At 37.9% G+C, this 71,827-nt stretch overlaps 5 protein-coding genes across 5 annotated transcripts in view; 3 read left to right on the top strand and 2 right to left on the bottom strand.

Annotated features, from left to right (window-relative positions):
• Window positions 1-6,931, top strand: part of LOC110802610 (uncharacterized) — a 7,266-nt gene extending 335 nt beyond the window's left edge. Inside the window, exons 1-7 of the mRNA XM_022008055.2 lie at window positions 1-295; window positions 2,642-3,080; window positions 5,233-5,288; window positions 5,401-5,631; window positions 5,760-6,051; window positions 6,143-6,339; window positions 6,430-6,931. The exon at window positions 1-295 is cut by the window's left edge and continues 335 nt beyond it. Of these exons, the coding sequence (XP_021863747.2) occupies window positions 1-295; window positions 2,642-3,080; window positions 5,233-5,288; window positions 5,401-5,631; window positions 5,760-6,051; window positions 6,143-6,339; window positions 6,430-6,583 (1,664 nt within the window). The 3' untranslated portion in view covers window positions 6,584-6,931. The remainder of the gene's footprint in view (window positions 296-2,641; window positions 3,081-5,232; window positions 5,289-5,400; window positions 5,632-5,759; window positions 6,052-6,142; window positions 6,340-6,429) is intronic.
• A 20,067-nt stretch (window positions 6,932-26,998) lies between these two features.
• On the bottom strand, window positions 26,999-30,051 carry LOC110802617 (uncharacterized). Its single transcript, XM_022008062.2, has 4 exons — window positions 29,795-30,051; window positions 28,913-28,974; window positions 27,916-28,114; window positions 26,999-27,455 (listed from the first exon to the last, which is right to left on the bottom strand). The coding sequence occupies exons 1-4, from the start codon at window positions 29,924-29,926 to the stop codon at window positions 27,081-27,083; spliced, it is 768 nt and encodes a 255-aa protein (XP_021863754.1). The 5' UTR covers window positions 29,927-30,051; the 3' UTR covers window positions 26,999-27,080.
• A 20,264-nt stretch (window positions 30,052-50,315) lies between these two features.
• On the top strand, window positions 50,316-52,108 carry LOC110802627 (peroxidase 16). The gene is made up of 3 exons (XM_022008071.2): window positions 50,316-50,627; window positions 50,793-50,984; window positions 51,272-52,108. The coding sequence occupies exons 1-3, from the start codon at window positions 50,385-50,387 to the stop codon at window positions 51,845-51,847; spliced, it is 1,011 nt and encodes a 336-aa protein (XP_021863763.1). The 5' UTR covers window positions 50,316-50,384; the 3' UTR covers window positions 51,848-52,108.
• Window positions 52,109-55,268: 3,160 nt separating this feature from the next.
• LOC110802637 (protein NUCLEAR FUSION DEFECTIVE 4) lies at window positions 55,269-59,463 on the bottom strand. Its single transcript, XM_022008076.2, has 3 exons — window positions 58,772-59,463; window positions 56,407-57,338; window positions 55,269-56,096 (listed from the first exon to the last, which is right to left on the bottom strand). The coding sequence occupies exons 1-3, from the start codon at window positions 59,105-59,107 to the stop codon at window positions 55,598-55,600; spliced, it is 1,767 nt and encodes a 588-aa protein (XP_021863768.1). The 5' UTR covers window positions 59,108-59,463; the 3' UTR covers window positions 55,269-55,597.
• A 7,060-nt stretch (window positions 59,464-66,523) lies between these two features.
• Window positions 66,524-69,352, top strand: LOC130469766 (uncharacterized). The gene is made up of 5 exons (XM_056839229.1): window positions 66,524-67,258; window positions 68,360-68,546; window positions 68,650-68,769; window positions 68,875-69,015; window positions 69,290-69,352. Exons 1-5 carry the CDS (start codon window positions 66,780-66,782, stop codon window positions 69,350-69,352), a joined length of 990 nt encoding a protein of 329 aa, XP_056695207.1. The 5' UTR covers window positions 66,524-66,779.
• Window positions 69,353-71,827: the final 2,475 nt, after the last annotated feature.

Here is a 71,827-nt window from a genome sequence, read left to right as displayed (position 1 = left end):
TGCCGCCGGGGATGAACGGAGACGTGTTAAAGAAGGCTTCTATGGAGAATAGTTTTTCCGTTGATGTACCGGCGATCGGGAAATATCTTATTGAGACGAAGAAGAGCCTTTCGGCTGCGATTTCGAGGCGGTTGTCGTTAGATGACGACGTTAAGGAAGGTAGGGGTGTGACAGAGTTCTATGTGTCCGGTATTCAAGTTGTTGTGCGAGCGAAAGAGGGAGATAATAACAGCTTTGTTACTGAGTTGGCTAAGCTCAAAGGCCGAGTTACCTTGTTCTCTAGATCGAATTGCAGGTATATTTCATTTTCTTAACTTTATTTTCGTTATATAGTAAGGATATCGAATTCTAAGAGGATTTTTTCAAGACAAACATCATTTAAACAATTTTTTTTTTGAAATTAAAATTGTTTTTAAGTGGAAGATCGATTTTGCAGTTCTAGAGACTCCCGTTCATGGTGCATTCGAGTGTATAACGTTTTTAGGATATTGTTACGTCTACTTATCGGGTGGAAATTTACTGCTAATAGAATATTTAAAATTTGAATTTTGATGAATATTTTTCTTTTTATTCCAATGAGCCACAAGGGCAATATAAATTACAAATGGGGGTGGGGGATTTGAACCTGAGACCTATTGTACACGCCTACCTCAATCTTAACCACTAGGCCAAGACATCATTGGTAGAATTTTGATGAATATGATTTCATTATCGCCCCTCTCCGAGTAGTTATTGGTAGTTTACTCAGTGAGTAGACAATATTTTTTCATATTTTTAGCCTTTCTCTAATTAATACCTAGTACCCCGTATTAGGCAATAGCTATGATTTGTTTCCATAACTAATTGATATATAGCCATATACGTAGAGCTGTCAAAAACTGACCCGACCTGAAAACCCGACCTGAACCGACCGAATCCGTAACCGACCATGACCCGAAATTACGGTAAAACAGGTAACTCGAAACCCGACCTGTACCCGACCCGAAAAAACCGATAACCGATTTTAACCCGATGTTGTAACACCCGAACCCGAACCCGATACCCGACCCGAAAATGACCGATAACCGAACTGACCCGACCGAACAATGATCCGAACCCGATTCGATACCCGACCCGATGTCAACCCGAAACCGATTGTAACTCGATGAAACCTGCTATTGACCCGACCTGTGACAATCCGCTACCCGATTTACCCGAGTTATCAATGACACGACCAAATATTAACTTCATTGATAAATCTATTTTAATTATTTATTGCTAGATATTGAAAATTTTAACTCTAAAATAAGTTAAACAAAATTTTTTAGAATATAAAATAGTTAAAATGTATAGGTTAATTATCAGACCCGAGTTTGACCCGTCCATGAGAGTGACCCGATCTGAATTCTATTTGATCTGATTATTATCCGAACCAAACTAAGACCCGAACCCGAAAATCACTGTGTTGCAAACCGACTTAAACCCGACTCGATAAGATCCGACTTAAACCCGACCCGATAAGACTTGAACCCGAAATCAAACCTGACCGAAATGTGACCCGACCCGAACCCGTCCTGAACTCGGGATAGGAAAAAACCCGATATGACCCGACCTGAAATCAACCCGACCGAACCCGAACTCAACCCGAATGAAATATTGACCCGACCCGACCCGGCCTGATCATGACCCGAGACCCGAAATAACCCGACCCGAGGACCTATTTTGACAGCTCTACATATACGGAGGACTACGTAGAGCCAAATAGGCAATAGCTATGATTTATTTTTGTAAAGCGCTACTAGATAATGATAGTACTTATTTTATCCCAATTTTTTTATCACACCAAAATTTTTACGGAAATTTATGCTATGCTCCGTTCTATTTTACTCATTTTATTTGGATTTATATTATCTGAATTTACTGTACTTATCTATTTAACTGGATTTATTTATCTGGAAAAAAACTTGTATTGTCTGAGAAGAAACTTATACGGTGTGAAAATGTCTAAAAAAAACTTATTTTTAAGAACTTATGTTATCTGAACATATTTTATTTGAAATAAATCAAAATAATTCCAACAGAACATAACTTTAGAATTGTTTGCCTATTTATTAAAACCCTATTTTCTAGTAGAAGGATAAAACTAATACGACTAAATACTTTTATCTACCGGATAGAATAAAATATGACTATTAAATTGAAGGTAAAAGAAAAGCAAAAGGTCTTGCGTGCACAAGTTGTACAATAAATTTATTGTGCACCAACATAACTTTAATCCAGTTTTCTCTAACTTTTACCTAGTTTTCTCTAACTTTTACTCAGTTTTCTCTAACTTTATTTTATATATTATTAGTGATTTTGAATAAATATTTTTTTATTAAAATGAAATTTCTTATTACTAAAAGGTAGATAACTTTTACATATACAAGGGTGACTTTTAAGCATTTTACGTCAACTTTAACTTCGGTGTACAATATTTATCGTACACCCCATGTAAATAAGAATTTGTGAAAGAAAAGGGGTATCCCCTTAAATGAAAATGAAAATGAAAATGGAAAAGAATCAAAAATTTCCTTTTTACATAGAGCCAAATAATTTGTTTCCAATAAAGTCCTAATAAACGTTAGATTTCCCCTTTATACTATTTTGTATTTTTGCACAGGGATTGCGGCGCAGCAAGAAAAATATTGAGAGGAAAAGGGTTAAACTACGTGGAAATAAATATCGACGTGTATCCGGCCAGGGAAAAAGAGTTAGTAGACTGGACCGGCGGTTCAGTTGTTCCACAAATATTCTTCAACGAGAAGCTGATAGGCGGTTTAGTGGTGTTAAATTCGTTAAGGAATAGCGGTTTATTGGACCGGACAGCAAAAGAGCTGTTGGAGAGTAAGTGCCCTGATGATGCCCCTGGAGCCCCGGTTTATGGTTTTGATGAACCGGAAGAGGAACGGACGGATGAGATGGGTGAGATTGTTAAGCTTCTACGGCTGAGATTACCCATTCAGGACCGGTTGATCCGGATGAGGATTGTGAAGAATTGTTTTACTGGTACTCAGTTGGTGGATGTCATCGTACACCACTTAGGCACCTCCCGTATTGAGGTACGAATAGTATTCTCTATCTTAAATATTCGAGTTAATATTCATATATTCAGTGACGGTTCTCGAGCAATTTTACGAGGGGTCAATAGAAAAATTGAGCCATATAGTATGCAATATATACCATTACATTAAAATTTTAGGGGTTGAAACTAAAAAATACATGACCATTTTCTACCCCGGAGGCAGGCCTATTTTGGCCATATAAAAGAGACGCCACTGCATACATAGTACATATTGGATTATGTTAGTGGTCATCGTAGTTACCATTGTTTAAGTTGTCTTTAGAGATATTATTTCGTTTCATGACTTAGATTGCTAAGTACAAGTTCGTGAATCAATCTTCATAGGGTTATGTACTTGACATTTATGATTAGGAAAGTCCACGTCTTGGCGAGTGGAAAAAAATGAACGGTCGATGATCTTTTTCAATTAGTCATTAACTAGCTTTATGCCCATGCGATACAACGTTGTGTAATTATACACCATCATAATTGATAACTAATAAAATTAAAAAGTAAGTACACTTATTTTCCTATGTGTTGCTCTTCATGCTTGCTGTTAATATAGAACTAGACTGTAATTGATTATTGTTACATTTACTTTAATCATAATGTTCTCACTTGAAACTTCAAGTTAAGTGACAGCAGCACTTAGCATATCTATTTGTGGAGCTGACTTGTGCTATGATTATAGTATTTTCTTCCACTAAACAAGAAGAATTCCTATGATGTTGTTTGAGTTGATAACTACTTAATTTGACTCTGTCCCTTGTTTGGATATGGTCAACTAATTCTGGGTTGATTTGCAACATCTTTTTTTTTTTTTTTCTTGTTATGACTTGGTCCACTTGTGAAATTTCTATTGCGTTTTTTAGAAGTTATATGAGATATTGACTCCTGTTTTTCTGGCTTATCTCTATGTTTATGTTTTTCGCTGTAAAGACCAAGTTTGCTTTTATGGTGTGCTGAAAATTATGATGGCCTCTGCCATAGGATATGAATATATGATAGAAGAAAATGATGAAAGCTTGTGGGTTGTGGACTTGTGGTAGACTGGTAGGTTAGAGGATAATTGCAACCACTTCACCATTTAACCCATGTCCCAATTCTCTCAAATATTATAAGACATGCATGTCTCCTCTGTTGCTTTTAAGTGTTTCACCTTTTAACTACTCCTAAAATGTGAGACAAAATCATTTGTTTCACTTTCTGAGTACCATTAGCATTCCATCCATTTTTATTGGTTTTTGTCTATGCTGTATTTATAATTCAAAATCATAAAAACGACCAATTGAAATAAGTGGCATGCGTGGAGTATATATCATACATACAAAGGGGAATGGGACAAACTTCAGGACTGAGGATAGGAGTCGTACAACTGCTGAATCCTGATGAATCAGATCCTCTTGGAGTTTGACCCATCTGCTATCTCATGCTCTAAGATTTTTCCATGTAAGCAGATGAAAGAAACCCTCATTGATTGGCTGAAGCAGTTAATCCCTATGATTAACTTAACCAGCTCCCAAATAGTCCTGACAAACATCTTCTCAAAGTTGTATTTCTCTTACAGGCTTTTGTCCTGTCTAAGCTGATATATTTACTGAATTGAGAGTGAAGTAGAAGTGGTAGTCTTATGTAAACATATCTTATAAGGTTCTAAGCCCCTTGAACCGTCTTCCCTGAATGCCTGATGAGTGTGTATACCTTCGAGTGATTGAATCTGAAGCCAAGAACTGCCATCTAGCCTAATTTTACCAAGCTGCAAAGTGGTGATTTCTTACGCCTCTTAGTCAGGATATGATCACTAAGATTAGTGGGTTTAGAACATATCCAGAGAGACAACTACTAATGAAGGATTGTGAAAATGAGTGAGTGAGTTCTACTCAAAACTATTTATCATAACTGGTGATGTGGTGAGGATGTCAAACGCTATGAATGTTGTTCAAACATGGTGGTGATGAAAACTGAAAGGTTCACAAGGACATTGAAAATGTTTAAAACATGGTCTGGATGTTATATATCAATCAGGAATTAGTGGGAGATTCTCTAACAGATGTAACTGTTGGATGTTTTTTCCTATTTCTTAATTTTGTTTTAAAATCTCTGCGGCTTGAAAGTATTTAAATATCTAACCTATAAATATCTTAATGCAGGCAATTGGAATAGCTAAAGAGATTGTGAGGAAGCACTTCATCCACCATGTATCCAGGTGAACAAAACAGCTACCCTTGCACCGCCTTGAGAATTAGTAGTAGTGATTTAATTACTGATATTTCTATGAATAGGCCAAGACTTACTGTATGAGATTCCTTTTGCTGCAGAGGAAGTTATTTCGAGGATGGAATTGAAGTGTATAGGTTCCTTGAGCATGAACAATTTATCCCAAAATGCTTCAATTTCCGAGGATGCATAGATGACAAAGAGCCTGAATCTGCATTTAGGGTTGGCCAAAGACTGATGAAGATTATGTCTGCCATACTCGAGTCTTATGCATCTGAAGACGGGCATCATCTTGATTATTTGGCTATCAGCAACAGTGAAGAATTCCGCAGGTATTCATAATATGCTATCACGAGCGGACAACTGCATTGTATTACTCCAATAAACTTCAAACATTTACACATGACTACATCTTACACATGACTACATCTTACTTGATGAGGCTGATTGTGAATTGCAGATATGTGAATATGATCCAAAGTCTTCAGAGAGTGGATGTTTTTGCTCTGTCAACTGATGAAAAACTGGCCTTCTTCCTAAATCTTTATAACTCTATGGTTATACATGCTGTGATAATGAGAGGATATCCAGAAGGGATGCTTGAGAGGAAATCCTTTGTTACAGAATTCCAGTACCTAGTTGGAGGATGTTCATATTCTCTTAGTGCAATTAGAAATGGTGTACTTAGAGGCAATCAAAGGCCTCCATATGCTTTGGTCAAACCTTTCAGTGCTGGGGATAACCGCCTTCAGGTAAAATAAAAAAAAAGAATGTTAATTTGAGCAAGCAATCATCATCCCTCTTATGAGTTCTGACCTCTCCGTCTTTTTATTGTATATTCAGATAGCTTTACCGATGGTGAATCCGTTGATTCATTTTGGACTTTGTGATGGTAGTAAGTCAAGCCCACCAGTTCGATTCTTTTCACCTCGAAACGTGAATGCTGAGCTGAGAGCTGCCGCGAGAGAGTTCTTCAGACGGAATGCATTAGAAGTGGATTTATCTAAAAGAACCGTCTCTCTCAGTTGTATCATGAAATGGTAACTAATCAGCTGAATCACTTGAAATTTTTAGTGTAGTATTCTTCACCTCAGACATGCTGATAAATGATTATACTTCGTATGGTGCAGGTACAGTGTAGATTTTGGAAACGGAAAAGAAATGTTAAAGTGGATTCTGAGTTATTTGGATCCAGAGAAAGCAGGTCTCCTGAGTCATCTTTTAGATGATGGAGGAGTGATCAACATCATATACACAAATTATGATTGGTCCATGAATTCATAAGTCAATAGAATAGAGGTGTTAAAACTAAATCCGGATAGAGGTAGTACTGAAATATGGATTGTGAGAGTAGATTTAGACTAGAAGAAAGTAAGCATTTCCATTCATATTCAGGATCTATCTCCACTGCGAATAGCACAAAAACTACAGAAGAAGAAAACTAAAAACATATGATTTGTGTGATAGTTCAGTAATATTATGACAATACTCGTACCATTCTAGATACAGTTCTTTGTACTCCTGGTAATTGAACAACTTTTTCTTCTTTGAAAGTGAAGAGAGGTTGTAACTTGTAAGCCTGTTAATTTGTACACAAATAAAGTTTATTGTACTTGTTAAGGTTTTCTCTCATGCAACGTGATACCATTGGTTCACTCGTTTGTACAATTGGACCACTATATGGATTTTGTACAAAGCAGCATTAACCTATATTTTGATACCATTAAAATAATCATATAAATATATTTTATTTTATTTTGACAGGATCATAAAAATATTATTAAGGGACGATAGAGGCGTTAAAAATTCCAAGTATTTATAGAACTGTCATGTTATGTTTTTGCAAATCTGTAACAACATTAAAAAGACTTCCTGTGGATCTAGACTCTAGAACCTTGTTCACAACTTCACATATGCATTGACCATGTTAGAAGCTTTTTGGAGTAAAAGGAGGTTTTTGGTGCAAATTAGTCAGTTCACTATTTAAAAATACTATTTTAAGTGTTTGGTTAGAAACTTTTTGAAAGAGCTCTTTGGATTCAAAAATCTCTTTTAGAAAAGACAAATTTGTCAAAAAGGACATTTTATAACCCAAATTTTGCTAAAAAGGACCTTATATATTTTTTTTTGTGAAATCACATCTTAATATAATTTTTTTTGCGAAAGACAACCAAAGGCATTTTTTCGGCATTGACTGAGCTTTTCCAGCCATTGACTTGCACGTGAGCAGCATGTGTGGCTTTATTTTGTTATAAAAGGACCTTTTATAACCCAAATTTTGCGAGAAAGGACCTTATATATTTTTTTTTTGAGAAATCACACCTTAATGTAATTTTTTTTGCGAAAGACAATCAAAGGCAAGTTTCTGGCATTGATTGAGTTTTTTCCGACATTAACTTGCACGTGAGCAACACGTGTGACTTTATTTTGCTAAAAACACCCAATTTCTTGACGGTACTCCAAACCATCATAGTTCCAAATTCTCTCTCCTCCCAAATCCATCAAAAAGTCTTCAACAATGGCGGCATCAACCATGGTGCTCGACCCTAAACCAGTCCCACCACCACCCCAACCTTTAGAACCACCAGTAACTGACTCATTCTCTCTCTACGGCCGATTGAAATCCCTAAAAAGAAAAATCTCATAAACTTCCCCCGTTTTCAAACTTGAACCAAAGAATCCCCTTTTTCTCAAACCAAAAGATGTCAGGCGAAGAAGAAGAGAACGCATTCGAGCTAAAATTGGGGGAAGATAAATTAGTTTTTTCCCAATTGTCAAAAGTTATGGGAAATTTTATTTGTTGCTTGATCAATCGGAATGGTGTTTGATTTAAGAATTGATGAAATCGACCCCTAATTATCTGGAGATTGAGTAGATATTAATTCATTCTTATTTCCACAATTATTTCATTTTTTTATATGCATCACTGTGTGAAATTTTTAGGTGGCATTTATTCCAATTCGTTTATCATGAGCTCAACGGTCAAAATACTAGAGAATTTCTTGGAATCACTTGTTAAAAATGTCACGCCCTCGATGAAAGATGCAATTTCTAGATTACATTCAGTTTCTAAAAAAGACGTAGTTTTAATAAAAATAAAATTGCACTTTCTAGAATTCACTTTGCTTCAGAAGAAGACAGAGAGAAATTGGGTGTGGTTAGAAAAATAAAGACACACGTGCTGCTCACGTGCAAGTCAATTGCGGAAAAGCTCACTCAATGCCGAAAACATGCCTTTGGTTGTCTTTTGCAAAAAAAAAAAAATACATTGAGATGAGATTTCACAAAATAAATAAATTATATAAGGTCCTTTCTTGCAAAAATTGGGTTATAAAATGTCCTTTTATAACCAAATAAAGCCACATGTGCTGCTCACGTGCAAGTTAATGGCCGGAAAAGCTCAGTCGATGCCGGAAACTTACCTTTGGTTGTCTTTTGCAAAAAAATATTTACATTAAGGTGTGATTTCACAAGAAAAAATTACATTAAGGTGTGATTTCACAAAAAAAAAAAATATAAGGTCCTTTATCGCAACATTTGGGTTATAAAAAGTCATATTTTGGCAAATTTGCCTTTAGAAAAAGCTTTAGGGAAAGCTCATACAAGGAGATTTTAGATTGTTGATAATTTTATAACTAAAACAACAAACAACTAACATCTATTTAGTAACCAATTGCATGGTTGTTCGGTGGTGATTGAGGCTGAACTTGGTAGGGAAGACCGCGTGTTTGATCCCCAACAACTACAATTGGGAGGGGACTGGAACCTATCCAACCACAACTCGCTCCGAATCCGGATTAGCCCTAAGGGTGAACCGGGTGGTAACACAAAAAAAACATATATTTAGTAACAACTTTAATCAAATAACTAATACAACCAACAAACAAGTTCATGCAAATATAATTATATAATCAAACCAGCTAGTACAAGCAGCTAATTATAGTTACCACCTTATAATCAACCAGAGGTTACTAGAAAGACATGGAGTTTAAGTAAATACTGCTTTATGAGTTTTTGCTTCCATTTTTCTCGGACTTCGGTCCTAGGAATTTTATTATACGACTTTGGACCTTTATGGTCTAAATCCGGAACCAAATTTTTTTCCCCATCTCATGTATTTTTAGGGGGCGCCTGGATTGCCAGTAACAAGGGTGAATAAGTACGTTAAGGGAGCAAATATTCTGACATTTTTATTTGCCTGGATGGAAGATATAATTTTAAGGGGGTAATATATTACTCTTAAAACAAGGGTAATAGTTACCTAGGGTCCCCCTAGAGTAAATTTCCCCCCTTAAAAGTTACAACTATTTCTTGTCATCTGATTTGTATCTTCACCTCCATCAGTTCATTTCTCTCGCCTCTTTAACTCGGATCATCGATCTTTAATCTCCATTTGAACAACCTCCATATCTCTATTCCCATTTTCTCTCTCCTTAAAACCACTCCAAGAACCACTGACTACCAACTCTCTACTCCACCTCACAAATTAATTGATATTCCATTCATTCTATCTCCTTTGATCTCTTAGATCTGCAAGATTTTAAAAAAAAAAATCCAGTGAGGTTGCGCATTGAATCAGGTTGCAATTGTAGTTTTTGTGCTTTACGCTTTGGGATTAGATTGGCTTTGCTAATTGTGTATCTTTACCCCAGTATCATATAATCCCCTTAAGAAATACTCCAGTATAATTTACTCCATTGAATTGTACTCCCATAATTTGTTCAAGGCAATCCAGGCGACCCCTTTAGTGTAGAGATTTTTGGTGTTTGCTTGTTTGGAGATTCCACCATGGTTTGTGAACAACATACAATAAGGATAAGACCAATCTATGTTTGGTTAGTTGGGTAAATGGAAAGGTTGGAGTTCATCTTTACTAGTTCCGCTTTGGGATGAGTATCTCATTACCTTTTCTCAGTTTCTCTACGTGAAAAGGGTAATACAAGGTAACATATGACCCCACGCCTAGGGATGAAAATAATTCCGGTTCGGATCAGGTAGAGCATCATCTATATACATTCGATCCACCTGGTCCATCTGTCACTCGATTTACCCATTACCCGCGAGTGAACTGGGTGAATCGGGCGATATTCAAGTGAAAAATATTAACTTAAAAATATTATCACCCACTAATGTGCTGATGAATTAAAAAGTGATACCGCAAGTGCACGGTGTCTGTTGTTAGCAGATACTTAGCAAATTCGGGCCGATCCCACAGGGAGACAAGTTCTATTAGTTTTTGCCAAATTATACGAACTATTTCAATAAACGAAAGTTGAATTTTGTTTATAAACTAATGAAACTAAAGCAATAATATAAATGCGTAATTTATCAATGAATTAAAGGTTTAGGGCGTCTGTTCGGTTCACCATGCTTATACCAATCCAAGAACACAAATCGATTCGACAATGAATAAACTAATCCGAGTTATTAAAGTACATGTCAATGCTATGGTCGGGTCTTAAAACTTTCAATCCAACATATGCAGTACGGTCGCTAACATAATCAGAATTGCCAATTGTACCAAGCCTCTAAGAATACGATCTTTCAATTCTAAATCCTATTAGCTAGATAATCAATCCATGATATTGGCCAATTACATGAATCAACAATTAAGAACAAATCAATTGGAATTACTCAAGTGTAATCTATAAATTAACAAACTCTAATGCATAACGATTATGGTATAAACATGGCTTCCCTTACTTAGCCCTAGAAAATTACTACTCGCTCATAATTAAATTAACAAGCGTGAAATAAATAATAAGAATGAATTTCATAATCAAAGGACAAATTAATCTAAGAAACGAAAAATAATAAGAATGAATTAAAGCAAGAGAAATTATGAAATTACCTTAGATTGATGAATGAAAGAAATCAGAAAAATAGCGTTCAACAATGGAAGAGAGAAAAGTAGTAATAAGCGTTTAAAAGAATTCTAAGGAAAAAAATTACATGCCAGAAATAAATTAATTCCCTTGAGTAATTATATGCTCCCTATTTTCTAAAATAAAATAAATAAGAAAATAAAAATAAAAGTCGTCAATGATTGGTCGATGGAGCGATGACGTGGCAATGAAACCCGAGCACGACCGAACCGTCCAAGAGATGCATAAGGGCGTGTGTGTGAGGAGTAACGAAGCGGAAAGCAAGATCCCTCGCTGCATCGAGCCAGCGCTCGCTGGGAGAGTGCGCGACGAGGAGTTGTAGCATGTGTGCATAGGCGAGGCATCGAGTAGCAAGGCCTGGTGCATAGGCGCGAGATCTCTCGCTGGTCCGAGTGATCCCTCGCTGGCCCGAGAAGCATCCCTCGTTGGCCCGAGAAGCATCCCTCGCTGGGATTTGTGCGCGACGAAGCATGGTGGCCGGCAACTCCAGCGCCTACGCTGGATTGCCAGCGGGCGATGCAGAGACTTTGCGTGCAAAGGATGGCGAGAGATGTCTCGCTGGCTGTCGAGCCGTCCCTCGCTGGATGTTTGAGCGTTTTATTTATGACATAACTCTCTTTCTACAATACCCATAGGGACGTGTGACCTATCGTTGGAAAGATCTTTAAGTCTAATTTCTAGCCCAATCAAAATCGTTTCATTCCGATATGTAGAACTTGAGATATCATCAAAAGAGTGAAAGTTTGTCCGCTTTGATGCTTAGAAAAATAACGTTTAGCTTCGTTGTTGACTCAAAAGCTATCTCGAGAGACATGTAATGATCCTCGAGTCACATCTCATTCGTTCATCATCCAAATCAACTTTGAACACTTCGAAAGCATCCAAATGACCGTAAAATCACCTGAAATATTAAACAAAACACGAACGGGCTGTAATAGAGTACAATAACGACAACTTATGCAAATGCGACTCTAAATGCAACTAAAATGAGAGGAATGTCAAGAAATGCAACCTAAATGCACCTAAAATACCCTATACAAATATGATTCATCATATGCATAATAATTCCTCCGTTTTCCTAAGTTCTACCCAATTGTATTTTGATTGATCTCCAAACGTACTACATTGGCCGTTCATTTCTCTAAATATTTATTATTAATGAAAATTATAAAAAGTTGATATTTTGAAAATACATAATGAATCAAATTCATTAAAACAACTCTTGATGTTATTCTACTCATAGATAAATAAAGAGACATATTCACGGTTTTTAAGTTTGACCCATAAATAGTAAAGTGGGTAGAACTCATGAAAATAGAGGGAGTAATTAATTTTTTTCTTTTTAAAAGCCTATGTACTTCCGCACATATAATTACTTTTCATCACGCACAACTTATAACAAAAATAAAGTACAAACATAAATATAAGTAACATATATTTCCTCTGTTCTTATTTATATGACACAATTGAGTTTTTGACACTATTAACACATGCTCTTTTGACTTCCTTTCGTGATTTATGCTTAGTAAAAAAAAACCATATTCGCGTGGGGTATTATTAGATTCGTCTCAATAAATACTTTTTAAATATCAAATTTTTATAATTTTTTCTTATCCATAATGAAAGATATTAATGTTTGAAATCGTGTATTGGCAAACGTGCCTGAATAATTGTGTCATTTAAAAAAGAACGGAGGAAGTGCAAAATAACTGGGGGATGGATCGGGTGATAAACGAATGATGGGTCGGGGTTGGATAAAAAATTATCACCTGCATCCATCACCCGTTTCACTCGTCACTCACTTTTCACTTTGAAAAGAAATAATGCAAAACAAAAGTAGTTTGTTTGGTAGTCTTCTTCTTTTGTTAATTTAAATAACATAGTGTGAGAGAAAATATGTGAATACCATATATTTATAAATAATATGAGGCAAACTCAAAGGGACATATCAAACATGAAATTTTGGCAATCTTTTTAGGACGGGGGAGTATCTTATATCAAGTATTATTTTTTTTCTTGTAAAATATTACCTTATACAAATTCCGTCCATTATTTTGTGTGGCCCACCTCCATTGACTTTTCTCCTAACTTTTGATATAAAATGACAAGAATGTCTCCCCCATTACATATCACACTATTACAACGAACCCGATTCACTTAAAACAAAATTCTTAGAAGAAAAAACTTGATATAAGGGAGTTGTTTTCGTGATAACATAGTTGTTTTAAAAATAGTGTCACATTACATAGTTTCCCACAAAAAACGTAAGTTACTAACTACAAATTCAAGAGTCGAACCAGAAGAGACGATTACTGGTTGTAGAACCAAACTTTCAACCGACTCTTAAATGGAAAAAATAAAAAATAAAGAATGTTTGTGTTACTCGATTACATTTGTAATCCTGTGAAAATAGTTTTTAATTAGTTTTGAGAAAAGATAAAACCTAAAGTAAAATTAGTTTTTATTTTTCATAAACATAAAAATCCAAACTTAAAAAGATAACTAAGCGGGTTTAAATTTTACTTATTTTGAAAACTTCAAATAAGTAAAATTATCAAAACAAAACTTTTGGTATGATAACCAATATCTTGATTTTTAGATTTGTCTTATTTAGATCGATTTTGATCAGATTCTTATTATTTCCATAATTAGTTTCTAAATTTAGGTTGAGGTTGACTCCGAGGTAGTGGTACGTTTGTTGGTGAACGAGGTACCACTCCATTACCCATATATGCTTTGATTGCGAGAGATGGGTGGGCGTGAAGGAAATAATGCCCTTGGTCCAAGTATGCATTCAATGTTAAGTCTAATAAATGCGGTTCAGTATTAATTAACAAGTTAATAATTCAGTGAGATCAAGTGAGCTGAATGCCTAGCTAGAGGCCGCTTCAGTTCAAGTGGAATTAATGATATTAATCCACAGCTTACTCTTGACTGAACCCGTAGGGTCACACAAATAGTACGTAAACGGATCAAGTATTTAATGGCATTAAATACTCCATCTATGGATATTCGGAATCGACGGATCTTGGTTTCAGTGGGAGCTGAGATCGTCACAGGCAAGAAATGAATACTCCGGAAACGATGATATTGCCGGAAACGGAAATATGGATCGTATCGAAAATATGAATATTATCCAAGTCGTAGATGTTGCCGGAAACGGAAACATGGTACGTATCGGGAAATATTATCGGAAATGGAAATATTGCCGGAATCGGAAATATTGCCGGAAACGGAAATATTGTCAGAATCGGAAATATTATCGAAATCGGAAAATAATTCCGGAAACGGAAATATTAAATATTTGTTCGAAACGGAAATTGATTCCGGAATCGGAAATATTAAATATTGTTCGTATCGGAAATGAATTCCGGAATCGGGAATTTAATCGGAAGCGTATCGTACGAATTAGCATCGGACAAGGCCTGCCAGACGAAGGCCCAGCACGAAGTCGGGCCATCGCCCAGCAAGCCAAGCGCAACAACCACACGCCAAGCATACGACCAGGCCCAGCGCAAAAGCCAGGCCCAGCCGAAGCTTGGGCGCGCGCGCGGACAAGGCTGCGACAGTGGGCCTTGCGCTGTGCGCTCGGCGTGGGCCGCAAGGCCTGCGTGCGGGTGTGCGGTGCTTGTGCGCCACTCGTGTGCGCTACTCGAATCCTAAGGCTACCGGGATTCGTAATATGATTAAATCTAATCCTAATAGATAATGTTTGTTTAATTAGAGTCCTAGTAGGATTATAATCAAATAGATTTGTATTCTAATAGGATTATAATTCCTTTCCATAAACTCTATAAATAAGTGCCTAGGGTCACATATTTACATAGAGCATTCAAGTATTCAAAGTGAGTTTTTGAGAGAAAATTCAGTCACACATTTTCCTATAAAGTGCCGAAAATAATAGTACCTTAAGGGCGATTCTAGTTGGTCAATCTTAAGGCGGATCCGGACGTGCTGTGGACTATCTACGGAGGGACGACACTTGGAGTCCTAAAGACTTGTTCTTGTTCGGTTCGGGCGCAGCTAGGGAAGGCACGCAACAAAGAGTATGCATCTAAACTATGCTAAAAGATTATGTGTAAATAATATGTTTTCCTGGCTATATGGTTTTTCCGCATGATTTATGAATTGTCATATGTATCATAACCTAACAGTGGGTCACGAGCCTCTTATTATTTTCATAATCTAAATTGCATGAACATGGTTAAATATTACGAATTTCAAGAATTAAAAGGGGTGATTAATTTTCGTAATTGTTAATTAATTGCAAATTGCGTTTATTTAATTATACGTACGCAGTTTTTTGGCAGTTTCTTCGTTACTCATCCAAATCGAGTGATTTTTGTGTCAATTCCGCATGTAAAAGGCATTCTAAAATTTTTCCGCCGAACCCAGAATTCTCAAATTCGAAGCCTAACTATGACTTTTCGGAGGTTTTAGTTTTTCGAATGCAAAATTTCGTAAATTTAAGATGTTAAATTAAATATTTGCGATTCTTGTTGATAAATCTTGAATTTTTGATTGACCTACTGTATATGTTTAACAAGTTTGAATGCCTAGCCTTGTTAATTATGCAATCTAATTTGTAATTATGATTAATTTGTTGAAAATTAGAATAATTTAGAATTAATTTGATTTTCATAATTAATTATAATTTAATTAGATACCTATGATTAAAAACCACCATAAAAATTGTAAATTTATGATAAATTTTAAATTTTTATGACCTAGGCTTGAATCCATGTTAATCGGAAATCAATTGAATAATAAATTTTCGATTTTTTCGCCCTAAAATTATGAAATTAATATTATTTATTAATTTGTCATTAATTTTAAATATAAATTTTTAAATTTTATGCGATTCGCTCATATAACTTGCACGCACAAAGCAATGGACGCTACGTGTTACCCTTAAGGGGTGTTGTATAGTGCGGGCATGTGACGACGAGCAAGGGAGCTCGTCGCCCATGCGGCACGAATGCAATGAGCAAGGCCACGGTGCACGAGCACAAGGCAGCAACCCTGCCTTGTGTCGTGGGCTGTGAGCAATGAACGAATGGGCGAGGGCGAAAGCAAGGCACTGCAGTCGCGTGTGGGCAGCAAGCGAGCTGCGCCACAGCGCGCACTGCCTCGCGCAAAGCGTGCGGAGCCTCGCGCGCAGCGAGCGCAAGCTCGCGTGCCACGAGTGCTACGCCCAGCGTCGAAGCCTCGCGCAGCGAGCGATGGCTCGCAAGATCGAGCGCTGGCAAGCGCGCGCAGCGAGCGCTGGCTCGCATAAAGCGAGCGCTGGCGAGCGCGCGCAGCGAGCGCTGGCTCGCATGAAGCGAGCGCTGGCGAGCGAACGCAGCGAGCGATGGCTCGCGTGCATCGAGCGCTGGCGCGCGCGCAGCGAGCACCAGCTCGCGTGGAGTCTTGCGAAGGAAAGCAGCAGCAGCTATGCGACGCAGCGCATGGGCTGCGCGCACATGGCCAGCGATGGCTGTGTGCGTGTGGCCCATGGGCGTGCGATACGTGAGGTTGTTGCGTTACGATTAGATCGTTTTAAAATTTTAATTTGAAATTTTCAGTTTACGTAATTTTAATTAATTTTAAAATTAATAATTTAAATTATTTTCTTGGATTTTAATTTTGAATATTGTAATTATAATAAATTTTATTTATTCTAATTATTTTACTAAAATTGAAATCATGAATTAATTTAAATACGACTGAAATTAAATTAAACTTTTTGGATTCAATTATAAATTTATATGAGCTTTAAATTTTAATTAAATTTGTATGTTTCCGGTTAGACTAGAAATACATTTTTATGTTTAAACTTAGTAAAGCATATGAATTTATTGGTTTAAGTGGGAGCCCTTTTTAGTCATAAACTCTTGATTAGGTCTACAAATCATTAAGGTTAAAACAACTTGATTAGAATTAATAAGGACTGAATAATTGGTAGATTATTGGTGCCCTTGATTAATTGCTGCAAATGTTTACGTGATGCATAATGTGTTTTACTAACCAGCTATGTGGGCCATTCATGATAATGAATGGGTGAATGGTATATATTGTATATGTACTGTTTTGCAAGTTATGAAGTGACTAGTATGGCCCAAATAGGATAGAAAATATGGTCTGCGTACCATTAATTTGAATGTAATTGGTCTAAGGTACCAAAGTTGTTTTTCAATTCAAATATGGTCTGCGTACCATCAAATAGTTGTAATTAGTTTTAATTATATCTTATCCTATTTGAAGAAAATGGTGCCTCCCACGAAGATTTTCAAGACGGACTTTGAAGTTAAAGCTTCAAGATGAAGTCGGGCCATACTAGATCACATTTATCTTATGCATGTTTTAAGTTATTTATTGCTTTTAAATATGTCTTAAAATGCATGAGATCAAAAGCTTGATTATGTTGCATGATTAAGGATTTTAGTTCACTTAAAATCTAACCAACATAGTAAGAGCCTTAAGTTCCAAACTTAAAAATTGAGTTAAAAGGTGCCATGCCAAAATATACACTTGCTTGGATATCCTTTACATCAATCTAGTAATAGTTTTCGCTCAGCGAGGTGTTACTTATTGGTCCTAAAGGGGCAAGGTACACAAATAATTGTGAGTACATGTTAGTTTTGGTGAAACTCAACGATATAAGTAAGGAGTCCTTTTATGTCGTGGCAAAATCGATAGGTTTACCTAATAAGTTCTTAGACGTACCTATCAACCAAGAATAGTTTCTAGACTATTAGCAAAAGGCTTTTGCTTACCTAAGATGTTTTAGAATTAAGTCGACAAACTGTGCTTAGTTCTTCAATGATTTTAGGATCTTGGAATAATTTTATTCACACCTGCCGGAACACATAACTTGAATAAAATGCTTAATAAACATTGAATTATGCATGTATGCTAGAATTTAAGTTTATTAAGAGAAACTGTGAATGGTTATTTATTTGTTTATTCTTTTCAATTGTAGTTTTAAATATGGCAAACAACAATTCATTCAACATTAGATCAATTCTCGAAAAGGAGAAGTTGAACGGCAAGAACTTCCTTGACTGGCAAAGGAACTTGCAAATAGTTCTTATGCAGGAAGAAAAGGAGTATGTCCTAGAAGAGGCGATGCCCGAAGCCGCAGGCGACGGGGTCACTCAGGCAGCCCTCAATCGTTGGATTGATGCCAACAAGGATGTGAAATGTCTAATGCTCGCCACCATGAGTGCGGATCTGCAGAAAACGTTCATCAACTCAGATGCTTTCACAATCATCAGTGAGTTGAAGAACATGTTCCAAGATCTGGCTCGAGTCGAAAGATTCGAGACTCATAGGCAAATTCTTGAGACCAAGCTTAAGAAAGGCGAGCCCGTAAGTCCACATGTTCTCAAAATGATTGGACTCATTGAGAATATGAGTCGGCTGGATCAGCAATTTTCTCAGGAAATGGCTATAGACACCATCCTCCATTCTCTTCATAGCGGGTATGATCAGTTCAAACTGAACTACAGTATGAATAGTCTGGACAAAACGCTCACTGAGCTTCACGGTATGCTGAAGACCGCTGAAAAGACGCTCAAAAGTGATAAGCAGGATGTGCTTATGGTCCGTGGGGGCAAGTTCAAGAAATCTGGAAAGAAGAGGAATGCTAAGAAAGGTGGCAACAAGGCCAGCCCAACTAAGCAAACTGGCGCCAAATCTGTAAAGAGGAAGGTCAGTCAACCCACTTTTGAATCCGAATGCTTCTACTGCAAGAAGAAGGGGCATTGGAAGAGAGATTGCTTGAAGCTAAAGGAAGATCAGAAGAACGGAACAGTCGTTCCATCTTCAGGTATTTTCGTTATAGACTGTATACTTGCTAATTCAACTTCTTGGGTATTAGATACAGGTTGTGGCTCACACTTATGTTCCAATCCACAGGGACTAAGAAGAAGTAGAAAGTTAAGCAAGGGTGAAGTCGACCTACGAGTGGGAAATGGAGCACGGATTGCTGCATTAGCTGCAGGAACTTATTATTTGTCGTTGCCCTCCGGGCTAGTTTTGGAACTGGAAGAATGTTTCCATGTTCCAAGTCTTACTAAAAACATCATTTCAGTTTCTTGCTTAGATGCTAAGGGATTTTCCTTTTTATTAAAAGACAATAGTTGTTCGTTTTATTTTAAAGAGATGTTTTATGGATCTGCTAGATTAGTCAATGGACTTTATTTATTAGATCACGACAAACCAGTATATAACATAAATACCAAAAGGGCCAAAAAGGATGATTCAGATCTCACCTATCTGTGGCATTGTCGATTAGGCCATATAAACTTGAAACGCTTAGAAAGACTTCAAAAGGAAGGAATTCTAGAACCATTTGACTTAGAGGATTATGGTAAATGCGAATCATGTTTACTTGGCAAAATGACAAAGCAACCTTTCTCTAAAGTTGGAGAAAGAGCAAATGAACTATTGGGTTTAATCCATACAGATGTATGTGGACCAATGAGTACAAATGCTAGAGGTGGTTTCAGCTACTTTATCACTTTCACTGATGACTTCAGTAGATATGGTTATGTCTACCTAATGAAGCATAAGTTTGAATCCTTTGACAAATTCAAGGAATTTCAGAGTGAAGTAGAGAATCAATTAGGCAAGAAGATTAAGGCACTGCGGTCTGATAGAGGCGGTGAATATCTGAGCTATGAATTTGATGACCATCTGAAAGAATGTGGAATTCTATCAGAATTGACTCCTCCTGGAACACCACAATGGAACGGTGTGTCGGAACGGAGGAACAGAACCTTGCTAGACATGGTCAGGTCAATGATGGGTCAGGCCAAACTTCCATTAGAATTTTGGGGACATGCACTAAATACAGCTGCACTCACTATAAATAGAGCTCCGTCTAAAGCTGTCGAAAAGACTCCATACGAATTATGGTTTGGAAAGCCTCCAAATGTGTCTTTTCTTAAGATTTGGGGATGTGAAGTATACGTCAAACGATTGATTTCAGACAAACTTCATCCAAAATCTGACAAATGTATCCTTGTGGGCTATCCAAAGGAAACAAAGGGGTATTACTTCTACAATACATCTGAGAACAAGGTGTTTGTTGCTCGAGATGGTGTCTTTTTGGAGAAAGATCACATTTCCAAAATGACAAGTGGGAGAAAAGTAGATCTCGAAGAAATTCGAGTCGAACAACAAACTCTAGAGAATGCTCAAGATGACATTCAGGATGAAACTCAGAGACCTTTAGAAGAATCTGGTGAGAATCATGGTCAATCTAGAAATGTTACCCCGCGTAGATCGCAAAGATATAGATCTCAACCGGAAAGGTTCTTAGGTATTTTGACGAACGAGAGCTATGACGTTCTATTACTTGAAAGTGATGAACCTGCGACTTACAAACAAGCTATGACGAGCCCTAGCTCCAAGCAATGGCAAGAAGCCATGCAATCTGAATTAGACTCCATGTCTGAAAACCAAGTATGGGATTTGGTCGATTTGCCAGATGGCTACCAAGCCATTGGAAGCAAATGGGTTTTCAAACTGAAAAAGGACAAGGATGGGAAACTTGAAGTTTTCAAAGCTAGATTGGTTGCAAAAGGTTACAGGCAAGTCCACGGTGTGGATTACGATGAAACCTTTTCACCAGTTGCAATGCTAAAGTCTATTCGGATAATGTTAGCAATCGCTGCATATTACGATTACGAAATATGGCAGATGGATGTCAAAACTGCTTTCTTAAACGGCGTTTTAACAGAAACTGTGTTTATGACACAGCCTGAAGGTTTTGAGGATCCAAAGAATGCTAAAAAGGTATGCAAGCTAAAGAAGTCAATCTACGGATTGAAGCAGGCATCCAGGAGCTGGAATATACGTTTTGATGAAGCAGTCAATGACTTTGGTTTCATCAAGAACGCAGACGAATCTTGTGTATACAAGAAGGTCAGTGGGAGCAAAATTGCTTTCCTAGTATTATATGTCGACGACATATTACTTATCGGAAATGACATTCCTATGTTGAACTCTGTCAAGATTTGGCTTGGGAAATGTTTTTCGATGAAAGATCTAGGAGAAGCACAGTACATATTGGGCATCAAGATTTACAGAGATAGATCTAAAAGGATGATTGGACTTAGTCAAAGCACTTATATCAATAAGGTGCTTGATAGGTTCAAGATGGCGGACTCCAAGCGAGGCTACCTACCCATGTCTCATGGAATGACTCTAAGCAAGAATCAGTGCCCAAAAACACTTGATGAGCGTAGACGAATGAATGGGATTCCATATGCATCATTGATTGGTTCAATAATGTATGCTATGATATGTACACGCCCGGATATTGCGTACGCACTCAGTGCTACGAGCAGATACCAGTCAGACCCAGGAGAGGCACATTGGACTGCTGCCAAGAATATTCTGAAGTACCTGAAAAGGCACAAAGATGACTTCCTGGTCTATGGTGGAGATGATGAATTAATTGTTAAAGGCTATACGGACGCAAGTTTCCAAACCGACAAAGATGATTTCAGATCACAGTCTGGGTTTGTCTTCTGCCTCAACGGAGGTGCAGTAAGCTGGAAAAGTGCTAAGCAAAGCACCATTGCGGATTCTACAACTGAAGCGGAGTACATTGCTGCACATGAAGCAGCAAAGGAAGCTATATGGCTAAGGAAGTTCATAGGTGAACTTGGTGTAGTCCCCTCCATTAAAGGACCAATAGCCCTGTATTGTGATAATAACGGAGCTATTGCACAGGCAAAGGAGCCTAGACACCACCAGAGAGTCAAGCATGTACTTCGTAGATTTCACCTTCTACGAGAGTTCGTTGAAAGAAAAGAAGTCGAGATAAGCAAAATTAGAACTGATGACAACATATCAGATCCATTGACTAAACCTCTGCCGCAGGCGAAGCACAACTCGCACACTGCAGCTATGGGAATCAAGCATATTGGAGAATGGCTTTGATATTCCTGTTTAATGTTTTAAAGTTTTAGAGTTTAAATCTTTGTAAAACGTTATTGGTTAATCATTCACAATAAATGAAAAGAATTCATTTTTCCATTTAATTTGTGGTTTATTAAATGATGAGTCCCTTCAATTTGACGATATATTCAAGATAGACTGTCAGGACCAGTCCTGTGACTAAGAAATGTCTATCAAGTGAACTTGAATGTCAAAAGTTGAAAATGGTCCCTAGTCGGAGTTTTCTATAAAATTGGACGCATAGAAAACGTTAGACGACTAGAATACAAGATGACTAGTAGTTCTGTTTCTTGAACTATGTGGACATGGCAATGTCATAATCATTTGCATAGATACTTACTTTGGGAAGACTAGTATCGGACAAGACCTATGAAACTTTACTATAAGAGATGAAAATCTGTCATAAGTAAATTTCATTAAAATTATTAGACACTAAATCCTCAATACCTGAGTGATTTGAGATTACTTGTTTGAGAACTGGTTGCTTTGACGTTGACCAACCGTCGCACCGTAAAAGGAGGCTATAAAGGCAACGCTCAGGTAATCACCTATCAAACGAAGTTTAATCTCAAGATCGCAAGATTGGGATTGTCCTCCCATAAATCGGGATGAGATGCTTAAAAGTTGTACAAGGCCACTCGGAGAGCTAGAAACTGCGAAATGCATGGCCGTGCTCGGATGAATCATAGGCTATGATTATCTGTTTATTTGATCAGTTGAACTCTGAAACCGAGAAACACCTCTAGACATAATAAGGATGACAACTCTTACCTTATGTTCAAGAGCAAGCATCGAGCGACAAAGGAATTAGGAAATGCACACTTGTCCCTAAGGACAAGTGGGAGACTGAAGGAAATAATGCCCTTGGACCAAGTATGCATTCAATGTTAAGTCTAATAAATGCGGTTCAGTATTAATTAACAAGTTAATAATTCAGTGAGATCAAGTGAGCTGAATGCCTAGCTAGAGGCCGCTTCAGCTCAAGTGGAATTAATTATATTAATCCACAGCTTACTCTTGACTGAACCCGTAGGGTCACACAAATAGTATGTAAACGGATCAAGTATTTAATGGCATTAAATACTCCATCTATGGATATTCGGAATCGACGGATCTTGGTTTCAGTGGGAGCTGAGATCGTCACAGGCAAGAAATGAATACTCCGGAAACGATGATATTGCCGGAAACGGAAATATGGATCGTATCGAAAATATGAATATTATCCAAGTCGTAGATGTTGCCGGAAACGGAAACATGGTACGTATCGGGAAATATTATCGGAAATGGAAATATTGCCGGAATCGGAAATATTGCCGGAAACGGAAATATTGTCAGAATCGGAAATATTATCGAAATCGGAAAATAATTCCGGAAACGGAAATATTAAATATTTGTTCGAAACGGAAATTGATTCCGGAATCGGAAATATTAAATATTGTTCGTATCGGAAATGAATTCCGGAATCGGGAATTTAATCGGAAGCGTATCGTACGAATTAGCATCGGACGAGGCCTGCCAGACGAAGGCCCAGCACGAAGCCGGGCCATCGCCCAGCAAGCCAAGCGCAACAACCACACGCCAAGCATACGACCAGGCCCAGCGCAAAAGCCAGGCCCAGCCGAAGCTTGGGCGCGCGCGCGGACAAGGCTGCGACAGTGGGCCTTCCGCTGTGCGCTCGGCGTGGGCCGCAAGGCCTGCGTGCGGGTGTGCGATGCTTGTGCGCCACTCGTGTGTGCTACTAGAATCCTAAGGCTACCGGGATTCGTAATATGATTAAATCTAATCCTAATAGATAAAGTTTGTTTAATTAGAGTCCTAGTAGGATTATAATCAAATAGATTTGTATTCTAATAGGATTATAATTCCTTTCCATAAACTCTATAAATAAGTGCCTAGGGTCACATATTTACATAGAGCATTCAAGTATTCAAAGTGAGTTTTTGAGAGAAAATTCAGTCACACATTTGCCTATAAAGTGCCGAAAATAATAGTACCTTAAGGGCGATTCTAGTTGGTCAATCTTAAGGCGGATCCGGACGTGCTGTGGACTATCTACGGAGGGACGACACTTGGAGTCCTAAAGACTTGTTGTTCTTCGGTTCGGGCGCAGCTAGGGAAGGCACGCAACAAAGAGTATGCATCTAAACTATGCTAAATGATTATGTGTAAATAATATGTTTTCCTGGCTATATGGTTTTTCCGCATGATTTATGAATTGTCATATGTATCATAACCTAACAGGGCGGTGAAGATCAGACATTGTTATCGTGAAGCTAAGCAGGCCGTCGATTGGTTAGCTACTTATGGTGTTCGGTTTAAGCTTGTCACGTGCTGACTACTTTGCCTTTTCCCTTGGCCTAGTCACGCACCGTGCACCACTCTCCAACCCGCAATGCTTAGACGAGTCAGGCTTTCCCAACAATGACACAACTCTTACTGCCTTAGTTTACCTCGTAGCACAACCCCTTGGTGTTAAAGACATCAACGATTATCTATGCACTCACTCTTGATTCTTAGCTAGCTGATACGACGCCCCTTGGTTATAGAAGCACACTCGAAATAACACATTGAGTGCCTTGAATTTTCTCACTCACTGTAAGTGTAGGATGATTAAATGATATAGGACACAAGTGCTTTTATGTGAATGTTTTCTTGTATCCAAAACTCTATGATTTACAAATAAATGTCTTGGTGCCTATTTATAAGCCTCCATCCACCCAGCCTATATAATTATACACCTAGAACATTATATACAATTCCTCACAAGTAATGGCCTACACGCTTCTAGAACGTTCCCCCTCCAAGGAAATTTCCTATACAAATAGGTACACAGACCCTTCTATTGCATAAATATACAAGACTAATATCCAAGTTAGAATGCTCAAGACATCACCAGAGCACCCTAGAACCTTCCGGGCCAATTCGCTACTGACCTGCTGCATAACGGGCCTTTGCAGGCATGTTCTAGGAATTCTAGCTCGACCATCATCTTTATTGGGCCAATTTTGATGGGACCCTAAAGTTTAAGCCCATTTGGATTTCGTTCGGTCCACCGGACAATCCATTATAGAGTTATTGTCAAGTGGGTGGTCACTAGAAATCTATTCTTTATTCATAACTAGATTAGATCCCGTGCACACACGGATTTTGATCATTTTTTTCACATTTATCTCCCAAACTACTGCATAGTTATAACATTTTTAACATACTCATTTAAATTTATTCATCTAATGTGCATATTTAAAATGCTAATATGGTAATTTGACCAAAATATTGAGTGATATATTTTCCATTATTAATATAGCGATTTGACTAAAATATTACCAATTTAGAATAATTATTATTACGTCGGATCTATTATTGCCATAGTTTATAAATTAATTTTGTTTCCATACATAAATAGTTTATAAAAAAAGAAAGAAAATAAAATAAAACAAAACAGATACACTTTTTTGGGAAAGTGAATTTTGACAGGAAAAAATCGCACCAGGAATTGACACGTGTCATTCCTGGTGTCTCTTTTAGTATATAGTAATAGATAGATAGATAAGCTCTATAGAGGGTGGATGCAAGTGTTGCGTCCGGGCACATCCGGCCACATTGTTGCCTAGTGCTTAGTCCCAACGCCCACGATAGTGCACCCCGATACCTCAACCCACAATCCAACCATGCACCACATTGTCCGATGGTGCACAACACCCTTGTTGCAGGCATGGGCGGACCTATGTAGACCCCGTGGGGTTCATAGGGACCCCCATTATTTTTGAAAAAAAACTGTAAAATTGATATTGGGGTAATTAATTGCACTTGAAAATAGATAACTTTTTTTTTTTTTTGAAGGATGAAAATAGATAACTTATGTGTAATTAACTCACATTAATTACAATGAAATACACTTGTAGCATAATGGTTGCTTGACTGCAATGCTACACAATATGCTTGGGTTCGAATCCTCTTAAAAGGATGTTAAATATTATTTTTTTCCCTTTTTGCTTCATCTCTTTTTTTTTTTCAATGGTTCATGATTTTGCTTTTACAAAAACAAAAAAAAAAAAAAAATAGTAATGTTACTTTTTCTTCAAAAACATTATGTACTTTTCATAAGATATATTACTTCTAGTAATGTTGCATATTACTCTATTTTTATAGACTTATAGTTGCATGTTTCTCAAACTTAGAGACTTAATTAATTCCCTCATACGTATACAATAGCATAATGCCACATAATCGTTAAAAAATGATGTTACTTTTTTTTATTTATGAGTGTCTTTGTGTGCTATTTGTTCAGTTGCAATTATTGTAATAAAATAAATATCCTTCAAAGATGAAAAACTCGTTTTTTCCATTTTAAATTGATATCGCCCTAAGTTATTGTTAAAATTTGGACTAGGTGTTGAGTTTTATTGTTATGAAAACCCAAAAAAAATGTTCCTAAATCCTACATATATTTTATTATGGTGTTTTTAATATTTCGACTACTTATCTCTCAACTTTAACCCCCTAAAAGGAGCAAATATGAGAAATTAGAAAACAAATCATATATTTTTTTTAGACCCCTACTTATAAATTCCTGGATCCGCCCCTGGTTGCAGGCATGGTGTGCCGTGTGGGAGGCCATCCATGACATGTTGCTAGCTTTATTGCTTTGATTTGGTTTTTTCGTTTTAGTTTTTTCTGTTCAGCTTTTGATTTATTTCATTGTTTTGGATCTTTTGCTATTGGGCTTTGCCCTCTTTTACACCAATTTCTTTTTAACGAGTTTTAACCTAATTTTTGGATAGGTAATTGAACATACAAAATGCTGAACAAACTACATCCCCCAAAATTAAAAATATAAAACAAATAAACCAGATACGCGGAAACAAAAGAAAAATGATAGCACTAGTATTTTCAAGAAAAAAATTCAAAACATCAAACTACAGAGTATATATATGTTGCTATCAATTCATTGTGGATGGTGAATAGCCCGGTCTTCTCTCACGCTGAACAGACCGAGGAACAAAGGCCAAGCCACGACTGTGGCGATGGCCAAAGCTAATGGACGAAGGCACCGAGTCAGACGTGCTTAACTGGGAGATAGCAGAAGTAAGATCTTCCATGCTGTCATCGGCCTCATTGTCTAATGGCATTGCATTTGAAGTTTCCTCCTTGCAAAGTGCTGGTTTACGCCCGTATTTCTGCCTCTGTTTCTTGGATAAGTGTGCTTTCTTATAGAACTCATATGTAATAGGAAATTTGTGCTTGTCCACAAGATGTTGATGTCGGGCTTTATAACTCTTGAATTTCAACCCGCAAGTTTCCACCAAGCATTCGTACTGAAGATGAACATAATCAATCTTAATTTTTCAGCATTTGTCTTTCAAAAAATGTGCACTAACAAATACCACCGGTTCATCATTACTTCTAGGCTATGTGAATTGACAAACAACCATTTCTCTTTCTTTGACGTTTGGTTTGGCAGCTGAAATGACACCACTGGAAACTAGCGTGAGTTCAACTTTCTACTGTCCATCATTCCATCAATCCCTACCTATGGTCTACTAGCATGCTTGGAAGAAAAAACTTTGTCCTGTATTAAATTACTATATGAAAGTCACCGTTGGCATCCATTGCTATAGTTTTATTTTGTTTTCCAGCATAAATAAAGGATGCCTTCAGAACTCAAAGTATTATTGTGTATCATCAACAAGAAGGCTACAATATTTAGATAGTTGAGGAGGGAAAACGTGTGATGTTGAGTAAAGATAAAAGGATGTGAGCAGAGTTAGTACTTACCATGGAGAAACCCTTCGAAACTTTGGCCTTAAAATAAGAGTCATGCACTTCTGACAAATGTATGCTAAGCAAGCGCTGTGTTGGATATGATTTATGGCATACTGAACAGGATGCAGTATGGCATGAATGGTAGTGATCCTCAAAGCCTTCTAATGAATTTAACCGTGCACCACAACCCACAATTGGACAGAAAATCTCCCTGCAATCACGTTATGTCATGAGGTATACTGATCTCAATCAAGTAAAAACAAGCAGAATGAAGTATTCCTGAATTGTCGCAATAGACTTCTCACGAAGTTCAATGCGATACGTTATTATAAGCTTATTTATTATAGTTTAATAGAAAATGGGTATGGTGAGAGATAGTGGAAGTATTTGTTTAATTGAATGTGGGGGGGATTTGAGGCCATAACTTTTGGTAGTAGGAGGAGAGAGTTAATCAAATACCAGTGGGTTCATGCCATAAAGGAAGTATGACAATTAGATTGACAGACGAAAAAAGAAATTGCGACGATAAAATAGATGGAGGGAGTAATATCTAACAAAAGAAGATTATAGAAATTAGAGAAAAAGTTGCGAACTTGGTCTTTGGAAGCAGGAAAAGATGAAAACTCTAGTAACTAGCCAGTGCAAGCAATTCCTCAATAAAATCGACAAGCAAATGTAATGCGCTCTATAATTTAAACTCATACCCCAGTTTTTAGTCCGCAAAACAAGAAGTGCGAACAACCTAATGGTACTAGAAACATGAACTACTCAAATGAAGCCGTGGAAACGAGACTTCCTTATCACTAGTTAAGTAGTCATCATATTTTTCCGCTTATCCAGCAAGCTGGAAAAGGGAGACAATAACTACATAGATTAGGTAAGTACCTTCTCTAGCATTTGAACTGATAACCCCATGGGTGGAATGGATTTGAATTTAGCATCAAGGGACATTCTTAAATTGGAAATACGGGACATCTGAAACAGACAATTGTATTGTATTACTTCATACCTTTCATGATCTTCCATGTCAAGAAGTTGTTGCATTTCATCTTCAGTCAAAACCAACGCAACCTGGACATGAATCAAGTCAAAAATAAAACAAGCCACTTTGTTCAAAACACAGCAACACAGGGTCAGTATTACGATGACAGCTTTATCCATAATAGAAAGGAAACCGTAAATTTAACTAGTTAATCCTGCAGTATCATATCGAATAAAAGGCGAACTTTCCCCAAGAGAAGCTAAGCCGGACATCTAGATTTTATTCAATGGACCATGAAGAGCTAAAACTTATGCCATTATGTATTTATGTTATGAAGAAACCATTTCTTGACTGATTTTAGAAGTTACAAAATACCGAGTATCATATTCTTAATTACGAGGGGTCTGGACAAGGTGCCAATTATATAAGATATACATTGGCAAATTGGTTTGTGCATGGTACTTGTTAAATCTAATTTACAGAGTTCAATCAGTTCACAGGGTTGAGCAATAACAATCAGGGACTCAGGCAGCATTTGCAGTCCCACGGAACCAGTTCATGGACTAGAATTATGAAATTTCTCTAAATTTACTACTCTTCATATTTTGGTACAGATAGAAAAATTAAGCTCCACCTTATAAAAAATGGTATACCCACTCATATAAGCTAGCGAGAACAACCAGTTTACACCTAAAAGTGAGCTTAATTTCAAGAAAAAATGATGCATTGCATATTCCAATCAAAACCCTAAAAATCTCAATTAACCCTTTTTAAAATTAAACCTAATTATAACACAATAGATGATCATAAACACAAAATAATTTCCATTACAGTAACTAATGAGTTTAATCAAAGCAATCATTCTCATAAAGTACAGAAATGTTCACAACGAGTAAAAAAAATTAAGACCTGTTTGTCGAGAAGTTGTCGCTCAACATCGCCGGAAGAGAAAAAGGGAGAATCAGGAGCAAACTTCCGGTGAACAGGTTTCCAGTAAGGGAACTCTGATCCTGATTTACCTTCTTCAACTTGCATCGCCATTTCTTTGATGGAGTGAGAATTTCACAAAATTTCTCTACCGTTTGAAGAGTACTGATAGTTCTCGTTGAATGCTTGAAGCATTTTTGAATCGGGGAGAGTTGTCCAATCGGGTGTGTGGCTCGGGTTCAACTTGACTCTAATGGGGCCGGGTCATATCAAAATTTCCCAACGTTTTTACGAAATTCACTAAATATCCCAACTAACTTCATAAAAATAAAAAAAAATACCACATACCACTATTTTCTCAAAAGTACATCCAAATGCCTTTAATGATTATCGGTAGGTAACTTCAATAGTCATTAGCTCTTATTTAACTAATTAACCTAGTGAGTATTAGGTAAATTTTGTGAAATCTGGGGTATTTAATGAAAAAATCACAAAACCTAATGTTAAAGATCAGTAGGTAAATAGCCAGACCCATTAAAAACAATCCCGATCCGACAAAAATCGAAGTGTCTAGAAAAAAATTGGACATTTAAGGCATAATGATCCCGCACAAAACATTACTTGATTAACACCAACAAGTTACCGACCCATGATCTGATTTGACAGCCCTACAAATAGTTAAATATGGTGAAATCAAGTCTCCTTAAATTTTTTCATACGGACTTACACGATATTCTCTTGGGTTAGGTCGGTTTTTGACAGGTTAATTCAAGTATTACCTTTTTTTAACAATAATAATTTTAGAACCAATAATAGAAAAAAGTTGAGTTATTATGGTATAATTTATTTTTATTTAATTTGTTCTTATATTTTCCCCCCAATCACTTCCTTGAATAAAATGTTATGGATGTCCAATAGGATTTGAACCTATACCAAAGGTTTAGGTCCTTGAGCGGATCCCACTTTATTCCCAAGGTGTTGGTCCACAAGAGTTCACATCGACAGGAAGGGCGTAGTAACTCTTGTAAGTACTTTTTCCGTTCACTTTTAGCTGCAATATAAGTCTATGCACGAAGATTAAAAAGAGGAAAAACTTTAAACATTTTAGTCCCTACGTGGACATTAGATTAAACCAAGTTAAGGGAGGAAGAAGAGCAAATTTGTCATTTTAATATTGAAATATTACAAGAAATAACTAACATTGCAACTAAAAGAAAATTGTCATTTTACAAAAATGTTGTAACAAAAATTGAATAGAGGAAATATTAAAGAACATAGCGAGTTACGTTTTCAATGTACAATATGGTCGTGGTGGTGCTTGACTTTGGGCTGGGCCTAGGAATTTTGTACTATGGTACTTCCATGTTTAGAAAGTTGAGTTTGACCTTCTGTTTTTTTTTTTTTTTTTTTGACAGCCACACAAATAAACTTATTATATCAACCCTTTTCTCACCTGTGAGGCAAGATCATGAGCAGAAGAAACCATTAGTCTACTGACCTTAATACACACTACAAAACGTAAAATAGAATTGGAAGCTAGTGAAATTATGCCTTGGATTATATGGAGGATACGAATGTCAGCGGTAGCCGGGTTTCTAAGTGCATCAATCACCTCTTGGCAATCCGTTTTAATGATGATGTTGGAAGCATGATCACACGCCACTTTCAAGGCTTCAAAGATGGCTAGACACTCGGCTTGTACTGGGCAAGATGCACATACCCTCATCCATCCTTGTATGTGTGACTCTTCATTACGTTCTCCCTTCCAAGCAATTGCTGCTCCCCTTTCGCTGCCCTTCCTTTTCCTAATCTTCTTCCATGCCGCATCAACCACTAGTGACACAAAGGGGCCAGGTGTTGGAGTTCCAGCTTTCCATACAAAAGGTTTCGACTTACCTTTGGGGTTGCACGCATCCGTAGCTCCCAATTGTAGCTGCAATAGTTTCCTTGTTTCCAGCCACCTACTCTTTCCTCCCTCAACTAAAACCATGACTCTTGCCGCAGAGCTTTGAGAGTTTTTAAAAACGACTTCATTTCTATGAAGCCAAAGGGCCCATAACGTAGAGATAAACTCCACTACCCTCACATCATCTTTGCCATCCTCTTTAAAAAGAAACAGCAAGTTACTCATTATCCAACTACCAAAATCATCACCCTGGTGTGCGTGACTCCCTGTTGCCATTGACCTTGACCTTGACCTGCTGTTATTGTGTTATGGGTTGGGCCTCATCAATATCCTCAAACTCTCAAAGCCATCCCATCTACCTTAACTTGCATGCTACAAGTCTACAAGCCTACAACTAGTTTCGATGTTGTAGGCTTGTAGTTATAGACTGCTCTATCACCAAAACAAAAGAATTCTTATACGAACAATGCAGGACAAAAAAACCCTAAATGTAGAATAAGTTAATGACATTAAAAATATTAAAAGACCAAAATGCCCTCACTTATTAATACATTCTTCATCTCTTGAACTCCTTTACATTCGTTCTTATCTGACTTTCTTTCCTCTTCAAAAAAAACACTATCAATCGATTACCAACATTCAATCTCTCCTTGCAAGGCAACATTACTATGGCTGTTCCGGGTATGGAACTGGGGGAGCCCTGCCTGGTGATGTTGCCCTGTCAGACAGAACGAACGTAAGCTAACCTCGGGGGTTTGACCGAGGAAACCCCCTCCGATGCCTAAGTCAGCAAATGAGATAATGCTCTAGAGAGAGAAAGTAGAGAGGGTTAAGAATTGTACTTGTATTGAACGTGTCCGCAAATGAATGGGGACGGCAGTATTTATAGGCGTACTATTCAGTACTTTGGCCTATTCAGATGTTGCCGCGTGTACGCTAGTGATGTACTTGTTGTTTGTCCTTTTGCTTAACGACGTATCTATGTTGTCGTCTAGCAGGTCGTTTCCCCGCAGACCTGAGGGTCTGTGCGGTTCTTGAGGACTTGTGGTACTTTCAATAGGTACTTCCTGCGGTTGCTTTGCTTGATCTGTCTTATCAGATGTCCGATGGTCTGCTGTGACATGGATGATCTGCTAGGTTACTTCTACTCCGTACAACTAGTCCCCAAGAGTAGGGCTGACTACTTGGAGTTAGACCTGCTCTTTCAGTGTTTTTTGGCTGCATCCTGTACAACTAGTCCCCAAGAGTAGGGCTGACTACTTGGAGTTAGACCTGCTCTTTCTGGTCATAACTAGCGCGATTGGCTGTACGTATCTTTGCCCTCTTTTTTTTTTTTTTTTTTTTTTTACGCGTCGTGGTTTTACTGTAGTTAGCATTTGAAAGGAAAATAAACCGTCATGGTTTATTGCGCCCCACGTGTCCTTCATCCAGGTAGGTGACTCGAAGGGTCTTCAAATCTTGGCCGTTTATTTCTTCTTTTAAATACGGGTTTCAGTCACTTTCTTCTTCTCTCTCCTCTTTCTTACCTTCTTCATTTTCTTACTCTCCTCTAACTTCACTTTGCTTCGAACTCAATTTCGCCATTTTCCGAGCGCTCTAACTCCAAGTTCTTTGCTTTCTTGTGTTTTCGTGTTATTCCGGTGATTGCGCATCCGTTGGTGGTGGCGTCTTCTTCTGAAATTGTCGAGGTTTTTTGGGTTCGCGTTTTTCTTCGAGGGTTTCTAGTCCGCCATTGTTGAACTTCTCTCTTCGCCCTTCTCTTTTCCAGGTAATTCTTTTGCTTTTTCCTTGTTGTTTTCTTTGGTTTTGCATGTACATTCAACTGTTTTAGTAGTTTTTGTGAGTTTTTTGTGGTATGTGTTCTTTGAATGAAATGTGGGAGTGTTTGTGTTTTTTGGGTTCGCCATTTCTGCGCTTCTTGGAGCTTTTCGTCTTCTTCTTCCTTTTCTCTCTTTTTTTTTTTTTTTATATATATATATATATTACATATATATTTTTATGTCGTTTTGCTCTTTTTTCTCTGTCGTTTTGTCTTGACTTTTCTCCTTCTACCCTTTGTTTATTCTTCTTTCTTTCTTCTTTTTTCTTTCAGTCAACATGTCTGATACCACTGATAGTGCCAACCCTAGTAGCCCTGGGTATATGAGTGATTCCTCCGAGCCATACTCTCCTTCTTCCCCTTCCTCTGTCTCTTTACCCTCTGATGAAGAGGCTAGGACAATAGCAGAGAATAGGACTAAGTCTATGCATGATGTCATTTCTCGTTCTGAGCCTGCGGTGATATCTATCTCCAGTGGTTCTTCCTCTGGGGGTGTGTCCCCCGTTGTTGGCAGGGCTACGCCTGTTGTGTCAGGGCCTACTCCTGCCCTTCGTCAACGTCTTAGAGAACTGCGCCATGAGTGTTTGGCCAGTGCGGTTCGATTGAACCCTCCCCCTAATGCCCCTATTGGGCTAGACATCCAACCCCTGGCAGAAGTAGCTTGGTTGGACAGTTTTGATCAACTAGACGAGCCTTTTATTGGGAGTATTGATGGGTCGTTGATGTTTACCGCAGACGTTCTTCGATGGCAACTGGTTCCGGCAGTGCTTCCGGTGACGCAGAGCGTTATGTAGAAAACCCCATCCTCGAGGAGGTGAAGAATATGCGTCCCTTTCCCCTGTATGTTGAGGAGGATGTGCCCGTTCGTCCGACCGATGAGTATCTGAGCCCTGAGGTTTCTTTTGGTCCTTTAAACGCTGCGCCAGATACGGACTGGCTTAAGGCAGCTCGCCAGCATGACTATCCCGGCGTTGGAAGGGAGCTTTATGCCTTTCCTCCTGGGTATGAGTTGATTGTTCCCGCAGACGATGCTCGTATTACTGCTCCTCCTCCTGGTCATATTGGGCTGTACTCATACCATTTGGACTTCGGTCTGCGTTTTCCCCTTGATCCAACCTTAACCAAGTTTCTGAAGGCATTCAATGTCTGCTTGGCGCAGCTGCATCCTTTCGCTGTGAGGACTCTAATTTGCTATCTCTGGGTGGTGCGCTTCAAGGGTTTCCCTGAGACCCTTTCTTTGTGTAAACGGCTGCATTGTGTCCGAAGCAACGATAACAAGGAGGGAAGCATTGGTTGGTTTACCACCTACACTGCTCGGGGCAAAATGACCTGCTTGGGCAATCCCACTGGGCAGAGGGATTGGAAGGGTCGATTCTTCTGGCTTCGAGTTCCCGCTGACTTTCCTCTGCCTCGCACCTTTGTTTCTCCAAATGGCAAGATGGAGGGTGTGGAGGTTCTGGTTGGTCATAACTTGGAGGACGCTGCTTATGAGTGGTTTGACTCAGTAATTAAGCGCGACGCGAACGGGAAGGACGTCGGTCGCGCCCCCAAGAACTGGCTGCCTCAGTCAATGTATATTCTGCGGAATGATGTTCTTTCCGCTATGCACTTGTGCAACACTCATCCTCATGGTACATTTTTCTTTCCTTTTTGCTCTTTTTGTTTTGTACTTAGCTGTTTTTTTTTTTTTTTTTTTAATAACATTTTCTTGTGTTTCTTTGTCCTGCTAGGTCGCCAACACCTTGATATGAGCTCCCTGGGTTTAACTGCTGATGGAACCCCCCAGACTAACGAGCCAGCTGAAGATCCCGCCAATGCTTCTCGTACTATAGCTGATGTTGTTGGCGGACGCAGAGCAAGCTCTCGACGGACTGTTCGAGGGGGGAGTTCTGCTGCTAGCCGTACTGCTAGAGGTGGGGGTTCTGTGGCTAACCGCACTAGCAGAGGGGGAGGCTCTGCAGGAATAACTGCTGGGGCGAGCACCTCGACGCCGCGTTCTGCCCCTGTTTCTCGGGCTACACCTTCTATATCTGCCTCTGCTCGGCGTGGTCAGACCACTCGTGGAGGGGGTAATATTGCGGGCCAACGTCGGCCTCGCCCTGAGACGGAAAGCGTTTCTGTTGACGCTACGCGAACTGCTGCAGATCAATGGCGGTCTGCTCAACCTGACCAAGTCGTGAATTCCTCTATCTCCGAGCAGGTGGAGATCGTGACCGAAGAGCGGGACGTCCCTTTTGTGCAGCGCCCAGGTAAGCGCATTTGCACTGGGGAGGGTTCTCGCTCGCAGGAGCAGGCCCAAGCTTCTGCCCCTGCTAATCAAAGCACCGCTTCTCTCCCTACTTCATCTGCTGCTCTTGCTGCTTACTTGGAGGAGCAGCTGAGGTTGCCTGAGTCTTCTGTTCCTTTTTTTGTGAAAATTAGGAACAGGGAATTTCTGGGGAAGGAGACCATTGATGTTCGCCCTGCGGTGAACCCTGAGTTGGCTGCCTGCTTCTCCCCTGCGCCGATTAGCGATGACATCTTTGTTCCTCACTGGGATGTTAGAGCTAACGAGTCTTTGTATGCCAGCTTCCCAGAGAAAGGCGGAACGTTGGCATATCGGATGTTGAAGGGATTAACACTGCCAGCAGACCGCCCTCTTGAGCGTGTTTATACCCCTGGGGCTAACGCCTGCCAGAAGGTGCTAGAGGTAAGAAGCTTTCGAATCTATGCTGTTTTTGTACTTAGCCTTTTTTTGCGTGTTTTTGTACTTAGCCATTTTTTGCGTGTTTTTGTACTTAGCCATTTTTTTTTTTATTTGCAGGCTGGGGTTGCTGTGAAGGAGCTCTGCGACTTCTTTTTCTTCTATCAGAGGAAGCATGATGAACATCTTGCTCTTCTTGAAGAAAGGGACAGGCAGATCCGAGACCTGACCCTGGAAAACGAAAGAGCATCTTCCTCCCTTACTATTGCCAATGCCAATGTTCAAGCGATATCTGTCGAGAGAGACAACTTGGCTAGTGAGGTTGTAGCTCTGCGCCTAGCTGGGGAGAATTTAGCTAAGGCTCAGGCGGAGGTAGAGGCGGAGAGGAAGCGTACTGAGGATTTGGCGGAGCAGCTAAGCTTTGTTGAGCAGAGGCATGCTGATGAGCTGGCAGACCTTCGCCTTTCTGTGCAGAAGGAGGTGGCTGCTGCTGTGCGAGAATTTTGTCGCTCTGACGCTCAATATGCCCTTTTGACGCAGAGGTATGATGGTGGGTGGAAAGCGGCCTCTCTTATAATCAAGCGCAAATATCCGCAGTTCGATTGGAGCTTGATCGAAGAGGATTGGCTCGCTGGCCTGCACCTTACCATTCTTAAGGAACTGCGGGAGGCTGAAGCTGCTGAGGGTCATGCCATAGAGCCTAGTGATGTGCCCGACTTTTGCGTCGAGAACATTCACCCAGGAGATTTGCCTTTCTCAGATGAAGATGATGTTGCAGGCAATGACGAATAATGGGTGTGGCGGCTATCCCCCTGTTCTTCTTGTGTGACTGGGCCTGTTATGTAATAGTTTAGTTTTTGAACAATATTATTTAGAGTTTGCCCTGTTGGGTGGTGGCGTTTGTGCCACTCTGTTTTTGGAACAATTTACAGTTAGTTTATTTCTGCTTTTCTTCTTAGATATTTTCGAGTTGGGCTGGTGTGTTTACTGCCCAGAGCCATTTTGTAGGGCTGTACTTTATCTATTTTCCTTGGTTTTTAATGAAGGTATAGCCGCCGGCATTTGATATGCATATTTTGCTAGGTACTTAGCCAATTTTTGATATCTTGTTTGCCTTTGGAAAGTTCTAGCCTTGATCAGAGTCAAACTTTATAGCATGTCTTATGACTACCTCCCCTTTTGGACTGTCTTGGCTTTTGCCAAGGCAAACTTAGGGACTGCTCTGTGACATTTCTGCGGTATTCTGGCTAGCCTTTTGAGCTGCCTTCAACCTTGAATTGCCTTGGCTTTGGCCAAGGCAAAACTCGGAAATTGCTTTGCGATATTCTAACTAGCTTTTTGGGCTGCTTCCAATTTTGAATTGCCTTGGCTTTGGCCAAGACAAAACTCAGAAATTGCTCTGCGATAGTCTAAATAGCCTTTTGGGCTGCTTCCAATTTTGAATTGCCTTGGTTTTGGCCAAGGCAAAACTCGGAAATTGCTTTGCGATATTCTAACTAGCTTTTTGGGCTGCTTCCAATTTTGAATTTCCTTGGCTTTGGCCAAGGCAGAACTCAGAAATTGCTCTGCGATATTCTAGCTTAGAAATTCATCATGACACTGTTCTTCAGCTAACTTGAGTGATTAAGTCAAGTCATCTGTTGAATGTGTGTATCATGGTGTATTTCTAAGTTACATCGTACTTTGCTTATCACCATATCTTTTCTTGGAACCGCCAAGCTCATTTCATTATATGTATTCTGTAAAAAGGAGTACAAAAAGGGATAATTTTGGCTTATCTTGCCTTATCATTTTATAGATCACTTGTACTAAACATAGTATTTTTTGAGCATGTTGGCGTTCCAACTGTTCTTTAACTCTTTTCCATCCATTGTCATGAGATGATATGAGCCAGGGGCTATCTCCCTTGTGATCTGGTATGGTCCTTCCCAATTTGCAGTGAATTTCCCCTCTGCCTTGCCCTTTCCTGTGGCTGCTGTTCGTCTAAGCACCAGGTCTCCCACATGCATAGGTCTGTGCTTGACTCTTTTGTTGTAAGCTCTGCTCATTCTCTCTTTGTTTGCTGTGAGTCTCAGCTCTGCTAGCAACCTTACCTCTGGCAGAAGGTCTAATGATTCCCTCATGAGTTGTTCATTGGTGCTTTCATCATAGTACTGCACTCTGAAACTGGGCAGGCCAACCTCTACCGGTAATACTGCTTCTGCTCCAAAGGCTAACTTGTAGGGACTTTCTCCTGTCGCCTCTTTCTCAGTTGTTCTATTGGACCACAAAATTTCTGGTATGAGGTCTGCCCATGCACCCTTAAAATCCTCGATTTTCTTTCGCAGAGCTCCAAGGATCTGCTTGTTCGCCGCCTCGGCCTGTCCATTGCTCTGTGGGTGGCATACTGATGCGTAAGCAAACTTGATTCTCAGCTCTGCGCAATAATCCTTTACCGGTGTGCAATCGAATTGTGTCCCGTGATCAAAGACCAAACTTTCTGGGATGCCAAATCTTGTGATGATGTTTCTCCAGATGAAGTCTTTCATTCGTTTCGCTGTTATGCTTTTTGTGGGCTCTGCTTCTATCCACTTGGTGAAATAATCCACTGCCACGATCAAGTATCTTCTTCCTCCACTCGCGGCTGTAAACGGACCCAGGATGTCCATTCCCCACTGAGCGAATGGTATGGGATTGATGATTGGTTGCAGATCATTTGAGGGCTGATTGATTACTGGAGCGAACTTTTGGCATTTGTCGCATTTCTTCACGTATGACTGCGAGTCACTCACCATGGTTGGCCAATAGTACCCTGCTCTGAGAGCTTTTAAGGCTAGTGTTCTACCCCCAATATGATTACCGCATATTCCCTCATGAATTTCTTCAATGATTCTCTGTGATTCCTCTGTTGAGACGCATCTCAGCAGGGGTAGGGAGAAGGATTTTTTGTACAATCTGCCCTGGTAGATCACAAACCAGTGTTCGTTTCTCTTTATCTTCTTCTGTTCTGGCTCTGCTGTAGGGAGACCCTTGCCAAACTTGTATGATACTATACTGTCGTACCACTGAGGCTCTGTGCTGATGGCATTTACCATAGGCCTCTTATCGATACTCTTCTCTTCCTGTACTTCCACCATCACTGTTCTTTCCAGGTCTTGCAGCGAAGAGCTTGCTAATTTTGAGAGAGCATCTGCCTGGCTATTCTCTGCTCTGGGGACCAACTGGATCTCGAAGCTTTCCAACTGGGCTACTGCTTCTTTCATCAGTGCCAGATACCTCTGCATGGACGGTTCTCGAGCTTCATACTCGCCTCTATACTGACTGGCCACTAACTGGGAATCTGTTTTCAACACGATTTTCTTAGCATCCGCTGCCTTGCACATTTGCTGCTTCGTACCCTGCTTCATTATTTGAGGCTTTGAACTTGAACTTTATGGCATATTCAAAGACATTACCTTCTGGTGAAGTCATTATAATGCCTGCTCCTGACCCCGTAACTGCGGCTGAGCCATGTACATATATCTGCCAGGTCCCCAGAGGCTCCTCCTCCTCCTCGTAAGATGCCTCAGCTATGAAGTCTGCTAATGCCTGTGCCTTTATGGCCGTTCTTGGCTTGTATTCAATATCGTACTCTGAGAGTTCTACCGCCCATTTCAGCAGTCTGCCTGAGGTATCCAGCCTTCGCAATGATTTCTCTAAAGGCTGATTTGTTAATACTTGTACCTTGTGAGCGTCGAAGTATGGTTTCAGCTTCCTGGCAGCTATCATAATTGCGAAGGCCATTTTTTCGATCAGGGGGTACCTCTGCTCTGCGGGGTTGAGAATGTGACTGACGAAATATACTGGTTGTTGGGCCTTGTCCTTTTCCACTATTAAGGCTGCTGCTACAGTCTTTTTGGAGGCCGAGATGTACAACTGCAAAACATCTCCTACTTCTGGTCTGACTATTGTTGGGAGGCTCTTCAGGTGATTCTTTACCTCTGCGAATGCCTTTTCTTGCTCTGCTTCCCACTTGAATGTTTTGTTGCCTTTCAGTACCTGAAAAAATGGGAGGGATCTATCTGCAGATTTACTGATAAAACGAGTGAGTGCTGCCATCTTTCCAGTTAATTTCTGTATATCTCGTATGTTTTTTGGCTCTGGCAAGTTGAGTATGGCCTCCACTTTCTCTGGGTTGGCATCTATTCCCCTTTCACTGACCAGAAATCCCAAGAATTTTCCTGACTTAACACCGAACACACATTTCTTTGGGTTTAGTTTCATGCCGTACTGTCTCAACGTAGCAAATGTTTCTCGCAAGTCTGCGATGTGATCAGCCTCTTTTTTGCTCTTGACTATGGAATCATCCACATATACTTCCACATTCCGGCCCTTTTGCTGTGCGAATATCTTATCTACAAGCTTCTGGTAGGTTGCACCCGCATTTTTCAGGCCGAATGGCATAACTTTGTAGTTATAAACTCCAGCGTCTGTGATGAAAGCAGCTTTCTTTCGATCTGATTCGAGTAAACTGATCTGATGGTAGCCGGAAAATGCATCCATGAAACTCAAGAGAGCGTGTCCACTGGTGGAATCAACCAGCTGGTCTATTCTGGGCAATGGGTAACAGTCCTTCGGACAGGCCTTGTTTAGGTCCGTGAAGTATACACACATCCTCCATTGACCATTTGCTTTCTTTACCATCACAACGTTAGCCAGCCATTCTGGGTAATCGCACTCTTCTATGAACTTGGCTGCTAGCAATTTGTTGATTTCTTCTTGGATGGCTACATTCTTCTCTGCCGAGAAATTTCTCTTCTTCTGTTTCACTGGCCTAACTTCTCTGCTGACATTCAGTCTATGGACCATGACACTGGGGTCAATCCCTGGCATTTCGTCCGCTGAGAAAGCAAATATGTCTGCGTGCTCTCTCAGCAGACCAATGAGGTTCACTCTGAGGGATAGATCTACGTCTGTGCCAATTCGAACCGTCCGGTCTGTCAACCCTTCCTATAATTCTATCTCCTCAGTTTCGTCAGTTGACGTGGGTTCCAACAGACCTTCCTCCCGATGCTCGAAGTTTTCCATGCTTAGCAACTTGTCTTTTTTGCGCTCTGCTCTCTTTCTTTTTCGAGATTGGGGAAGTTCTTCTTCTGCCAGTGGTGGGGGTCTGGGTGGTTGTTTTAGCGCAGTGTGGTAGCACTTCTTAGCCTGCTCCTGACTGCCTTTGACCTTGGCTGAGCGGCCATCATTTGTCGTATACATCATGGTGAGGTGATAAGTGGAGACTACAGCCCCTGCGTCATGAATGAATGGTCTGCCGAGAATGACGTTGTAGGCTGCGGGAACTTTCACAATCATGAAGTCTACCATGATGTCCTTGATATCCTTCCCTTGGCCAATCTGCACTGGCAAACTGACTATCCCTTCTGGTATCACTGTGGCTCCTGTGAATCCGATTACTGGGTAATTGACTGGCTTTACGTATTTCTCATCAATTTGCAACTCTTGGAAAGCAGGCCAGAACAAGATGTTCGCAGAGCTACCTCCGTCTATCAGAATACGGTGGATTTTTCTGTTTGCTACATTCAGGGCTAGTACCATAGGGTCGTCATGGGGGTATATTATGCCTTTACAGTCCTCCTCTGTGAAAGTGCACTGCGGGATTTTTGGAGGGGCGGGCCACCTGCCAGAATTATGATAATTAACCTGGTGTTTGAATTCGCTCACACTGGCCTTGGCCCCGCTAACAGTGGTTCCTGCGTAAACTGGCCCTCCTGTTATGACCAAAATGTCGGCCATTCTCTTTTGGTCTGCTGGATAGCTTTGCTTGGGTTCCACCTTCTTATTGTCGGACCTATTATCATTATCTCTGTTCTCATAGGTCCTGCTATACGAGCTTTTTTCTTTGAATTGAGTCAAGTATCCCCTCCGGATCAGATCTTCGATATTATCCTTCAAATGAGTGCATTCTTCTGTGAGGTGGCCATGATCTCTGTGAAAGTCACAGTACTTTTTTGGGTCCCTGTACTTGTTGTACATTTTGGGAGGTCTCTGCCACTTCTCGTCTTCTTTGCTGATGGCAAAAATTTGAGTTCTGGATGCCACTAAGGGGGTATACTCATTAAACTTCCCCCTTTTTTCAGTTTTGAATTCGTTACCTCTGCCTCTGCCTGGTCCCTGCCAGTCTCTTCTTGGCTGTGGGTTTTCTCTTCTGTCTGGGTATTCTTTTTTGTATGGCTCTTTCTTGCTCTGACTACCGTAATTGTTCTCACTTGCCACATATCGACGTGAGGTTGCTCTGCCAATTTCTTCACTCTTTATAAATTCATTTGCCTTTCCCAGTACCTCTGCCAGGGTTGTGAATGATTTTCTGCCCAGATAACTCTTGAACTCTCCATCCCGCAGACCAGTCATCATGGCCAGGACTGCTACCTCTTGCTGCAACTTGGGTATATTCGACGCCTCCATATTGAATCTGGATATGTATTCCCTCAGAGATTCCTGAGGCCCCTGGATAACTGACATCAGCTCCCCTGTCATCCTTTCTCTGGCAATGTTTGCCACGTATTGGGTGCGAAACAAGATAGCTAGCTGCCGGAAAGATGTTATGGTGCCTTTGGGTATTTTACCAAACCAGCTCTGTGCCATCCCCTCTAGAGTGGAAGGAAAGACCTTACACCACATAGAATTTGTGTTGGTATATAGCATCATGTGTCCCCCAAAGGCAGATAGGTGATTCGTTGGGTCTGTCTTTCCGGAGTATTTGCAGGTGGGCATTTTTATCTTTTCCATTCTTTCAGAGAGTATTTCATCGCAGAAGGGAGAATTATCAGGCTTAACTACTGCTCGGATGGGATTGGGCGTACCTGACACGGAGTGGTGTCTATGACTGGGTGCTTGTTCAGTCCTTGCCCGGGGTTGAGCTCTGCTTGGTGTGATACTCTCTGCTTCATACTCTTGATTATCAGCCCCTTCCATGTCTTGCTGCAGATTCCTCCTCCAAACATTCGGACTATGTTGGGGTCTGGGACGTTTTCTCCTCTGCTCAACCTCAACCTCTGGGGCTGTTCTCATGACCTGGGCTTGTGGGGTTGTTTGAGTAAGGAATGTCAGGACTTCTATTGCTGTGCGCATCTGGTCGGGTGAGAACTGTGCCCCCAGTCGTGCTAGTGAGGCACTGGTTGGAATTGGGATACCCTGGCCCTGGCTAGGGGTTGCCATAGCTCTGGGTTGTGGTGTCTCTCTTGGCGGACCAAGACTCTGAGGCATGCCGAACAAGGGTACATTTGTGGTTCTCTGGTTGTTTTTTGAGGTGGGTGGTTCTATCTGCTGGATTATCGGTTCGCTTGACTCAGTCATTGTGTGAGAGGGTAGGTCTTTTAGAAGCAAGGTCTGGGAAGTCCCCTCCTTCTAGCGCCACTTGTTCCGGGTATGGAACTGGGGGAGCCCTGCCTTGTGATGTTGCCCTGTCAGACAGAACGAACGTAAGCTAACCTCGGGGGTTTGACCGAGGAAACCCCCTCCGATGCCTAAGTCAGCAAATGAGATAATGCTCTAGAGAGAGAAAGTAGAGAGGGTTAAGAATTGTACTTGTATTGAACGTGTCCGCAAATGAATGGGGACGGCAGTATTTATAGGCGTACTATTCAGTACTTTGGCCTATTCAGATGTTGCCGCGTGTACGCTAGTGATGTACTTGTTGTTTGTCCTTTTGCTTAACGACGTATCTATGTTGTCGTCTAGCAGGTCGTTTCCCCGCAGACCTGAGGGTCTGTGCGGTTCTTGAGGACTTGTGGTACTTTCAATAGGTACTTCCTGCGGTTGCTTTGCTTGATCTGTCTTATCAGATGTCCGATGGTCTGCTGTGACATGGATGATCTGCTAGGTTACTTCTACTCCGTACAATGGCTTAATTATTTAAGTTTGCTCTTTAACAGTTTAACTGTTGGTCAATCTGTTCAAATTGTGTATAATAATTATGAATTTCGATCTTTGATGATCCGAAGGTAGAGTATGTTCAGGTGCCCGGTGTTTGATCCGGAGTTAGAATCCGGGTGTCGGTTTGTTCTTCCGGATGTAGAGCCTGGGTGCTGATTTGTTCTTCCGGAGGTAGAGTCTGGGTACCGGAAAATTAAGCCGGAGGTATAGTAAGGTTGCCGGAAAACATCACCGGCGGTAGGAAAATAGTGCCGGGTAAAATTTCTGGAGCTTGGTGCAGGTGTTCTGGTTTCCTCCCCAGGAAATCAGGTTTGATTGGTTTCTATTTTTCAGAATACAAGTACGGCAGAAAAATTGCAAAAGAGAAAACTCCGACTTGTAAATATTATGTACTGTAAAAATATTACGTACCGATTTTGCGTAGTTTACCATTATTGTCCATCGATTTGTTGGATAAAGTAAAAGACTTTCTAGAGTTGTTAATTTACATGTTATTGAATATTAGAGTGATATGATTATACTGACTAATACTTTTGGATGGAGAAATAAATAGATTAGAATAAGGGCAATTTAGAAAAAATAATATTTAAATAATATTTTATTCTGCATTTGGGTAAAATTCTACCTGCATTTAGTACCTCCCAAATATTATTGACGGAAGGTGAAAAATCCAAGGAAAAGTTTATTTCTTTCAAAGAAAATTCGTATTTTGCAAAATTATTTTGCTTGGAATAAGTGAAAATTTTCCTTGAATGTATCATGCCATTATTGACTTGGATAAGCCGATTATTATTTCTATTATCATACTCCTATTGCAGTGTTTATACATGTTAGAAAGATAGAATTATGCTATCTTTTTTTCTTTTTCTTTATTTATTTTTATTTTAAAATTGTGTTCTTTTGGAATTGTAGGGCCAAGGCTGCGTATGCCCGACCCCCTTTTACCCCGCTTGTTGCAGGAGGCTCTTTGAGGCAGTGGGTAATAATAATAATGATGATGATTATTGTGTTCTTTTGAAAATAATTTTGAAAGATGTCTTTTTACCTTTGATTTGTCATTTTTGTCTTATTTATCATTCAAAACATTTACGGAGTATATATTAAATTTAGTTTGAAAATGAACCACTAATAATAGATAGCTCCTTTTTTTTTTCTTTTTTTTGAGGGGAAAATAGATAGCTTAGGTCTTATTCGTTAGAGCTGAATTGAACTGAATGCTTCTAAACTGAACTGAACTTAACTTAACTTAACTGTATATTACTGAATTAAAATAAATAATAAACAATAAACAATAAATAATTAATAATTAATAATTAATAATAAATAATGAATAACAAACAATAAATAATAACAATAAACAATAAATAATAAATATTTCGTAATCCGTAATCAATTGCTAAATAATAAATAATTAGTAATCCGTAATTAATTACTAAATAATAATAATAAGTGATAAATAATAAAAGATAGTAATTAATAATTAATTAATAGTAAATAATATGTTATATAATAGTGATAGTAAATTATAAATAATAATAATAATAATAATAATAATTATTATTATTTATTATTATTATTATTAAGAATCAAATGCTAACAAAGGCAAACATTTTACAAAATTAGTGGGAAGCAGAGATACAACCTGGGCCCCCACTCCTCTGGCTATAGCAAAACCTATCCTGGTGAAAATATGAGCAGCAACACGAGCCCCAATGTCCTGTGTCCTAGAAAACTTCTGAATCCGCTTCAGCAACGCAACAACATCCTTATCCAGCTCCCCCAAAGAAGAGAAAGAGAACGGAAGAAAGCCATAACCAATTCCCCTGCAACGTGCTTCGTACTTGACCCGCTTCCGAATGACCGCATCAGTCACAACCCGGCCTGGGACAAAGCCAGACAACCCAGACTGTGTCAAAGGAGAAGATCCCGTCAAGTCAACACACACATCACGGCCCCGATCCCAAGAGTAGAGCAGCACGTCTGCTGGTCGGAGAACTGCATCATTCCCTCCAGATAGACCAATACCAACCTCTTTCTGCGCCGAAATCCCTGACCGATAACAAACATCAACAAGGGTATCCTGAACCACATTATGCCGATGTTTAATACCCACGATGCCAACACATGACACCGCATGATCACCAAAGATGTCTCCCGCAAAGACCCTGGAGCAAGCAGAACATGGCGCCGTAACAGAGAACAAAGGAACCCCCAACCGGTAACACAACACACATCGATAAGCCTTAGCATTCATCGTCTGCCCCAAACCTGATATGGGCACCGCACGAAGCCAAGTAGAAGTGTGATCACCCTGCTGCGATTTCCACAATGCCGACTATCGAGGAGATAAAGAGAAGGTGGATTCTGTAGATGCAGTAACCTTTGTGAAATATATATCTGCCAATTTCTTCATGAGTTTTGGGGCAGCGACCTCACTAGGGGTACTCATAATGTCATACTCCACCGTTCTATTAAATGGACTCAAAGCATCATCGAAAGCTTGACCAGGACCAGCAATATCAACATGTCGTAGAAGCTTTGACTGCAAACCAAATGACTGCAGACGAGAAGCAAGAAAAGCATAATGACGAACATCACCTGTGGAATAAACACCAAGCCTGCCAAAAGAAAAAGATAAGGTGGCAAGTCACCACTGCCAATCGCCAAAGCCAGGCCCGAAGCAGTAGCAATACGCTCCAAGGAAGATCGAAGAGCCTCATCGAAAGAGCGCTTAGCCGCCTCAAAAATACCAGGAGGACAAGTACGCAAAGCAAAGTAGAGTTTAGAAACTCCGGTACATGCCCTAAGTAACAATGTCCATAAGCCCAATGGTCTTGGTCACCCTTTGCATCACAAGCTCACTACTAAAAACTGGATTGGAACTAGCTGGACCACCAAGCAACTTAACACCGTGCAACGGACGAGAAATATCAGGGGGAAAGACTCCCACGAGCCTGCTTCGAGGGTCCTCTGTAGGCCAGAAAACCTCAGTCTTCTCCACGTTAAGATGTAACCCGAGACAAGGTCCGTCCTCCATAATCAGCTACAAAACCTTTCCCACCATTAAGGTGTCACCAATGATAGTGCCGTCATCCAAATACCATGCCTGAAGACATACATCAAAAGCGTCCCTGATTTTACAAAACAGGGGTTGTAAAACCAAAGAAAAAAGCAGAGGACCAAGGGGATTACCCTGCTGCACCCCCTGAGACGACCATGATGTGTGCTCCCCATAATACAAGTTATTATTATCATTATTATTATTATTATTATTATTATCATCATTATTATTATTATTATTATTATTATTATTGTTATTATTATTATTAAGTTGAATTGAATTGAACTTAACTTAACTTAACAAACTTAACTTAACTGAACTTGATTGAACTGAACTGAACGTAATTGTAAAATAAGTCATGAAACTGCAGTTAAGCCAAATAAAACATAGTCTTAGTTGGTAGTATCTTTAAATATATTATAGTTGGTCGGTTCAAATCTTACAATAAATTTTTTTCATCGTACGTGTTTAAAGGGGGTGGATCATAGTTTCTTTGATATTGAATCTTTATATTTTTTTTGGAATATTTGTCAGAAAGGACCTTTTATAATCCAAAAATTGTGAAAAAGGACCTTTTAAAAAAAAAGTTGTGAGATGGACCCAAATCATGTTTTTTTGTTGTGAATAGGGACCAAACCCATTTTCCGACGGTCAAACCCAGTTTTCCAGCGTTGACTGTTACGTGCACGGCACGTGACCCCATTTAACGATTTTTTTTCAGGTTTTCCCTTCAAGAATCCCCCTTTCCCCTTAAACTCAGTGACTTAAGAAAAAAAAATCTCTCTCCTCGATGCTCTTTCTTCTTCGCCATTTTCCTCCTCCATTTTTTCTTGAATTCGTTCTTTGTAGTTTAAAAAAATAAAATTTGCAATATCCCCTTTAATTGTCGTGGCATTTCGTACAAGATAATAGTGAAAGCCCCAATTTTTTTGCTCCAATTTCTCCAATTTGTAAAAACTTTAAATTAGGGTTCATAAGTTAATTAATTTTTGAGCAGCTTCTTTATTTGCCAATGGGATTGAGAATGTGCAAATAGCTTCTGCTTGTGTTTTGGAGAACCTTTCTTCAGAAGCCAAAACTTGGACCAAAAAAGCTTGAGCTTCTCTCAAATGGAGGAAGAAAATGGTGAAGCTTTTTTTTTTTTAAAGGTTACTGAGTTAGTTAAGGGGAATGAGGAGGGAATTTCTTGGAGGGAAGAGATTTTTTAAAAAAAATCGTTAACTAGGGTCACGTGCCGTTCACGCGACAGTCTACGTCGGAAAACTGGGTTTGACCGCCGAAAAAGCGGCCTTGGTCCCTATTCACAAAAAAAAAAATTGATTTGGGTCCTATCTCACAACTTTTTTTTAAAAAGGTCCTTTATCATAATATTTGGATTATAAAAGGTCCTTTCTGACAAAAATTCCTTTTTTTTTACACATAATAACAATCACGAGACTACATTTTAGTATTTTTGTTTGTAAACTTGAAATTCACACTTATATTTTTACCGACCTTTTTTGAATTTAATAGGACACCTAATAAAGAACGTAAGTAAACTAACACTATTACACTAAACCAAAGTTTAGGATATCCTTTCTAATTGAATAAATTACTAATTAATATAACTAGTACCAACCTATATCAAATTATCATCAACATTCAACACATCCGCACACTTAAATTCATTGGGACAATATTTCCACCACCCACCACCACCACCACATTCTATTATGAAAGTCATAGTAAATTAATTTATGAAATTGTGTAAGCTTACTACTCTATGATAGAAGAACTCTTGTAGAAAAAGCAAATGACAACCAAGTTGAAAACACGATAGCATTACTATAATTAAAGTGTAAAAAACAATATAATGCTTGAATTTGTTATTGTGTCAATATCAAGCTTCGTGGTGCAAGCCATCACTTGCTCAAAACCCATACGTCACTCTATTTATAGAAATACAAGCACCACCCAACCCCCATTTTATTATTCTAGAGATTAGCATTTTAAAACAAGTTGAATAATTGCTTCACATTTCGTTATTATTGGAAATTAATAATGGTGATCGTAAATAAGCTAGGGCGGCTAATACCTTGTGCGCCAAATGAGCAGAGCATCTATTATGTGACCTGAGTGCATTCTCAGCTTTCATACTTTCCTACTCATATCCTCTATTCGTATGTAACAATATTGTCTACTATATAATACCAAAAATATACTTCTAATTTTGGTCATTTTCATCGCCATAATCTAAAAATAGCCTACAAATCAAAAATTAAAAAGAAGACAAGGATTACTAGTTACTACTAGTATAAGTCAATGAAGTCAATCCAATAAAAGACGAGTACTATTTGACGTGTTCTTTTTTCTTTTTTTAAATTTTTTATAGCCAGTCTTGAAAAATAACGAGGTTAGGGATAAGTAATTAAAATGATCTTTATTGGATTCGGCTCTTATTCATGGTCAATAAAAGGTAGAATTGATAGCCCAATAATTTTCGATTTTAAAATAGTTATCATAAAAATAATAATTACATGTAAAACTTTGTATTTACTTTTATTCACATTTGAATATCACATTTCTCATTTCTCATTTCTCATTTCTCATTTCTCATTTGCTCTTAAGAGTGATCAACATGTGACCGTTGGGCTCTAGCTTTCATCTTACAAATATGACATATGCTGATTTTCTTATGTTTGAAGCACTCATGGATTAGTTGTTCCGCATTGAAAAGAGGAGATTGACTAACATATAAGATTCTTGGCTATTAATTTAGAATGAAACCTTATTGGTCTTATATGTGGTAAGACGACTATCACAAACGTGTGTTTAGTTGAGTTTATCATTTTCTCTTACGGAGTATTTGTTTATTGGCACACCCGCTATTAACCCGCCCTAATAACTGAAGTTTTCCCCTTAAAATTGGGGTATAAACAAGAAAATGAAGCCAAAATCCCAGGCTGTATAAAGTTGCCCATTTTGACCTTTCTACTAATAATTTTGGCTAAATGGCCTGGAGGTTGGAGAGCCACCTAGGAGAGAACAAAATTGACGTGGCTGCATATTATTGACTAATTGCAGCAGTATATGCTAAAAGACAATATCATCCACTACTACTACTACTACAAATAAAAAGGCTTTATAATAAGCTGGATGCTTTAATCAAAGTGTACACAATTAAACTTGTTGTCTTGTTTATATAATTAGCGACCTTTAAACAATATGTTTACAAGAGAGAAACCAGCAGGAATGAAAATGGAAGAAAGGAAAATAATCTGCTCAGTTTTGGTGATCATTATGATTGCTATTAAGGGAGGAGAAGCTCAACTTTCCGAAAATTTCTACACAACTTCTTGCCCTCGTCTCCAAAATATAGTCAAACAGGCTGTTACTAAGAAATACGGTCAGACTTTTGTAACAGCTCAGGCTACTCTTCGTTTGTTTTTCCATGACTGCTTTGTTCAGGTAATTAATTATGTTCTCCCATGCAATACACATATATATTATGTATAACATCGTATCATCTTTCAAACAAATTTGTACGATCAGATTCTGCCAGGCCTTTCCGAAATTAAAGTAGAATCACGATTTTGATAACCTTGTCATTAAGTTTTGTTTATTTTGGTATAGGGATGTGATGCTTCAGTCATGATATTCTCACCAAACGGCGGTGCTGAGAAGGATTCACCGGATGATCTGTCGTTAGCAGGAGACGGATTTGACACGATTATAAAGGCGAAGCAAGCAGTTGAAGCTGTTTGTCCTGGTGTAGTCTCTTGTGCTGACATATTGGCTCTTGCCACCAGAGATGTTATAGGCCTGGTAAGCCCCCATTAATTTCTCCACGAACATTAGAAGCAAGATTAAGATTTTGTTCTCTTCATCTTATTCTTATTGCTTCTTCGACCAGACTAGAAAAATTAACCCAGACTACACCAGAAAAAACAAAAACCACTCACAGAAAACATTCAAACCAGACCAGAACTAGAAAAATTAAGACTAGATTTAGGTAAAGAGAACAAGGCCTAAGACATGAGTACTTTTTGAAACTCAAGTTTTTATATCATTGTGTTGATTGATAAGCAATTTTCCATATATATGTTTTACAGACTGGAGGCCCTTCATTCAGTGTAGAACTTGGACGTCGAGATGGGTTGAGGTCTAAAGCTTCAGATGTCTCGGGAAATCTACCAGAACCAGAATTCAAGTTAAACCAGCTACTTAACATGTTTGCAAAGCATGGTCTAACACAAACTGATCTAGTCGCGTTGTCAGGAGCTCATACCTTAGGTGCAGCACATTGCTCCAAATTTTCAAAACGTATCTATAATTTCTCTCCATCTAACCCAATTGATCCTACCATGAATCCTATATATGCCCTACAGTTGAAGCAACAATGCCCGCCAAATGTAAACCCAAACATTGTTGTCAACATGGACTCTTTAACCCCAAGGACATTCGACAATTTGTATTATCAGGACTTAATTGCAGGAAGGGGGATGTTTACCTCAGATCAAGATCTTTTTACTAACCCTGCTTCTAGACCAACTGTTATTGATTTTGCCAATAATCCTGGCAACTTTAACTCAGCTTTCATAACTGCCATGAGAAAGCTTGGTAGAGTTGGGGTTAAAACTGGTAATCAGGGTGAAATCAGGAGGAACTGTGCAGCCTTCAACTCATGAAACCTGAAGAACAATTTGTCTTAATTAGATCATAAAGGCTGCAACATATACATATACATATTCATTATTTATTATTTTGGCACTATAAGTTTATCTGCTAATAAATTTTAGATACAACAACAATAGGCAAGTGTTGAGTGTCTGAAACTACTAGGTAGCGTGCTTCATTCTGATCCTATTTTCGGAAAACACGTCTGCATCATAAACTGTACGAAATGAGTAAATGACAGTTACGTCGTGTATGCCTTTGCTCTTGCATAAGTTGTCTTAACAAGCAGTAAATTACAATTACAGAAGGAACAAATTAAGTTCGTTTTCGTGATGAAATAGATATTCTAGCTTGAATTGTACTCAAATAATGCAACTTGCAATAGGCAGAACATTCAATTCAAACCACAGCTAAAATCCATAAAAGCTATCAGGCCTTAAGAATCAAAAGTTGTGGTCTACACTTGGGTAATGTAAAGTGGAGATTAGCATTCATTAACTCATGTTGAGTCGAATCAGCTTTAACGCGTAAAGCACTAAGACTAGCTAAATAGTACTATGGATATCGATTACTTAGCTTAACTATAAAACACTTAACAAATGCGACTTGACAATACTAAGTGGTCCAAACTGGTAACACGCACCTTGCTTATATGTCTTCATCAGGAAATTTAATAGACTTGGCATAACACCAACGAAATATGCAAACAAGGAGAAACAGAACATAATCATGCATTCAAATCAACTAATTTAATCATCCACTGCATTTATATTCGAGCAAAATTGGGAAGGTACATTCCTGTTGTCAACCTCACGAGTCATGATCCATGCCATGCCCCATCCACTATAATTACTATCTATTGGTTCGTTCAGAAGTCTGTCTCCGGATCAAGTTAAGGCCTACCAAAGTCGACTTCACAAAAATTCATGCGAAAATTATTTGCTGAGTATTGCAAATCAGAACCAAAGAATTCAAGTATTGCGTACCTATACAAGCTTATGATATGAGTATATGACCTTGATGTTATTGTGAAGAATTGATCTATAAACACGAATCATCTCTATAAGGTAAAAATTGTAAACTAAAACAAAAAGGTCCTCAGTTCTATTTCTGTCTGATGTAGTCTGACGAGTGACGACTAACATTCAGCATGTAGCTCTACTTCATACTTGAGAAATTGAAGTACATGCACCAACAATGATTACTGGCATATATTTTTTCTATATGAGGTGGAACGACCAATATGTATTAAACAACTCTAGCATGATCCATTAACCCATAAGACTAAGTTACAGATATCTTGCAATATTCTAATCCAACTACTTATAAATGGAATGGTGAATGGTCATTGTTGTCTTTTTTATGGGTTCATCTTCACATTTGGTCCATATAGGTTATACCTACACATAACCTTTTGCCCTTATGGAATAAGCAAAAGATTAAGCCGTTAGGTGGGAAGAAGCAAGGAATATAGTAAAGCCATTCTTCTTGTAGTAGTCTTGGGAATTTTAATAAATGTAGAAGCCAAGAAACTAAAATAAACAATTTCTACAGTTGCAGTTGCAGTTGCAGTTGCCCATCTGTGGAGGGTGTGGTTGCTGAGGCTGTGTTAGAAAAGTTCGAACAAGCCACTGTAACAGCACAAGCTACTCTTCCCCTGTTTTTTCATGACTGTTTTATCAAGGTGAAAGAGCAATGCTCAAGCCTTCTAGTAAACCAGTATGACACAATTGCATGTATAAGTGTGTATTGAATTCCCTCTTTTCTGTAGGGTTGTGAATTTGTGATGCATAGATCATGATATTCTTCCCAAAGAGATGCAGAGAGAGATACACAGATAATCTTTTGCTAACATTGACACAGTTAAGTATAAAAGCTAAGCAAAGCCGTGGAATCTGTTTGTCCCGGAGTGGTCTCTTGTGCTGATATCCTAGCTCTCGCTTCCAGAAATGTGATTCTTCTTGTAAGATGAGATTTTTTTTTACTTTACTCGATTACAACGTTTCAGGAGTACATAATTCCTTGTTACCTCTTTTATTTTGTTTAATTTTGAGTTAATACTGTAGTAACATGATTGCATGAACTTGAAAACCTTATTTCTGTCAGACAAGAGGGCCTGTATAACCAGGAAAGCTTGACAGGCTAATCTCCAAGAGGGATGCTGATTTTGATTTTAAGCAACTAAAGACCATGTTTGCAAAACACAAGCTCAACAAGATTGATCTAACCGCGTTATCTGGAGTTCACACCATAGTAGCAACCCAGATCCCAGTCCAGATGTGGATCGTAAGATTGCCATCAACATTAGGCCAAGAAAACCTATCGGTTCCCTGACTGGGCAAGAAGTATTAAACATTGGTATGTTTCTAAGTCACACTGCCATTTCATGAAATTTTTGCCTAATGTTGGCCCAAGATGAAGTACAAGTGGCACACCAATATTCGAATTTCGAGTGTCCGACACTGGTACTAGAGGTGAATGAAGAGTTTAAGTACATAACATAGTTGATGACTGAAGGTTAAGAAGCAGACTCGCTGACTTTTAGTAGTCACAGGTCACCAGAAACATCACAATAAGTGAAAAACTGCTCCTTTGTTGTCAGTAATCCCAGTATTACCATAATACCATGTTAAATGAAATCCTCCTATACAGATTAATCACCAAGACATATCCATAAATTATTACTGCAAATTTAAAAATTAAAAATTCACCTACTATAATAGAGTTGTTTTCTGTCTAGTTTTTCATATTCTGCAGAACTATTTTTCTTCTTCTCAAAACCCATATTGCTGCTGTAAAGAAGTGAAAAATTAAAAGTGAAATGATAAGCAGGATGCAGGAAAGAACTTTTTTTCCCCTTTGTCAAAATGATCGGCACATAACGTGCAACAGAAGCAAGTAAGACAAAGAAGAGTGACACTAGATTCGAGGCGGCGAGTGTTTGGCTTGATCCTATTTTCCGCCTTTTGTTTTTTGAACTAATCCAAGCAGTTTCTGTAAGCACCAAAATTTCTTGATAACTACATATAATCTAATCTAATTGAAAGACAAATTTCAGTTTGTCTAGATTCCCTTGCCAAAAAAGGAAAAACAAAACAAAGCATATTTCAGTAAGTACCAAACTCCTACTCTGTATAAAATAAGATTTAAAGTTATGCTCATCAGCCTTTTCACAGTGGGAGCATGAAGAATACAAAGTATAAGACACTAGAAAGAAAAATGAGAAAAGAAAAAAAAAGGTGGTGATTAGGAGAACTCACTGACACTGGAACTTATGTGAAGCCCTTGCCTATACTTGGATCACACTGAACTTGAATCCCATAAAACCACCATCCGAGCACTGAATCGTCAATGTTAGTTGAAATTTGACAAAAAGGAAGTGGAAAGAAAGGCAAGTAAACAAAACAGAGAAGGCTTGATCATAGTATCATATCAGGAGAAAGAATAATTTATTCCGAATAATAATATTTGCCTCCCAGCGTGTATCACAAATTGGAGGACAGATTCTATGTTACAACATCTAGAGACCAAAAAAAACAAAAAAAAAATGGTTTACATTCAATCTCAAAACAACATTAACATGATGACATCCACAACAATAAGGTATACAGTTTCTTCAGCATATAGAGGAGATTGGGGGAGATTATGTTCTCGGTGTGCAGGTTTAAGATGGAGAGAATGATCACATTAAATCCCACATTATGAGAAATCTAGCAAAAGCTCGAAGAAAATCACAAAATCAAAACCACCCGTCCCACAGATTAGGTACGTGGTTTCCCATAGAGGCCAGCGTAAACAGGTTTTGTCCGATGTACAAGAGTCAAGGTCAAGACAATGGCAACAACGCATAATCCAGACATAATCATGGAAGTAAGGAAGAAGCATACAGCACCTTCACACTTTGGTGGTTCGTCCAAAGTAAGCATATTATTAAGGAACGAACCAACATGAGGATGGCGATGCTGTTCTTGTTTCTCTGCTTCTCGATCATATATACTGCTAGCTATAAGACCAGAGAACACGAGTGAACCACCAGGATTAGCCAAGGTAAGGAAGTTATACAAAGCTCCAAAACTCTTCAAGCCAAAGAGCTCAGAAGCAGTAGCAGGACCAACAGACCAGTGGGCTCCATAACCAAGCCCAATCAACAGAGTTCCAATATACATTGCTCCTGGCCATCCCATTCCAATGAAGAAGTGGCCAATTGCCAATATCAGTTGGGCCACAGCCATTGCCACTGGCCTCGGATAGGCATAATCCCTGATGACAAGCATTCAAAACCAGGCTTATAAATGTACTCCGGAAAGAGAAAAGTATTCATATCTATTTCTTGAATTATTTATTTAACATCAGGTACTTTTTATAGATATACTTCACACTACAACATGTTTATAGACCTTCACACTTCTTTTAGGGTAGTAAAGCAATTTTTATTTATAAATTTGACAAAATTGGAACGCCTAGAAAAATACCTATCTACCACTTCTAAAACGTATGGTGGAGTCTGAATAGCATAGGTCGTAACATAATCAGCTGAGATTTAGTGAGAAAATGTGAAGCAGAGTCTTACCTGACAACAATCTCGGATAAGTAACCCCCTCCAACACGACCAAGGAAATTCCAAATGCTAATCATGGACACAAATATATGAGTATTATCATAGCCTAAAGATTGGCTCATCTGACCAAGATTGTCAATCACAGTCAAACCAGATCCAGAAGCAAGCACAAAAGGAAACCAGAGTAGCCAGAAGTCTGCTTTAACGAGAGCTTGTGTTAATGTGAAGTCTTCCCCCCTATGAGGACCTCTTCTTCTCTTAACTCTGACTGCTCCCTCCGCTGCTGCTTGGGCTACCCTTGCTTGCAGCTGGGCAATTCGTTTTTTCCTTTCTGATCTTGGAAGCAAGTCTACTTCCTTTGGCTTTTCATCTTCAACCTCACTAAATACAACTTCAGTGTCAGATTCAGCTGCTTTTCCAGATTCCTCTTTCTGGGGTTCCGAAAGAAGAGCCTCTTCAATCGAAGATCTTGGTTCTTCAGTGACAGCCATTGTGACTGGAATGACAATAGGGGACAGTAGGATTATGAATAAGATCGAGGTGAAAATTATGATGACACTATGACGGACATCAATCAGATCTTGCACAAGCATCACCCCCATCAGATAAGCAGCCAGCACAAGGCAAGCGCTATAGACATATGAGAAACTTCTTCCATCAGAGGATCGGATTTGTCTGTGACCTTTGACAGGTCTGATAATGAACATAAGGGAAATAACTACCATAGTTGGTCCTACTGCAATCATAAAGACAAGTGATGCTTGGTCAGGACTGTGAAGAAGGGCATATATTTGGGTCAATATTGCTCCACTCAACCCAGCAAATCCTTTCAAAATGCCCACAATTGGACCTCGGTTTTTTGGAAAGTTTTGCACACAAGAGACGAGAGCAGCTGTATTGAAGTATGTTTCACCATTGGTTCCGAGAAATATAAGAAAGCACATCTGCAGAACGATTATCCAGTTAACACACATTCAGAGGTTAGAAGTTTATTGGGGGAAATAAATTTGGCCTTGATATAAGTTCAACAGGTCTTCACATTATTACATGTTCCCAAAATTACTTCATATTATGATCTTAAGCATCTAGCACATGCCATACCTGAGAGCAAAAAATAAGAAATCAAAGATACTCCTAAAACTACTTATATTTTAAGAATCTAATATGTTTTGATTGAATTTCATGACTCAACAAATGAGCCTGCAGAAAGTAAAACTACACCTTGTCCCTGACAGAGCAACAGAGCACCACATCAGAGCAAGGTATAGACTCACTTTAGGTAAACAGTTAGCTAGGGGATTTTGCATATAAGGATCCATAAATGCTGCAAAGATAGTTGTTCAAATTTCTAGTATACTGATATAGTGACAATAGGGATCAGTAGCATCGAACAGTAATCAATTATCCACATTTTTATTAATCATTTTACTTAAATTCTACGAGAATCTATTGTATATTAAAAGAAAACAGAAGCTCTTGGATTAACTACAATTTAGATAAGCATTATCCGATTTGATAATAGAGCAGGTTGTCACGTGTTGACTCGTGACAAGATGCTTCTTATATTTCAGTCGATATCCATCAAGGCGAGTATCTATACAATGGGAAAGCCACACAAACAGTAACTTCAGAGCCACATGAAAGCACAAGAACGAGAAACTAACATTTCTCCTGCGATTGTGATGCAACATTCAATATTTCTAATTGTTTGCACACTCTATTATGTCTATTAGCCTGTAAACAAAGCAAACCATTCCGCCCCATAAAAACAATTCCATCAGTCCATAATTCATAACTCCTAAAAAACTAGTTTTTGTTACAGAATAGTTTCGAAAATAGGTGATCAGTTCACAACTACAATCAAAGCCATAGTAATTTTCTGTTCTATTACAAATAATGAAGTTAGCTTTGAGGGACTTTTTCAACAGTGTCTCTACCTATCAGGATTCAGGACACACGTCTAATTAATAAGACTATTATTTCTAGATCCACACTGGTTATTAGCTTGTTGAGTTGACTAATCTTACCACAGCAAAGAAGGAAGGAGTCATAACGGCAAGATCAATCACTAAAACCAGCATACTAAAACTTCAATTATCAGATCAAACACCATTTTAAATGCCTTTTTAAATAGCAACTGCAAATACCCAACAAAGTTATAAACTCTAAATCACAACCCACAGAGTTATCAATCCATCAATCAAACACCAACATCCACAACCCAGGATCACTAATTACTTGAAAAAGTGTATTTAAACAACTCAATCATGCAATATTTACAACCATTATAAGCAACAAAGACATAAACTTTGAAATACCCAACAAATCAAAAGCAATTTTAGAATAAAACCATTGTAGAAAAAGATAGAAAACTCACAGCCCATAAAGGCAAAGGGGTGGCTCTACCAGTAATGATGAGCCAAACCCAACCATAACCAACCAAATTCTGAATAGCACCAATAAGAAGAGCAGCCCACAAAGGCAAAACTTCACAAACATAACCAGTCAAAAATCCAACACTATCTCCCAAATCTTTGGCGATACCCAATCTAGCAACTTGTCTTTGATTATAGTTCAGATTGCTCTTTATTGCTGGTGAAATGCTCCCAAACATATACCCAATTCCTGCACATGCTTGTATCCATATTGCTGCTACAAATACTACCCATCTGTTGTTGATAAATGCTTTCAGTCTTTCACCAAATTCACCCATTTTTTATGGGGTTTTTTTTGGGGGGATTTTGCCAGATCAAAATCTGTAAAATTTGTCAATTTTATTTTGGAATTCTAAAAGCACGAGGCGCGGAGAAGGAGATAGGAATATACGCTTGAGAAATGGGACATTGGAGTTGTGGTGTACGGCTTTTGTAGATTAACACTTCGTATGCGGTATGACTGATTGTCTTCAACTTGGTATATATTACTCATTTTTTTTAATTTTTTTAAACCGTAGATCAATCTCAATGTAGGTCCTGGTTCTTTATTTATATGCTAAAATAAAATATGCCAACCTGGTCGAACGGACTGTTTTTTTTTTTTTTTTTTGGGAAGTTGACGGGGAAGGGATCAAGGACGGCTTGATTTTGTGTCTGGGACAAATATATTTAAAAATTATTATTTGATTATTTTCATATATAATACTAGATTTTAGCCCGTGCGATGCACGAACTTTATTAAAATTTTAAGTTATTTATATATATTAGATTAGATTGTTTTTTATTTTGGATTGAATTTTATTTTAGATTTATTTTTTAATTATTAGAGTGTTCGATTTTGGATGAAATTGTATATGCGTAATATTAATAATTAATTAACAAAAATATCTACGTGGCGACTAATTATTTATCTACGTGACACTCGACTTTTTCAAGTCAAAAATAATTTCAAAATATTATTTTTCATTGGCCAAAAGCATTAGATTTCCTACGTGGCGCTTCAATATTGGATTAATGTTTGATTTTAGATTGAATTTTATTTTAGATTAGTGTTTGATTTTGGATGAATTTTATTTTAGATTTAATTTTTAATTATTAGAGTGTTTGATTTTGGATGGAGTTGTATATATTAGTAATTAATTAATTAAAATATCTACGTGGCACCTAATTAATTATCTACGTGGCACTTGATTTTTTTAATTCAAAAATAAATTAGAAATCTTATTTTTCATTGGCCGAAACCAATAGTAATCCTAGGTGGCGCTCTAATATTTCAGCATACATGCCTCCTTTATATATATATATATATATATATATATATATATATATATATATATATAGGATCAGGTTCTGGTGAGAATCTAGCTTAAGATGAGAACCTAGGTTATAATGAGAACCAATCCCAGCCGTTGGATTATGATGAAACAGATGGCTGAGATTATTTCGAGCATTAATGACCAGCTACAATTTCTCTCTCTTGCGAACTGACAACTTCTCTCTCTTCAACCAACACACTTCCTCCCTCACTCACGTCAAATTCTCTCTCTTCAACCAACGCACTTCCTCCCTCACTCACGTCAATTTCTCTCTCCTCACTTGAATTCAAACGATTTTTTTTCAAAATCACTTGAAAAAACGAGAAGAATATCGTAATATCTCGCGAAGATTGTTGAAATTTTGAGGTATGTTTACATAATTATTACATAGATTTTTTTAATGTCGATTTTCCTCAAATTTTTGCAAAATTCTACTCAACTTTCAACGAATGTTGCTCGATCCTAGTGATTTGAAGTATTCGCAGCTTGAAATTTGAATTTTCCGGTGCCGGAGCTTCGATTTTCCGGCGAGTGAACTACTAAGGTACTTTCTCTCTCCTACTAGTTTCAGAACTTTTGTTGTTTGTTTTGATTTTTTTTTTTTTGAAAATTTTTGATGTGAAATTTTTCGATATAATTTTTTGTGTTTGATTTTTCGTGTTTATTTATTTTAACAGGAAAAAATGACAAAAAATGAGAAAAATCCAAAACAAGGTAATGTAGCCTAATTTTTGTTTACTTTTGATAATATAAAGTTTACCATTAAAATAATAGTTTGTTTACTTTTCAAAAATAAGATTATCTATATTTTTAGCACTGGATAGTTTGTCGAATTTGTTGAGCTCTTCATATTAATGTTACAAGCTCTTTTAGTGACAAAATTTTAAAAAGTAAATGATATAGGCTCAAAAGTAAACAAAAAAACTAAAAAGAAATCTAAACATATGTTTACTTTTAAATCTAAAAATTCTTACAAGGGACGAGTAACTAGGTAAGTTAAATCATTATAAGAGCATGTTTTTATGTTGCTTTATCAGGTTCATCTTTTTTACTATAGTTTGGTAATAAATTTGCAAAAGTAAACTATATCTATTTAGAAGTTGATTAAATCTCTCCAAAAGTAAACTTAGTAATAGTTAAGCGCTAATTGTCTTTCTTTTCCTAAACCAAGATTGATTTTATGATGTTGGTTTCATTACTTGTTAGATGTTGACATTAATTAGTTGATTAGGTGGTGGTGCAGTCTAATATTGGTCTACGATAACTGCAGACCTTCCATGACTTGTTGTTTCTTTTGCATGGTTGGTGTCGAGTTTTGCAAGGATTGTTTTACCGATCAGGACAGGGTAGTCTGTTACCATTGTTGACTTGTGTTACTTGTTGGGCAGTTAATGTGTTTTGTGTGTTAAAAGATAGAATCATAAAGTTCTCGTTTAATTTCACAGGATGTGTTAAGTTAGGATGGAATTTTAATACCAGGATGGTAATGGCTTTATGCCAGAAAATTAACACTTGAGGAACACTATAGCAAATAACACAAACAACACAAGTTAATTGTCTATCACCTCTGTCCCTGTGGTAGATACAAACTACATTGTCGATATAACAAACCATGCAAATAAAAACAATCTTTCAACATCTGTATCAGTGTCTTCTAGGCTCTTACCAAAGACTTCAAGAATGAAACTTAGTCTACTTAATCTAGTTGCGTAATTTGATAATTTGTAATGCTGACAGCTTGGCAAGTAATGTCTCTCACTCTTTCTAGTATTACTATATTAATACTACCAGAAATAACTTCAAATGTGTAGTCATAATACGTTTGAAAAATGCATCTATTTCCTTAACTGCAATCCTTAACTGACTGGAAATCTGGAAAGCCACATCAATATGACGAGAACGAATATATGAATGATCTATTTCTTTAATTAACTACTTTGAATTTCATAGTTTGACGGTGCTGGTAAATCCCTTCCTATCTTAGTTGCTGGTACAACCTTGCTAACGCTGATAATTGACCATTGTGTGAGCTATGATTGATACACTTGACTGTGAAAGATGTTTGATATCAACAAATTATTTCCATTTCCTTTTTTTAGCTATTTATCTACTTTTTAAGAAACTTAAGATTTTATTGATGTGAATTACCTAAAATAAGTTCCATTTACTTTTAAAATAGTTGCATTAACTTTTCAGAGTTAATTATCTACTTTTGTTAATTATATTGTGGCTTTATTTGGTACAGGTAAAAAGAAAAGAAAAGACGAAGATGAAGATTATATTCAAACAAACTCTGAAGAATCAGAAAAGAAACTGTCTCCAATGAAAAGACAAAAAACAAAGAAAGAGAAGATAGAAGGGCATGCTATTAAACACTTTAAGTCAGGGAAGCATGTAGTCATAGACATCGAAGATGATAATGTTGACTATGACGGTGAGCTGGTTATAGGAAACACACATTGCAGGCCGAATGCAATTGTTGATCTCATACACGATTTAACTCCGGAGCAAAAAGTGGATGTTGAGAACATTGGATTTGGAGGGCTTCTAAAGATGCAAGTGACTGTGATTCAAACAAAAATTCTTCCTTGGCTTCTGAATCATTTCCAAGAAGGGAGTCGGATGCTTAAAATTGATTTGATGAAGGAATTTACACTCACTGAAGAAGATATTCAAGATATTTTCTTATTGCCAAAAGTCAATGGTGGAGAAATGGTTATTCATCGAGGAGTTGACAAAGAAGAGATGATTATTATCGATGATTGGAAAAAGAAACTCAATGTGGAAGGCAACTCTGACATATATGTGAATGATTTGGAGTTCAAAATGAAATCGATGAAGCAAGGTGGAGATGATTTCAGAAAGTTTTTTGTGATGTATGTTTCTTCTACATTCTTGGCACCGGTTGCCAATCGGAAAATTGATACAAAAATAATCAAGTGGATTGATAATGCAGCACAAATTCCAAGAAATTGGTGCAAGTCTGTACTCGACAATCTTTGCAATGTTGTTCATCGACTAAAGAAGAACAAAAACAATAGTGCACAGCGTAAGGGAGTGAGTGGTTGCATGATTGCTTTACAAATTGCATATTTTCATCGCCTAAAGTTCAAAGGGATTTGCCAGCCATATGATCTTCCTTTGATTCAACATTGGAGCAATGAAAGGATAAGGAACAGAGTGAATGAAGAGGCTGCTGTGAAATTTGGTCAAGGTGAACTTGACAAAGAGACTTATCCAGTGTCCATGATATCAAGAGCAAGAATTTCAATACAACATGAAATTCAAAGAGATGAAAAGAGAGTTACTCAATACATGGAAGATAAGTCTCATCATATGGAGAGAGTAATCACTTACAACCTCCCAGAAGGATTGATGACAAACGAGGAGATTCAAGAAAAAGCAGAAGATGTAAGTAGTTCATATACTTGAGTTTTTTTTTTTTAATATTATTCTAATACTAAAAAGTAAATAAAAACATGATAATAGTAAATATTTTTTGTAAAAAAGCAAAATAATACATGATAAAAGTAAAGAAAGTCAGAGTTCACTGTAATCTTAAATGTATACTCTGTACTACAAACTCAATTTATTCTTTCTAGCAGTAACAATTTGTGCAAATATGGAAATTCTCGTGTGATTTGAACTAACTGTTTTTACAGTGGGCTTATTGGGCTGACAATTTTCTTGTTTGATATCTCGCTTATTAGTCATTATACATGTAGGTAACTTAGGATAACTTACATACCTGATTGATAGTTTTATCTCTTAGGATTTTTAGCTAACTTCCTTACTTTAAGATCCCTTTTATCCCTTATTGTCACAATGTCACCTACGTCACTCCATATGATACTACTCCATATTAATTACAAATCTGGCATGCAATCTTGAATCTTGGTTGATGAATATTAATACTTGTTGCCAGTTCCTTAAACCCTTTTTTTTGACATCGACTAAATACAATAATTAAGGAGAGTTTACAAAAAAAAAAAAAAAAAACTGCATAAGCAAGGTGGCAAAATGTATTGCTTGAAAATAGATATTCTTGTGAAGGTGGCAAAATGTATTGCTTGAAAAATACTGCACAATCATGGTAATGTTTATAAGTAAATAAAAACATGATAAAAGTAAATAATTTGTTTTAAAAAGTAAATGAAAACATGATAAAAGTAAATAATTTGTTTTAAAAAATAAATAAAAACATGATAAAAGTAAATATTTTGTTTTAAAAAGTAAATGAAAACATAAAAAAAGTAAATGAAAACATGATAAAAGTAAAAAAATGTAAAGAATAAGGCTTTGAATTTGACTTTATTAAGTGTTTATTTGTTTATGCTTGCACTATTCTATGTTTATTTTGTTTATGCTTGCATTATTCTGTGATTTTTTTTTTGTTTTATTGTAAATTTTTGTTTAAATTATTCGGACAATGAACCTCTTCAAATTTCTGGAAATTTTCTTCTTGTTCGTTGGTAGGTTTGTTTATTTGGTTGATGGTTTTTTGGTGGATGATTTTCCCACTTGTACATACATTCTTTCTACAAGTTGACTAAATCTATCTTAAAGTAAATTAAATTCTTATTTGTAATGATATTCATATAAATTCAAATAAAATTCAACTGTATATGTAATACTATTCATAGAATTCTTATTTTTGAACTAAATTATTTTTGCACAAAATATAGGAAATTCAACAAGAGATGATGCTCTTACAGAGAGATGCTAGAGTCTTTACAATTGTTCACAAAGAACGACTGGATTCAATGAAACAGAAACTCATGGAGATAAAATCAAATGAATCACCAGTCTTGTCTCAAAATGAAAAGATTTTATCTAATCCAAAAGTCCAAGAAGCATTTGATGAGGTGGTGAGGATGCATGTGTGAGTTGACAATGCATCTAAGGTGTTTATGGATTATTGGGAGGAGTTTGAAAGAGATGAGGATTATAATGTTGATACAAATGACAATGAGAATGAGATAGATAATATGAACTATGAGAATGAGAATGAGAATGAGATAGATAATATGAACTATGAGAAAACAAATGAGGAAACAAATGAGAACCAAAATAAGGAACCAAATGAGGAACCAAATGAGATACCAAATGAGGAAACAAATGAGAACCAAAATAAGGAACCAAATGAGGAACCAAATGAGATACCAAATGAGGAAAGAAATGAGTAACCAAATACTAGGAGAGAGATAAATAATGTGCAAGATGATAATGAAGGTGACTGTTCGAATGATCTTTTTCTGTATACAACATGCTCATTGGACTGTGGCGAAGCTGGGGTTGAAGTTGAATTCAGATCAAAGTGCATGAAGAGCAACAAAAGCAAGATGAAGCAAATGAAACAATTACAACAAGAAGTGGTTGATTACTGTTTCATGCAAAATCAACAAATGCATGAGTAAGTTCCTTCATTTTGTTTACTTTTGAATATATTTTGTTTACATTTAAAGATATTAACTTAACTTTTTGTGCAGTGAACCTCTTGTGGTTTACGATGATGACCACTTGCTTACAAGAGAGGGCATGCTGTCTTTGAGTCCATCTGTCCCATCTACAATGATCAATTTATCTGTTATTGGATGTTGGTGTTTGATTTTAAATCGCGTCAAGCACAAAGAAAAACCATCATGCTTCTTTTTCGGCATAGACCACAGTGTAATCACCTATTCTCTATTTCTTTTCAACAAATATTATAATGCATAAAAAATAACTTATTTAATTAATTATTTTTGCAGAGAAATATTGAATTAGCATTGGATATCAAAAATGGAAACATCCAAAAGAATTTGGAAGAATTGAGGAAAGCTTGGTTTGATTGGCTATTGTTGTATAATGATGAAATCGCATTCAAGGAAACTGAGTTGGTATGTATTTAATTGATCATATTGTTTCTTTTTGTATTATCCATCCTTCATAGTATATGATTTTTTTGTAATATCTCTTTTGTAGGTATTTGTCCCTATTCTTCTGAAGAAACATTATAGTGTTGTTGTGATTAATTGTATAAGCTCGAAAATACAATACTTGGATAACAGGAGATACAAAAGTGCTACCTCTGTTTATTATCGTGAAATGGTGTCAATGGTGGTAATGTTTTTTTTTGATATTCTCTTTTTATTAAAAGATGTTTACAAATTAAAATTACTTATTTACTTTCAAGTATAAACAGTTTACTTAATGCCACTATGTGTTGAACTTTGTGTGCTATTTTGTTATAAAGGTGTGATTTTGTTCTTTTTTCTACACTTGATTGTTTGTTGATTTTGCATTGATTTTCATTAGGACAATTTGCATTGATTTTCTATCTGGGTAGATAACAAAAACAGAAAGAAATCAATAATGGGTAGTTTTTGCGCACTCAACTTCTGTATTGCCGGAAATCTAAATTAGGATATAGAGTATTTAGTTAATTGGTTCTGGTGATATGTTGTCATCCTGTTTGTTTTTTTATATTCTCTTTTATTAAATAATGGTAATGTTTTTTTTTATATTCTGGTGGTGTCAATGGTGGTAATGTTTTTTTTTATATTCTCTTTTATTAAATGATGTTTACAAAATTAAATTATTTATTTACTTTTAAGTATAAACTGTTTACTTTTGGCTTTTGTAGACAGAAGAAATGGCAGTTGTGTTTCAAAACATGAAACACCCAAAAGCAAAAGATGTTAAGGAGTACACTTATGAAGAGGTAGACTTTGATTGGAAAGCGGAAAAAAGAACCACAATGGATTGTGGTATCTTTTTGATGATGCACTTGTTATCTTTCAAAGGAGAGAATTACAGCTGCGATCTAGGACTGACAAATACCAAGAAGCTCTATCGAGCTCTAATATGCGTCAATCTTGCGACATATGATTACAATCTCATACGAAATGAGTTGATAGCCAAGGTAGAAGAATTCAAAATCACTGGAAAAATGAAAATTGAAGGGGGAAACAAAAGGACAAGGGAAGATCCAGAAAAAGGTGATCAGAGGCAATCCTTTCCCTTCCTATCAAGATTCATGAATGCGGCTAGCAAATGGATTGTCGATGAATGGTCAACACAATTTCAAAAAATGTTAGATTATATGGCAATCGAAGACGAAAAGAATATGAGGTAAAATTTAATTTTTTCATCTACTTCTTTCTTTTCCTCTTGCCTTCATATCTTGTTGTTGTTCTTCTTCTCTTATATTCTTCTTATTCTTATCATGTTGGCTGTATATGTTACACTAATATAAAAAGTAAACAAAATCTCAATGAAAGTAAACAAAATATCTATGAAAGTAAATAGATAACAAATTGCTGCTAGTGTTTTCTTGTGTTTCTTGGTAATGACTCTAGTTTAGTTCAAGTACATTTTTAGGTTTTTAATTATTTCAGTTTTCATGGTGATTTTTTTGTGAGCTTTGTTGGACATATCAAAAGGTGATGGCATGACAAAGTTGCAGTCAAGAATATAATGCTAGTGTGCTATAGTCTTTCGTATTTCCGTAAATGGTAATATTTGATGCTTGTTAGCGCTACGCGTAGCCTGGTGTATGGATGGACGCGTGGTTGGGTGTAAATGTGGTTCCTCATCTTCTGTGAATTGTTGTGGTTAGTTTCTAAGGGTTGTGCATGTTAGAATAAGTGTGATTGAATTATGAGGTGTTAAAAACTTAAAATAGCTTTTTGTAGATTGATTTGATTTTAAAGTAAATGTTGTTGTGTTTAAATTAAAGGAAATGTTTTAATGTTTCTTTAGAAAACATTCCATTCACCATGCGGCGTAGGATCACAGACCTACCGGGGATCGGAATCCCGGTTGTCAACCTCATTATGATCAATGTGTAAACACAAAACAATAATTATGCTACTGAAATTTTTTATTTACATTAAGTTAAAATTGATTGTTTATACTGTTAAACTAGGCTGACTGAAATAATGCAGATTTTCCCAAATATACTTGCACAAGGCTAGCGTAGTTGAATTGGACTTTCTAACCACTTGATTTTAGTTAGGCCTTAATAACTAGGTCAACAAGACTAACAAGTTGCCCTTATCCAAGTCAATACCAAGCATATGGAAGAATTTTGACTTTACAGTCCCTTGTGATAAGTCATTTATTTTTTTAAAAATATTTGGTTTACTTTTTAAGTAGTTACATTTACTTTAAGTGTTCTTTTGCCTACTTTTGTTTTGTTAAAACTTACAGAAGCAAAATTTTAATTTACAGTGAAACATTAGCATGGTTTGGAGAGTCCATTGAAGTAACAAGAGGAGATTTACATTCTTTGTTGAATTTGAAAAATCCAACATCTAACCTCGTCACAGCTTGGGCATTTTATATGAATTACCATGATGCTACTATTGAGAAGGACGCAAATGATGCAAAGAGATTCTATTTTACTCTGGATCATATGGTAAATTACATAAACACTCTTATAATATAAAATATGTAGACTTTAGTTTTTCGTCTGAAATGTAAATCTAAAGATATTTTATATTCAAATTTATACATTGCAGGAAGCACTTGAGGATTGCATACATTTGAAAGGAAAGAAAACCGTGGCACCATTGTTGAAGATTTGGGAGGATTGGGTCGAAGCAGAGCTAGAGTTCAATGACATTAAAAAATGTGATTGTGTAAGAAATCTATATTCTTTAATGTTTTATTGATAGTGTAAATGTTTTTAGTTTGTTTACTATTTTTCGAAATTACTCTAATTTGCATTTTTCACTTGCGCACAGGTTTTTGTTCCCTTATTGCTTAAGGATCACTTCTTTTGTGCTGTGATAAACTTCAAAAATGAGACAATTGATCATTTGGATAGCATCCTGTACGAAACAAATGAAGAATGGGCTGAAATTTCAGAGTTCATAAAAGCCATGGTAAGGATTTAACGTAGAGTGAACTCCACTAAATTAGTTTCATTTACTTTTCTTAGTTATTTATCTACTACCAAAATTGTTTCATTTTCTTTTATGATCCTTTTCCAAGCTCTTAGTTCGTCAAACAGTTTGGTTGCCTCTAAAAACTGATTGATTGAGTAAGAATGAAGTAGTTTTAAAATCTGGATCGAAACTTGGTACTAGTTAATGAATTATGCTCAGAAGTAAACTCGTAAGGCTGCTATCCTGATTCTAAACTTGCAGTCTGTCTTAGGGTGTTATGTTTGAGTTGGTGTTGTTGCCGATTGTTACTCAGTTAGGGGTTGTTAGATTATAGACTTGAAGTAATTTAAATGAAAATTGTAAAAAGTGAATTGAATATATACTCTCTTTAAAAGGAAAATAAATAAGAAATTATTATGTGATTTCAGTGAAAGAAATAGGTTATGCGGTTCTGTCCGTTCACATTAATATGCTGATTTTCAGGTCGTCCCAACTTGATGGGGAAATAAACGCGGGGTACGATCATTTCACCCTTCGGCTATTTTGATTACCTACGAGCACGAGTATTTCCTTCACTATCCCCAGTGGAGTCGCCACTGTGAGGGGGTCGAAAAAGCACGAGGCTAATGCGTGACCTCGTCCCTCGTGGGTGTGACGCTTCTTTTTATCAAATCAAGTGTAATTGGTTTTCCTGTGAGTTTACACCCAATTGACTAGTAATATAGGAGTCGCCATTCATTTTTTAACGACAATGAGAAAAACTGACAAAACCCGGTTATCGTGACATAAAGGGAGTGCAATTATGTTTGACCACGACGGCCGTAGGTTCCCTTGTGATCCCTGGTGGTGGGGTTCACTCAACGTACACCCGCAGGGTAGAGATTGAGGGTTCGGGGAACTGTAACTACCGAGAGGAGTACTCGCTCTTCGATAACTCCAGAGGCAGGATATCCTTACTAGCTCAGCATAAATAATTGAAGGGACATGCGTTGACTATTAAACTAATCTGAGTCGATTTTAACAATATGAAACATATAGTACTAGATCGAACGCGATTATCTGATTTAGATTGTTTTAAGGGACCTAGCATGATAATCCAATCTCCCAAAAGTATCATATTTATTAGGCGTGATCGAACAATCAGATTTAGTTAGTTTAACAGTTCATAAAAGGGCGAGGAAAGCAATTAAATCATAGAAAAGGGACACATTACGACGCACCCTTGAGAGGTGCGTCACGGTTCTCAAAAAACTAACCACTTTGACTTTGTTATTTCTCCTTTTATTTAACGAATCTCAAATTATGGGACAGGATACGTTCTGTTCGATTTATGGATCGATTGCGACAGAATGTGTGATCAGTTTTGCAGCGTGAGGCTTAGGCTTAGGGGTTTAGATTCAATACTCAGAATAATAATTATGTGTGTTGTGTGTTTCACGTCAAACTTAAGGCCCTATTTATAGAAAAGAGTTCGTGGAAAGATAAAATTGTAGAACTCTAATCCACGAGGAATTAGGAAAAAACACGTACCAGGTATTTTCAGCGCCCAGAGCCAGGCGTCGAAAATAGGATCTGGGCTGTTTTTCTTAGTCAGATTCGGATTCCTAGAATCCGGAGTATTTGAGATTTAATTGAGTCTTTTAGTGCGTATTAACCTTGTGACGGGATGCGTCTGGGCCCGTTACGAACTCTAGGCTCGTTAGGATTTTAATTAATACGTAACTCTTACTTTCGAATCATATTAGGAATAGGAATCTCTCGCAATTTCTATCTCACTTAGGATTTATGTTGGAGTGCAACACCTAATTCTGACAGGTTTCTATCTTTTATGACTTGCCACTTTTAACAATTACCCATTACGGCAGTTACTATTTTTAGCAGGTTTCCATAAATAGCAGGTTTCTATAAATAGCAGGTTTCGGGTGAAATGAAAAGGGAAATTGAGATTCGTTATTTTATAGGAGATGCGTTGTCAAGTGGAGATTTATGTTCTCATCATCGAACCTTCCCTTTCGGGAATGGGGACAAAAGTAGGTGTCTACAGTTAGCCCCCACTTTGACTGAGTCTTGGAGTAAGACGATGGTCAAAGTATTAGACGGAGTGCGTCACACAAGCCATGGTGACCTGCTTTTGCGAGGGTCTCACGAGCCCCCGAGTGATAACATTTGACTTAAGGGTCATCACTAGAAGTGTCGACATATCCCTAACGTGTCATTGGGATTTGTCAACGGATAGTATAGAAACTTCCTCACTTTGTCATTGGAAGGATCTAAAGGTGCGTAGAAACTCCCTCACTTTGTCATTGGGAGTAGCTATAGATGTTTTCGAAATCAAAGCTATAAAGTGTAATTGGGCCTGGCCAAGCCCAACCACGAGGTAAAAATGTTTTTAAAGATTCTCATTTTCAGGGCTAGCTAAACGAGAAAACCCCCTTGTTTTTATGGGACGTAAAACGAAGGAAAATCCAGCACATCGTTCTTTTTTGGAAAAACGGAAAACCAATCCTTTAATTTTTGGAAAAAGGGAAACCCGAAAAAAGTTATCGCTGTAGTGATTAAGGACCTGCGCGGTTAGTGATGCAGACCCCGCCGGCTAAAGATGGCGAGCCTGTCCGCTAAGCGTGGACACCCCGTCCGATAGAAGTGGACGAATCTGTTTTGAAGTTTGAAAATAAGGACCTACGCGGCTTGTGACGTAGACCCCGCCGGCTAAAGACGGCGAGCCTGTCCGCTAAGGGTGGACACCCCGTCCGATAGAAGTGGACGAATCTGTTTTTGAAATTTGAAAATAAGGACCTACGCGGCTTGT

Source organism: Spinacia oleracea, chromosome 3 (genome assembly GCF_020520425.1).
Source record: "Spinacia oleracea cultivar Varoflay chromosome 3, BTI_SOV_V1, whole genome shotgun sequence".
In the NCBI taxonomy this organism is placed as follows: domain Eukaryota; kingdom Viridiplantae; phylum Streptophyta; class Magnoliopsida; order Caryophyllales; family Amaranthaceae; genus Spinacia; species Spinacia oleracea.
This window is presented reverse-complemented; position numbering and strand designations above follow the sequence as displayed.

Coding starts and splice junctions, on each gene's coding strand:
- LOC110802617 (XM_022008062.2), bottom strand. CDS start 29,926: ATGGCGATGCAAGTTGAAGAAGGTAAATCAGGATCAGAGTTCCCTTAC. Junction 28,975..29,794: donor GACAACTTCTCGACAAACAG/GTCTTAATTTTT, acceptor ATTCATGTCCAG/GTTGCGTTGGTTTTGACTGA. Junction 27,456..27,915: donor TTTCGAAGGGTTTCTCCATG/GTAAGTACTAAC, acceptor GTTCATCTTCAG/TACGAATGCTTGGTGGAAAC.
- LOC110802627 (XM_022008071.2), top strand. CDS start 50,385: ATGTTTACAAGAGAGAAACCAGCAGGAATGAAAATGGAAGAAAGGAAA. Junction 50,628..50,792: donor TCCATGACTGCTTTGTTCAG/GTAATTAATTAT, acceptor ATTTTGGTATAG/GGATGTGATGCTTCAGTCAT. Junction 50,985..51,271: donor CCAGAGATGTTATAGGCCTG/GTAAGCCCCCAT, acceptor TATGTTTTACAG/ACTGGAGGCCCTTCATTCAG.
- LOC110802637 (XM_022008076.2), bottom strand. CDS start 59,107: ATGGGTGAATTTGGTGAAAGACTGAAAGCATTTATCAACAACAGATGG. Junction 57,339..58,771: donor CCCCTTTGCCTTTATGGGCT/GTGAGTTTTCTA, acceptor ATCGTTCTGCAG/ATGTGCTTTCTTATATTTCT. Junction 56,097..56,406: donor TTATCCGAGATTGTTGTCAG/GTAAGACTCTGC, acceptor GCTTGTCATCAG/GGATTATGCCTATCCGAGGC.
- LOC130469766 (XM_056839229.1), top strand. CDS start 66,780: ATGGCAGTTGTGTTTCAAAACATGAAACACCCAAAAGCAAAAGATGTT. Junction 68,770..68,874: donor ACATTAAAAAATGTGATTGT/GTAAGAAATCTA, acceptor ACTTGCGCACAG/GTTTTTGTTCCCTTATTGCT. Junction 69,016..69,289: donor CAGAGTTCATAAAAGCCATG/GTAAGGATTTAA, acceptor AGTCTGTCTTAG/GGTGTTATGTTTGAGTTGGT.